This window comes from Acanthochromis polyacanthus, chromosome 17 (assembly GCF_021347895.1).
Source record: "Acanthochromis polyacanthus isolate Apoly-LR-REF ecotype Palm Island chromosome 17, KAUST_Apoly_ChrSc, whole genome shotgun sequence".
In the NCBI taxonomy this organism is placed as follows: domain Eukaryota; kingdom Metazoa; phylum Chordata; class Actinopteri; family Pomacentridae; genus Acanthochromis; species Acanthochromis polyacanthus.
The window spans coordinates 6,181,167-6,250,274 of NC_067129.1; the positions used below are offsets into that span (position 1 = coordinate 6,181,167).

A 69,108-nucleotide genomic window follows, 5' to 3' on the forward strand; every position below is an offset into this window, starting at 1 on the left:
AGGGGAGCTCCGGTGTCATAAGCTACCGATTCGATCAGCGACACTGATTCCGTCAAGTCAGTTCAGCTCGAGGATTCGGTGTTCCTTACATGCACCGAGCACCACCTATCCCTGGTCAAATTTAGGAGCTCAAGCAAACGTCACATGTAGTCACGGGAACTTATGTTGATGGGACAGAAATAAGCTGTCATCCTGTCAACTCCCAACGCTGGACCATTTATTTACCCTCAACGGCTGCTGTGCTCCTCCATCTGCACAGGAATTAGCTGTGAGCTATTGAGCGATGGGCAGTGGGAGTGTGTATGTGTGTTTGTTCAGCTCAGCCTTTGAGTGAACTCAGAACTAACTCCAAACTTGATTTCTCTGTACACCTGTGAAGCAGCTTCACAGGGCCTCGGGATAAATGCAAAATTCTCATTTACAGCTAGTTGAAGCATCGTCAAGCCACACAGATGCACGGAGCACCCTGGGCACCCATCCAAAATCGGAGTCTAATTGTGTCTTTCCATTGACTTTGTGTGCAATCATGCTCCATCTGAAATTCAATGATAATTGTATCTCCTTAGCTTAGGCTACACTTTGGAGCTGTTTCCTTAAAGAGGACAGCAGATTTTACTGTCACTTCTAAGGTAAGTCTATGAAAGGTTAACAGAAATAAGTGTTGTTTTTACCACAGCATCTTAAACCAAAGCTTTGAACAGGTGAGTACAAGCAGTAACACACAAACAAATAGAGCAGTGGGGCCATTGAGCTGAGAGATGCCTCCTGAAATGGTAGGCTCGCCGATTAACCCACTTCGATTTGTAACTCTGTCTAATCCCCCCTGCAGCAGGGCTCCAGCCTTGTGTCATTACCAAACAGCCGGAGAACACAAGAAAAATGAGAGAGAGACCCTGAATGGAGAGAGAGAAACAGGAGAACAAGCAAACGTAGCAGATAGAGAGACAGGAGACAGGTGTGGGAATCATTACCCTGCAATAAGTGAATAGCACAATAGCAATATGCTGTTGAATCCCCATGCTCTGCCCACCGACAAGACAGCACGATGCAGTTGGACCTACTGCTGCAGGGAACGGGGCTGTTGTCTGAACATGCAGTCCATCATTCACTGTCACAGGCAGCGGTGAATCAGATGCCTAACTAGTGAGCTTGTTTAACCTGGGGGAATTGATTACACGCCTTCCTTCCCCTGACATTTAGAGCCGTGGTACTAATTGTACAATAAGCAGTGTCTGTAACATTGATAACGATCCGAGCAGTACATCTTTACGATGATAGGTGTATGTTAGTCCACTCAGCAACGCTACATGCTGCAGACTGTGCTTAAAATATAAACCGAGCCGTATGCAACACACAAAAAAGCATTAATGGTGGTCAAACACTTGGAAAATTCCTTCGCACACAACAAAGCGTAGCTGCGGGGTTCTTAGCATGGCTTAATGGAATCAAGTTTAAAAGTTTTAGAGAGCTTGTTTTGCAAAGGAGATCTGAGAGAGCTTTTTTCTACAGAACCGAGGGGTGAGCATACGCCCACATCATAGCCGAATTTTCATTTCTATAATTGTTTTTCCTCACATTACTCTTTCTACGTAGTGCCTATGCAATTCATTTTACAGGAAAAGAACCCACACGAGGCTAAATTAAGCCACAATAGCTGCTCTGTGAGGCTATACTTAGGCAAAGCAGTGCTTTAAAGCTAGAGTGTGGGGTTTTTACATATAAATGAACATCCGTTACACTGAAGCCCTTATAAAATGCAATACTGATTAAGCCTATCTACAACACGCATTTCACAGTATACCACTTTAAATCTGCTTTCTGCGGTGATATTCCCATGCTGGCGCACCAGTAGCAATTCAGTTTAAGTGAACCAGCAATGATTTCTTTTTCCAGAGCTAAAGAGGAGAGTAGTGATGGAGGCAGAGAAGGCTACAGTAAATAGGAGTACAGGAGTATGGTGAAAAAATCTAGGAAGCACCCAAGAAAAGTTCCTGATGCTCTAGATATAGCTGAAACTTACATTCAGAGGAAGAATTATTTTCTAAAAAACAAACATAAACATGCATCAACAGTGTCTGTGTAATTACTCTCGCTGCCTGCTGGGGTAGACAAAAACAACATTGCAGGTTTGAGTGAAATAATGAAGGCAGGCATTATTGACCAAGATTATCATCCCATGCTAACACTTGTTATTTAACAGTAAATACCTGTAATAGCAGACTGATATGAAATTGTCCTGTCGGGATCATGTATAACTGCGATTTTTTTCAATAATCTATCCAACAACTGTAAAGATTCTTGCTCAGAACCAAAAATGAGGAGAAAAACAAAGTCACAGGACAACCAAAGTACGTAGGATTCACCATCTGGGAACCCTGAATGTCTAAATATAATCCTGTGGCACAATCTATCTGGCACATGTGAATATCTTGTATTTCACCAAAGAATACGATTTCTGACCTGCTGATGGCGCTACAATGAAGAAAATGTCAAAGGATCATCAGAAAGAGAAGAAGAACAGTGAGGAAAAAGCACGAGAAGCAAAGCAAATAGTTAGTCCTGTCCTGAGAAAGTAAAACAAAGGTTGTGTTCCAAGACTGTGAACTTTGCTGAAACATGGAGGAAAAGCAAATTTAATTTCACAGTGAAAAAAGCCAAGTGTGGGAAGAAACCATCTGTGAAGACTGCTGATGAGATTTAAGGAGATACCTGCAGTTGAGAGCTGAAATAATGGCGGCCTAACGCTGTACTCACCATTTACTCAGACATCTTTGTACACACAGCTTATGAGATTTTGACTGCACAAAAACCTGTGCTAATCTTGTCATAGCGACAGCTGCTCCGTCTACCTCTCCTCCCTCCTCTGCCTCCAGTTCGTCTCACTGTTCCCTCTGTATGAATGCTGCATCCCTTCCACCAGTGCCATTCCTCACCTGCCCACCAGCCTTTGCTCTTGAGTTTTCCTTTTCCTGCTTGACACCTGCTCACCTAGTTCCATCTCATCTGCAAATAACTCCATTAAACATAAAGACAGACCATTGTAAGCCTCTGCCAGGTTGCCCGTGTTGTCTTGTTGCCTTGTTATCGCATCCTTCATCCTGTTCTTGCTGTCTGTACCTGTTTATATGACCATCTGCCTGCCGTTCTATTTACTGCCTGTCGCTCACAGCATTTTGGATTTGTTTGTCATATCTGATTGACTTTGTTTCCAACTGTCAGCTTGCCTGTGTACTGAGTAAATACTTACTCTGCACAGTTTGAGGCTCCAATTTTGCAATCCAGTGTTGGAATTCTTCATAATTGTTGCTTTATATTTGTGCCAGAGTGATTGTTTTGCATTACAAACTGTGTAAATGCAAACTGAGCGTTATTATTTCAGATATATGTCTGTGTTTGCCCTTCGTCGGAAATTGAAACAGAAGTGTAATTATTAGTTTTTCTCATTGTCAACAAACTGCAGAACAAAACCAAAACCAGCACTACTTTGTTGGTGCTTTGTGACCTTCCTAACTTGCGTTTTTACCTTGTGTAACCTCTCTGTCTGTCAACATATTTGCTCAGAGCCCAGCTGCAGTATTTAGCATTGTCCTTAAAAATTTTCATAATTTCCAAATCATCACTTTCAATCATGCCCAGAAACATCTGAACACTGTAGTTTATTTTTAGTAAAGTTAACCCAAACAAGTATAAACACTACATTTGTCTGGGATTAATTTCAATCACGGATTAATCCGCATGTGGAGCCCTACTGTAGCTGCTATTTACAGAATCACTACATTGTGTAGAGCATCAACTCAAACCTGTAATGTCCACATTCACTGTGATGAAAGAACATATCGCTTGAATTGCCTCATTCATATGTTTTAATAGTTTTCTTAACAACAATAAAGCCTCCTATTTTATGGCTCAAGGACATGACACCGATGGCAGTCTGCAGCTTTCTGCTCTTGTTGCTTTGACAGTCACACTGAATGAAACAAGTCTGACTCACAGAATGAAGCATCCTTCTTTGCAAAGCTCTTTGCATTAATCTGGAACGTCATTCTCGTACATTAACATTTTGTAATACAGAACTCTTATTGATAAAGTTACTAAAAGGCTCTGAAGTACACACAGCAAGAGGCCAAGCGTTATGACTGCTCCCACGCAAAACTACAGCGAACTCATCAGCATTTCAGTTGTGTATTTATGTAATGTTCTCATCAAAGACCAACGTGCTAAATTTAGCTTTTATTTTGCACGTACATATACCCAAAACAGCTTTTTATGAACCTTCCTGTTTCTATCATCCAGGTCACCACAGCAACACAGTCACCACATTCCTCATCATTTAAATTAAATGAAGTGGTTCGGCCAGTAAACAAGCACCTGCCCACATCCTATGTGCTGTCACTGGTGACATATAAAGCCCCTTTTCAGTACACAAACAACCCCCTTAATGTCTGTCCCTTTACTACATTCAAGTGGCCAATGAGTCTAATGTAAATGGAATCCAACAACTCTATAGGGACGCATCCGTATCTAAATCTACCCGCATCAATAATGTAAGTTGGAGAATAGCTCGTCTCACGTAATTCACCCCTTCCAACATCCCTTGAGACTTTGCTGTACACATGGTTGCTTTATTCTGTATTTTTATGTAATATACAACCTCTTTATGTTCTTCTCTTTTTGTGTAGCAGATTGTTCCCAAACTCTTTAAGGGGAATGGGGCGGAAAAGAAATTGTTATGGAACAGAAAATTACAGAGTTAAGCGCACTGAGAGATTTGGTCACCCAAGAGCCACCATGCATCAAAGCCGTGTAATAAAGGAATAAAATAGAATGTTAAAGTAAATGTTCCCTACGAATACTAATGTGAGCAGAATCCACCAGCACACAGGTATTTGATGTCAGACTGATTTTTGTTTGTCTGACCTACAGGTCAGTTGTTGGAAATGCTGTTGTAGTAAAGTTAGAAAGAGAGAAAATTGGAAGTATTCACACATTTCAAAAAATATAATAAAGCTAATACAGTGAAGCTACAAGTTTTAGCATCACATGGTAAAACTGCTATAAAAGAAGGGGTTCCTTCATGTTCAAAAGTCCAAAAAATATGCTTTCATTTGGATATAGCTGCCAAGCCATACTTCTTTTTGCAATCCTTACTTGACTCTTTCCAAGAAATTCAGAGAAATTTGATTAAATGTTGCAATTAAATGCTTAGAGCTTCCAGAGTGTTGAGACTTTTCCAACATCTCAGACAGGATTTGACAGGAAAAAGTCGCTGTGGCTGAGCTTAAGGCACAAACCCCACTGAACACGCCTCATCACAACAGAAGTAAAATAAAAAATCTGCATGGTGTATCTGCTTCTATCTGCAATAATCAATATTCTTATTAAAACAATTGATCAAAGGATTAATCTGAAAGGGTTCAGTCATAATGATGAACTCCATCAGCTCTATGAGGCCTCTGAATGTCTTTTAGCTCATTATTTCAGCTTGACATCATTACTGTTTTGTTTTATTTTGTGTCGCTGCTCCCAGCCTCCCAGTTTCATCTGTAGCAAGCAGCTGCTTTCACACAAAAAATGCTCTGAAAAACCCACTACCTCGGTTAAATTTGTCTCTGCTCAGTCTGTTACATAATTCAAGCAACAACTTTCCTGGAGGCTCCGTTAACATACCAGTTTATGAAGAAACACGACTGGAGACTCGTGGGGGATTAGGATTTGTGAATGTGTGTAGGCTCATGAGAGACACACAGATGGAGTGTACATCCTCCTCTAGAGATACCCTAAGTGTAAAAGTATGTCCATGTCTGCCCTATATGCTGGCTGGCTTAATATAGACGTTCACCATAAGAGGCTCTCCAAAGGACTTTGAGCAACCAAAACTTTTAATGCGGTCATTTTGAGTAAACTTTGACATCCAGCTTAAGAATCTGATTAGTATGATTCTCACTATTGCACGAGAAAGCAGCATTCTTGTTTTAATTCGGAGCTTCTTTTTGTGTTGGTCAGCAAATACATTACATTAAAAATTTACATTTTACTTGTCTAATAAATCCTTTATCACCCAAGATTACATCTGGGACTTTAGGTCAGTTCCATTTGCTCATTAGCTTGTTTTCTATCATTGAAATAGTCTGACGGCTGATTTTACAGTTGGGCCCAAAAAAAAAGAAGTTGTAGTGCTTTTTATTTTTTCACACCTTTGAATTGAGATTAGCACATTTCTTTGTATTTATTCCTCTCCACAATTGGAAGGTGCTTCAGTCTGTGAATCTTCACACGTCGCCTCTACTGCTCTCATTAGTTACTATGCAACCATCATGGAGCATGGAGATAATTGGAGTTCTGACAAAGACTGCGGTGATCAAACCCTGGGTAATCTTAGTGAAACCTACCCAGACAAAAAAAAAAAAAAAAAAAAAGACACTGGAGGGACTCTATTCATTCAAGAACATAGACTAAGTTGCATTCATTATCTTCACAGATTATTTATGGCATCCATCTACTTATGAAGATCATTAATGTGATTATGATCTGATTAAGATGATGTTTTTCTCCCCACTGATATTCTATAGTGGGTGTTGAATGCTTAAACCCAAAGCCATGGGAGCCTATTTAAAATTATATTGACTTGAGTCAACTAATTGGCTGAGGTCAACTACTCATCAATTTTCAGCTCTGTCCACGTCAGCAATACTGAAGGTGCCTGAGAAATAGATGTAGACACAACAGACGCAGACTTAATATCATTTTAAAGCTCTTAGGTCCGGATGAGATATTACGCAATACCGCATAAGTGCTTCCACAATCTTTCTTCTCTTATTATCAAATGGCAAGCAATAATCTCTTGCCTTTCAGCCAACATCCATTATGATGTATCACATCTGTATAATATATAGCATAGGCCTAGTTTTCATTGCTATCTTTATGCTTTTACAGCAGACATGCTGAGAGGTGGAAATAACAGGGTACTAAAATGGGGGGCTCTGAAATTCACAGTCCTGCTCCAACAATCAATAAGCTCTTCTTGACCTTTATGTGCATCAATAATGGTATTTCTGCCTTTTGGAGGAGGATAAGAACTTTAGTTCATCCTCAGACAGGAGTATTTCTCCCCCGTGAAAACTGCTGGCTTAGGATTCAAGTGCTCAGGAGCTCAACCAAAAGCAAATATTGAGACTTAAATGGCAGTGGGGAAAGTGCACGAAAGAGAATTACTGAGAGAAATGAAAAAGAAATCTACCAGTGTCTCTACATGCTTACATAATTCCCATTCTTCCTTTGACTTGTGCTTGAATTAAGGCTTGCAAAACCACTGGCCTTGGGTTGAATGTCTAGCATGACATTGGTATTCAGTGTGTGCGTCCCTTTCTGTATGTCCACCTCTGAGTCATGCAGAATGAACCCTTGGCAGCTCTAGGTACATGACCTTCCCTCCAACACCAGCACCGCTGCTGGCTCTCCACATGGTAACTTGTTAATGTCAGAGCTCTCTCTCTCCTATCTGTATCCGTCTCTCTCAGTGTCTCTTCATGTCACATACTCAGAGGTGAAAATTTTGACCCACAGGTCTTACACAATCATATCCTATCCCATTTGACCCTTGCAGGCTTGAGACGTTGGCTCCAACACCCAGGAACAAGTGACCTTTGATGGGCATGTTATAAACACCAGCCACATCCTCCTCATTGTATGATAAGTTCCAGGCCTTGATGTAAATGTAGTTTTCTGCATGTCATATGACTCAGTAAAGCTATAGGTGCACAGATCCAACATCAAAACACTTCATGGGTCATCACTTGCTACCATTCCCTGGAGATTTGCCTCGCAGAAGCCTGTCTTTAACTCTGAATTTAAGATAACCCTAGGTAGTGTTTCAAAAGGTTAGGCAGGGTTTCAACATGGGTGAATCCAGGCTGTGCATTTGGACATCAAAACTGCTTATGTGACAAATACCAGAGAGGACTTCACGTCCTCTGGGCCACTCACGCTTGAAGGCTTGCATACTTAGTTTGGTGACTCATCTGAAGTGAGCTAGAGGCCTATGTGTTTTTTTTATGCTTTTTTTTTCTAAACGGCTTTCTGTTATGTGACATTGGTAACAAAGTGCTAAAACAGATGGTTTACGACAAACCTCTTTGCAGTTCTCTATTTTAATGGCCCCTCTGGAAAAATCAAACATATATGCGATGTCATCACCTGCCCGTGTCTCTGTTTCTAATGCGAGGCCTCCGACGGAGGGTAACGATGAGGAATATAAGATTATATTGCTAATACATACCAAAGCACGAACGTCCTGCTTTGCCATAATGACAAATACGGCACTGTTTGAGACATCCCTCTGTGACATCTCGCCATTATCCCCAACCCTGTGCCTTATCTGTTCACTAAAAGAAAGTACACAGGGCGGTTCTATCCCCCGCACGAAAAATAAGTGGCAGGCAGAGAGCCAGATGGGGTAGAGGAAATGGGAGAGAGGAAAGTGCTTCTACACCAGCTGCTATCCTGAAAAGTGGTTACATTTATAGGATGGAGAGGAGATCAAAGATGTTGAGACCATTACACACACATGTGGCCTCTTCTTTTCATGGGACTCCAGCGGGTCAGGTGGTAATGACTCCCCTTTCACATTAGAGGGTGTTTAGTAGGCCAAACCTAACAAAGGACTGCGATGATCAAAGAGGCTGCGTGGCTCGAGCTTTGTGTGTTTGAATGGAGAGTGGGGTTTTATTTTGTTTGACCATGTGTGTGGGTGTGTGTGAATATAAACCCCAGCCCTGATGTACTTTCTGGATGAGAATAATGATGCGAGGAGATACTCCACTTTTTGTTTCTTTCTGAAAGTTGTGGCTACGAGGAGAGGAAAGAAGCAGCAAAAACAAACTTTGATGAATCCTTTATACTGCGAGATATCACAGATTTCCAACAACATCCAATCTATCCAATCTAGCTCTCTCATGGGGTCCTCTTTCACTCTGCTCCATGCCACTTATATACTCTAAAAATCAACACTAACTGCTTAGCATAGTTGTATGGTTACTTAACATAAAACTTCTTGCTTGTCTGAGAAAGATTCTGGTTAAAATAATTTTCATTCTTTAGATGTAATTCCTAGAAATACATTTTAAAGCCACATAAACAATCCATAAATCACACTTGATGACTCTTAACACATACACACATGATTCTAAACTCTTGCAATGGTTACTCAAGGCCAACATTCCTGTAATTAGGAATCCAAGGCCTTATGAAGGGACCCATACGCACACATCATGTCTATATTTGCTTGTGTGTGTGTATTGTGCAATTCTGCAGTGTAAAATCCCTGCAGACAGACTCAGAATCATCCGTTTTCACATCTCCATCTCAACACATCGACGTAGTCTCCAGGAGCACAAAGATAACAACATGAGCAACAGCCTTTAGGTGCCTCTGCCAAAAATATTCCAGCGTGTAATTATTCCCTGGCATCAAAACATGACTCATATCACGGCTAGTGAAAAGTAAAAAAAAAAAAAAAAAAAAAAGTCACATCTGTGTAATTTATGTCGAAGTTGCGAATGGAAACCTGCCAACTCTCACAGTGGAGGTCAACCACAGAAAGAGACAATGTTCCAAACAAAAAATATGACAATAGCCCTATCAAAAGCTTATTCATATTACCATAAATATCAATTTTTGTTCACCTTGTCTGCTGCATCACACGTGTCAAGAGTGACCTTCTGGGATGATAAAACGCAGCTTTGTGTTTCTCTGTAAACTGACGTGCAGTTCTGGCATCTCATCACTAGGAGGTGCACTTGTATGAAACTTAATCTCCACTCCTCACATCCCTCATGGTTCCTCCACTGTCACTATTGCCAGCTATAAACCAGCTTTGACATACAATCTAAAAGCATTCCTCATGAGGGAATCCTGACAGAGTGGGTGATTAAACTAGAATTTTCACTCTATGTGGCATGTGAGTGATGAGCATGTTGAATTTATTTTTATTTCACAAAGTCATTGATTTTGTGAAGTTAGTGATGCTTGTCTGCTCAGTAAATTGAGCAGAAATCAGGTTATAGAACCAAAAAAAAAAAAAAAAAAACAAGTCATCCATCTGTGTCAGAGGTGGAATTCATGCATGTCATCACTCACAGACCACGATCATGGCATCTGGAGTCTCAAACCCCCAACAAGTCGATGCAAGTGATGGGGAGAAAGACTCCACAGCCCTGCGTAAAGAGAGGGAGGGTTTCCACGGTGCTTTTGGAGGGTATTCCCCCTCTTAGGTCCGTGCGTAATAGGACTGATCAGTACAGAATGGTCTGAGAAGAAGAAGTGATAATGGCCTACTTACCATATTGACTTCTGATACCATGTCTATGCTGGCTATGTCTATATTCATCCCCACTCCAACCGGTGCACCTGGGACAGATCAAAACAACGAAAGAGAAAGTGGACATCATGGTGTGAGTGATCCACACTGCACATCAGGCACTTCACGAAAAAAAGAGAAAGAGAGTGAAAAGATAGCGTGATGGGAACACAGATTAACACTTGTGAATGTAGCTGTTGTCAGCCGGATGATAGTTTACAGTGTTCATTTCGGCTGGGATTAGACGCGCTGACCTGCCGTGACAGTGCTGGTATTCCCCCCTCCTCCTAAAAGTTGTTGGCATGGAATCACACAGTCCTGACGCACTCAAATACCCCAATTGCAGCATGTATTTAAGGAATAAACATCTACTTGTGTGTAAAAATTCCCGCAAACGTGCGCTGGGAGATGCCAAACACCTTCTTCACTGTTGTGATTTCTCATCCAAATAAACGAGCTGGTGTAATTTCGTGCGCATTCATCCACATCACTCGTGTATTCTGTGTTTTTTTTCTCTCACACATTCACTCCCACTGTGTATTAGATAAAATGTCAAAGACTGTGGCACCTGCAGAAAAGCCGAGAAGTCTCTTTTACTTTACTGCAATTGAGAGATCAGCGATTGTTCTGTACTAATTCAAACACTGTACTATTAAACAGGCTGACAAGGCGAACACTAGTTGGTGAGAATACGAGTTGATTTACCTCCGAAATCTGGCCTCAATCGTATATCATAACCTTTCAAGAGTCTATCCACCGTTTCTTTCACCAAAGACATATTGCTTGGGTCATTGACACTGGCACTATGGGAGGAAAAAAGAAAACACAGAGACAGACAACAGCAGATTTACATTCGAGATATTCTTGGAGCATAAGTGTTCCCCCATTCCGCCTGTAACACAGTCACACTAAGTAAAAAATGAGTGGAGCATCCTCCGACCCCTTCCACTTACCTTTGGGCGCACACCACAGCCACTATGATGGGGAGCAACCAGACGCAAAAACACCTCATTTTTCTTATTCTGAACACTGCCATAGTTAAATCATGAGTTATATTTCTTCCTTTTTTTAGTGAAGACAGACGAGCTCCAACTTATTCTTGCCTGTGCAGTAATTCCAATGCCGGGCGCATGCGTATTCCCGACCACAACATCAAGAAGCAGCGCCGCTGCTGCTGATGGTAGTGGCAGTTCCAGACACGGAGGAAATTTAAAGGAGAATCAAGGCTTCAAGTTACTCCAGGAGCGCACGGGGGTCTCCCTGATTTTTCTTTCCTTTTTTGTCCCTAGTGGGACTGTTTGAGAGCTGTGATGGAGGGAAGTCGATAGTTTGAAACCACGGGGGAGAAGAGGAAGAAGTGGGTGGGGCTGTCTCTTCCTATTCGCTCTTCTGCTGCCTGCTCGTTAGGTGTCTCTGAGCAAGGCACTTAACCTCTGAGCTACAGGGATTCTCCCAGCTTACACACTCACTGGAACTAATGGCAATACAAAATGCAACAAAAATGAAATTAACTGTGTGTGTGGGTGAAGCAGAGTAGCATTGGGATTAACTTTATTTTAGTTTTGAAGGTTTAAAAGTTGGCCACGAATGCAAATTTTCACCCCATAAATTGGAAATTCAATAAAGATCGTAATATTATAATATGTGTGATTACTAGACATATTACAGTTACATTATTTGCACATTTATTATGACTGATACGAGTTTCTACACGTGATTTTTAATATAAGGCAGATCTAGAACAAACTGCGTAAAACTGCAGCCTTCTGGGGCAGCTGAGAGAACTTTCACTGTCCATGGTGCTGAAATCCGTGGATTCCTTTCTCAGACACCTTCCATTCAGCTCTCTTCCTCCCTCTCCACATAGCAGAGGAGGGGTTTCGTGCTATAAATGTACCAACGATTGCTCACGCATCGATCTCAACGCATCCGGGCCTCTGACATGAAAAAAAACAAACAAAAAAAACCGAGAAGCGTGTCTTCGTTCAACTAGAGGCGCGGTGCCAATGCAGCGCCGCGGGCTTGGAGTCGGGTTGCATGGAGCAGAGGCAGTATGCGCTGAAGCCTCCACTCAGCAGCACATATCTCACAGCCATGCACCGCTTGTGGTGGCTCCACGCACTGGTAAGCAGGATGTGCGCCGCTGCGTAAACTCGGACACGACTCGTCATGGATATGGTGGGATCAGAGGCGGATGGTGGAGCAGTGAGCCCTTCAGTAGAGATCCTAGAGCGACTCTCCTGCCTGAGAGAGGAGGGGAACCACGGTGATCATACCAAAGAAGCTGCTCCCCCACTGCACAAACACCACTTGAAACTTGCCCCATGTTGAGACTTATTGATAAAGAAATTAGAACCCATTGTGTTTTCACATTAACTAAAATTGTTGCGCACGATTTGACCTGATGGGGGCGCTGTAATTAAAACTCGTATCAAAATCATTTAAAAGTCTAATCAAAAGCAAATTAATTTGGGTAATTTTCATTTTCAGCCCCATTGTTCTAATTGATAACAAATCTGCAGGGGGTTAATATGAAATTATTGAGAGTTAAAGATCAGTTCAACATTTTTTGCCTATAATTTCATTTCAGGAACTCCCCACACATGACAGAAATCCAATTATGTAAAATACACCCAGTTGGCACTTTATTAGGTACACATACCCAAAACTAATGGTGTAATCCCAGCAGCTCTGCATTACATCCCACGTCCATGAAGGTATTAATGTTCTGTTGTTGCTGAAACCATTTTAGAAAGCTGTCGAGTCAAATGCAGGATCACTTTGGATGGTGCAGTTAGTGGTGAGGTTGAACTGGATTGAGGGGTTTTAGTTATTCAGGCGACCATCATTTACATGAATGGAATGAATAAAATAATAGAAGCTCAGAATAACACAATATAGTTCACAAATTACATTTTCCAAATTGATCATTCAGCTAAATCAACACCTCTTTACAATGGATTCAACAACAGCAACAACAAAAAAACATTAAAAACCTTCATAAAGATGGAATTTAGTGCAAGGCTAGACTGCATTAGTGTAGACATATGTACCTAATAAAGTTTTTTTTTTGCTTTGTAAGAGAGGAAACAACCAAATCTAAGGATGAGTTTTGTTTAGTGATTAAAAATAGGTCATGGTCAGTTTCTGCAAAGAAAAAAAAGGCACAATTTTAAGGCAATAAAGCATGGGCAAATTTGTGCTTTTAGCCAGTGCACTTCATCTCTAGCACAGAGCATGATATCATGGGTTTACAGTCATTTTTCAATTTCAAATTGCAGCACAAGTGCAGATGATTTGACCTCTGTCAAGCTCTGAACACTTACATATCAGTGTGGTTAATATTAGACCTGCAGTGGACAGTTAACATTACATCCCATGTTATCACTTCTAACAGTGCTGGTGATTATCATCATGACCAAATTACTTGAGCTAAGATGAGTTAAAGTGCACTATTGTGCCTTCTCATTGTGAAGTATGTGAGGCATATTTTGCCAAGCTACTGTAGATTTGTCCGGTCCATTGAACTTTACTGGATTAACATGTCTATAATATAGCCAGGGTCAAGGCCCTGACAAGTTTTAGAAGTGATCAGCAAAAACTTAAAATAAATTCTAAAATGGACAGGAAGCCAGTGGAGGGAAGCTAGAACAGAGGAGATGTGATGGTGCTGATAACGAGGTAGTTTGGTGACTGGTTTGTCAGCCACTGGGGAGAGCACCAAGACCTCCCGAGTCTGTTCCAGGGCCGTGCAACAGGATCGGCACCATGGATAGCACTCAGGACATTTGGTACATCTTTCCCTAATGCGCCTGCCACCATGTTTTATATCAATTATGTAATCAACCAAACAAGGGCTGCCATCAGAGTCCGACTCCAATTGTTATTTCTCATGCATGCACAGATTGCAGTCATGAATGGCAACTCAGTCTATCTGAGTAATGCACAAGTTTGGTTATGAAGCGCATGATGGAGATGGTCACTATTAATCAGGGGTTTACATACCATGACATCTCTTTGACCGTGCATTTCATATCTCACTAATATTCATTAGAGAATGAGCAGATGGCGGAACAACAGAGTGCTTTGCCAATCATAATACTGTGAGTATATAAAAAGAAAAAAGTTGTATTGTAAACCCTCAAATTTGAAACTAGCACTCAGGCAAGCAAACAAATACTTTGACCCGCTATGCCGTTCTTAATGCCTGATTAACTCGCTTGTTTAACATTCCCAAAAAGGGCTCCAGCTCTTCTATTTTCTCTCTCTCTCTCTCTCCCTGTCTTTCTGCATCTTTGCACTAAGGGGAATATAATGAGTGCGTTTCCGAGCCCTCTCAGTAAAACACCATGCATTTCTGCCAGTGCAATATTCAGGTTGCCCTGTGCTGATGGATAAAAAAAGGATGTCCGCAATGTCTGGAGGAAAGAAAAAAAGGCATTTGTGTTGTTTCATGTCAGTAAACAAGGGTTTGTTTGTTGGCATCTTGGTAAAAGGATGGAAAATCTGCATATGTAGGGAAGCGGCTTGTGATCTCGCACAGAGAGAGAGAGAGAGAGAGAGAGAGAGAGAGAGAGAGAGAGAGAGAGAGAGAGAGAGAGAGAGAGAGAGAGAGAGGGCTGAGTGCATGGATAACACATCTCAGTTAATCATCTGTCATGACACTGACTTCTACATTTTTGCAACATGATGAAAAACTCGCATAATGGCAAAAGATGTCACACGCAAATGTGTTTCGAGGGGCAAAACATTCAACGTTAAAACGGTTTTCATCTTCACACATGCAAAAACTAGCTTCCCCTAAATGGCACAAGCTTTTTTGCTCCCAAATGCGAAGAAAAGTGGCTATTTTGGTCCCCACTGTTTAGTTGTCAGTGATAAATAAACACAAACTACATAGCTCTGAAATTAATGCCTCAGTGACGATTAGTATGATGAGAGAAGCCTTTTATTCCTTTAGTTCTCAAAGGTTTGGGATCTTCTGGTTAATATCTCTGCAAAAAAAAAGCTATTTCATTACAAGCAAAGGTTCATATTCATCATGCAACGTACTGATAGTGCTATCTCTATGCAGCATATGTTACATTTCTCAATGCTCCCACAATTAAATCTTGCTAAACTATCTTTAAAACCTCGCAAAGCACTGACAAACTAATAAACCCGGAGCACTCAGCTTTTATTTGTTTACACATTTCAGGCATGTGCATATGGGAAGGTGGTAAAAAGGAGAGGGTGGATTACTATGCAGTGCTTAATAAACCTCTACAGCTTGTGGTCTTACTGTGGAGTTTGCACCTGGTCTGTTCTCAGCAGGTAACACCTCCCGTCGATTTAGTGTCTGATATCCATCCAGCCCAACAGAGATGGAGCGGCAATATGCCCAGGCACATGGCCAGAATGAAGTGCCATTATTTCACCCACTTACAGTCTATGTCATAAAGACACACTGGCTGTCAAATCAAAAATTACCAGACAACGCGAGCCTCAACATTTAACATATATAACATTTATAGTATAATCAAACACAATTTGTCAGTCGTAGATAGAAATTGCACTCTGCCTTCTCCTGTAATTAAAACACCTCTCTGTATTTCTCTTTTATGTGTACTGCAATTACAGCATTGACACTGCTGATTAGAGCTCTTTAGCTTGGCAGGAGTGCTCTATTAGCGGCATTGGGAAGGCACATTGAAATTACAGCTTTGTAATTTTTGACGGGGACTATTTGGGTCAGCAAAGTGCAAAAAAAAATTCAGAAGAAGTAAATTAAACAAAGGATGATCAGCAAAATGGCAGGAAATGATTGACACTATTCAATTTAATTTTCAAATTTATGCATCTACATGTGAATAGGAAACACACAATCAAATGGTTACTGTAGCGAAGTGGAACTATTCAGAAGTTGAAGCCCTTAAAGGCAACAATTCTCTAAAACTCTATTACAAAGGAACATGTTGTCAGAGGCTTTTTCTTGCAGTAGGCGAAACATTATTTTCACCTAAATGCAGCGGATTACAAAGCACTATATGTGTGTGTGAAATGAAATAAAAGAATGAAGTAGCGCAGAGTGGGTGTGCAGTATTCAGATAGACTTTCAGAATTGTACGTAAAGGTTCGAATCTCTCGATCTTGGCCTACTGAAATTGCGTTGCTAAACATATTTAAGTAATGGCGCAGTGCAACAAACAGTGGATAAGACAAACAAATAAGGCTGTAGACAAGCGGACAGTTTAGTCTAAACCACTTTATCTTGATGGGAGACAAAAAGGTGCACAGGAAAACAGAGTGAAAAGCTGCAGCAAACACCAAAGTCAGTCTGTAAACTATAGGGTGATGAATTTTACATCATAGGCTACATTTTGTGCTGTTTAAGTTTCTATTTCAGATACTATACTGACAACTTCTTTGAGGCAGTTACTAGTGAGAAATGTTATGATATTTAGTCAATAAGCACCAAAAATAAAACTGAAGTTGAAATAAACTGTAATTTTCCTCTAAAGCCCATGAAAACTTGGTTTCAAATCTGCAAACTGATCCTGTATTATATTAAAATAAACAGCTGTTTTTCTTCTTCCTTTTCTTTTTCTTCTTCTTATTACTATCATGTTTGTTTTGTATTCTGTTGGCAGTACTGGCAGGAGGAACCAAATAACTCTAAAACTGGGAAATTAAATTTTCTTTAAAGCAATGGAAAACTTGGTTTCAAACTTCAAATTGACCCTGTATAATATTAAACTAAGCAACATATAACTCACTTTTTTGTGTTCATTGCCTATTTCTTCTTCATCAACTTCCTCTTCCTCTTTGTCTTCTTACTATCATAATGTTTGTTTTGGTTTCTTTTGATGATGTGGGCAACTGAACCGAATAATTCCAAAACTGGGCCTAGATTTTGATGAATGACTATAAATAAGTTATCACATTTTTGCTAAAAGGGTTTCAGTCACAGGGAAACACGTACAAAATACCAATTAGAAATATCTTGCATAAAAAAATGACAAAAAAATCAACTAGTATTTGTGTTTATGCAGGATCACAGCACTGAACAGGAAAATCTGACAAAGAACATTTGCTTTTGGGGTTAAGTAAATGTATTTAGTTACATTCAATCACTGCAGTGCTTTGGTTTCATCTCTAACTCACAGCAAGTCTCATATTTCATGTAAAAAGACAGTCCCTTTCAATGCTAAGCAGATCTGAAAAAAAAGGGTTTGATATTCATGATTTCCCATCAGTGATGAATCAGAAACACACTCATCAATCTTGGACTGAATAATCAAGATACTAATACAAGGCTTTCCCTTCCTGCACTTTCAGCACCAATTATGTTCATGAATTTTTCACATATCTAATAGATCAATGTGCTGTCTACAGCGGTTGCACTCCATCCATTACTGAGAGCAAAACTGTCTGTCAACATTGCTCTAAAATTCCCTTAGATGCATCCCGGACTGGAGGGTTTGTCTCTGAAGCCCTGGCACAACTACAGGTCCTCTACCGACCAGGAGCCTCCACCTGTCCCAAGCAAAATGTCACGATGGTGGTTTCGACCCCTGAAGTGTAGATAAGCAGGACAAACGAAGTCCATCAGCCAACCTTTACGCCTCATTACCTTCCCCCTACCAGAGGAGGCGCCACCTGCTACCTCTTCAAGGTTGCGGCGTCCTTTTCCTGCCTATATCTAGCACCAAAACAGTAAAAAGCTTGGCCGATTCTAACCTCCATACTCTCTCTTTTTTTAATCTCTTCATCTCTCTTTCGGTCATTCGCTCTGCCCCTGACAGACGTTGGTCCTCGATGCCAGAACTGCTGACAGGAGTCCGGGGTGAGTGTCAGCTTTAGCCACAGTTGCATGGGTGGAAAGATGGAGGGAGTGATGGAAGGAGGGGAGAGGATAGGAGGATTATTTCGGGGCCTCTGCCAAAAGCCACTCTTTTGGTGTCTTGGCGACAGAAGTGGTGAGTTAGAGTGTGACACAGGATGATAACGCGGTGGTTGGCCTCTAGTGTTGCCTTTCCGTCGTGCCACCTGCAGATTGGAAAGATCAAGAGCTATTGTAACACAGTCACACTTACACTTGATGCCATTCAAAGTGAGTTGGGGAATCAGCTATTTGAAGAAGGGAGATCTAGTCTTGTGTAACAGAAGCAAAGTGAGCAGCACAAAACTAAACACATTCTCAACTTATTCCATGCCGTCTTTTAAAAAACACTCTATGAAGGTTGTTTTTCTCTTCAAGAATCAGCTCAACAAACAGTCCAGTGGTGCATTATCAAGAGATTATCAATATGCAATGAAAAATTCATTGAGACATTTGCTCGGTCTCTGTGTATTTTCAGAGTCCTTGACAGACAACCAGCTTCACCAGGTCAAGTTTAATCAGATCAACTCAGTTTGAAAACACAGTTCTGCAGAGTTAGCCAAGAACCACCTCTGCAGGCTCGCTGACTTTAACTTGACATTGATTTTTTTTTATTTTTTGCAGAAGTGGTAACCATAGAAACTGAATACTAACTCTCTATTCTTACATCTGCTGAAGGAGGAATTTCATATGCACAGCAGTGTTCGAGAATAGCGGCACAAATTTAGCACCTGCTAAAAAAAATTTGCATGATTGAAACTAGAATAAACGGAACAAAAAAAAAATTGCCATTTGTGTGTCTGAGTGGACGTCTGTTATTGTCATCAGCTTTGTGGTTGAGTTTCAGACTTCAGGAGTGGTTGTGAAGTGGTCATTGTGGACATTCTAAGGGGTTCTGTTTGGTAAACACCATTAACCACAGTGAGAAATGAAATACAACTGTAGAGCTTTTCCATTTTGACACAATTTCAAAGACGTGACTTTTGCAGCGCTAAAGGGAAATTTTGTTTTGGTGGCAGTGAAGCACTTATTAACCCTTGTGTTGTCCTGTGGGTCAAAACTGATCAGTTTTAAAGTTTGAAAATGTGGGAGAAAAAAAATATTTTCACAGTGAAATTTTTGATGTCCACATTTTCAACATTTTTGGGAAATCTTTGAACATTTTTTGGTGGAAGAAAAGAAATGATAAAAATGTTTCTTAAGAACATTAACACCAACAACAAAATAATCAAATACTTTGAAAGAATTATTGGAATTTTCATCCTCAAGGTCAGAAATTTGGGGATTTTTTTTGCTGAATTTTGGGGGTTTTTTGTCAGAAAAGGAAACAATATTTTTGGTGCTCATAAATGAGGACAACAGGAGATTTAATGAATTCCTCTATTTTGCTGTGTTTTGAGAGCTGTGTTTCAGAAAAAGTGAAAAAGTAAATAAGCCTTTTCATCCCTTATTGAAAAAGAAACAGAATAAAATATAAATATTTACATACAAACCCATATAGGCACCATATATGCAATATTCACTTCATACAAATGCACATGTAACACATGTGCATTTGCACTACATGCCTTATCGATAAGAATAGACCGAATGTGATTATACCGAGTCCTAATCCTGAAGTACTTCATCATTGTTCATTTCAACTTCTGTTCTGCCTTCTTTGTATTTCACTGGGGGCTGTTGGCAGAGTTTAGTGTTGCTAAAGTTTTTCTGCATTTACAAAAAATAAAGTCTGCAGTTCACATGGTAGGTGTCAGAAAATAGAGCTTTTTAACAGTTAGAAACTAGACTTTTCTTAACAATATCTGTTACACAAATGCAACCTCACATAGAAGAGCACATATAACATCCATAGGGAAATAAATGTGTGTGTATGTATGCAGGATATATATATTGTGTCTCTACTCTATTTTTTATAGTTGCCAATTCTGTTAGCTGCCCTGTTTTTCCTACCATGTTCATGCATTTGAATCTAAGTAATGCATTTAAATATTAATGATAAATATGTGTCTACGCATGCAAACATATATACACGTATATATGTTTGCATGTACAACAGTTTATTGAACTGACTTTCTCTGCTATTTTACTACTTTCATTTCCTCTCTCCACAGCAGGCATTTGGCAGCTGTCCAGCACAGTTCATTGTGAAGCTTTTGGCTGTAGTCAGGCGAGAGGTCAACTGAGGCAGTGAGGACAACTGTTTTCTCCAAATCAACATTTTATCTTACTATGATATGGTTTGGTTTCCATGGAAACTGCAGTGGATTCTTTTTTTTTTTTTTTTTTTCTTTTTTCCAAACGCCAAATCCACTGGAGGTGGTGCAGCATATCATGTCTAAGGAGTGGATTTATAATAAGAATGGCAGTTTTTGTATACTGTTGTGAATGTGTGACCACGAGGACTGAGAGCGAGAGGGAGGAAAAAACAGATATGACCGGGCTGAGTCGCAAACTTTGCAAACAACTAAGTTCTATGTAGGTCTTATGCAATGACATGACTGATGTAGGAGCAAATACAAACTCTACCCTCCTCCCTTAATCACTGCGTATCACTAAGACAACTAACACATATCCTCTAACCAATTTTCAATGATTAATTTGATTTCTCATCCCTAATACCAGACATCTTAACCCCTACATAGCGTCCCTAAATTCAAATCTTCTCTCCAGATCTTTTCACCACCACACACTGAATGAAACTTAACTCACACCAACTCCAGTCTAAGTTAACCACAGATCTATGCTGTGAACTGTGCTCAAGTTACTTTTAGAAGCAGTGACCAGAAATTCCTCACCTTTCTCCTGACGCGAACACATTTAGTACTTAATAGTCTCGAAACGCACTCACATTCCACCACACATGCTGAGATTCTTCTACTGTAAGTGGTTACCATAGATACCACATGGTGAGGCTCATGAAGTACAGTGGGTCCATCTCACGTGGGAGAAATCATGTATTTATAGAAGCACTGTGGTGTGGCCAGAAATGAGTTTAGACAATGCACTTTTCAGAGCGATAACAAGCGATGAAGTGGGGTAGCACACGTAAGAGGGACTGTGAGGTTCGCTGTACAAGTGTGTCAGCACTGACTTTGGGTTGTCATTGTGTATGGCAGGATGGAACAAAAATAAGTTGGATTTCAGATCTGTCCGTGGCGCTGAATAACAGATGCATAGTAGAGCAATAAGAATATTCTAGTCTTGAGCAATAGCGTTCTGTTTTTCTTTCTTTCTTATCCATATTCTGTCTGTGGCGTTTCTGTTCTCGTCCTCCCAACATGCTTCTGTGTATATTGGTGTCAGTGTTTTTCCAAAGAACATTTTAAAATGCTAACACCAAGCGAGCAGCTTAGCAAAAGAATCCCACTCTGCTTCTGCCATCTGAGAGCTCCTCTTCCCTCAAAAGGTCAGCGAGTTTCGTGAAAAGTTTCTTTACAATATTCTGCTTAGCTCTGCACCGAGCTGCTGGAGAAAGCTGCTATATGTGTTATGGGGAATCAAATGCAGAGCGCATATCATGACATATTTAATTAAATCCTATTTTGTTGAATAATGAGCTAATTAACAAACTCCTACTGAAGGCTTTTTCCCCCCTTCATCTAAACACGTTGGATTTCGAAGTATGTCGCCTTATCTTCCCAAGGTAATTGTACTTCCTAAATTGACATAATTGAATTGCTACCCACCCTGGCATATGAGGTGTATTGTTCTCATGGAATGAGGCATACCTAATTGCAATCCATCATAATCACTGTGCCTTTTTCATCTCAATTCAGAACTTAAGTCTAATGAACAGTTCAGTGATTATATGTTGTGGAAATATTGTTCATTAGGTATAATGACCTCCCATTATTAGAAAATTGTTCACTTGACATGGGCTTTAAAACCTAATGACCAATTACAAAGTATGGAAAGATATGAACTGATCCGGACAGAGCTGAGATTGGAATTTTAGACCATGTTGGCTCTGGCAGGGTAATCAATAAGACTAGTGGAAGGTTGTTTTTTTTATACCAGAGCTGACTATTATCTGTATCGACTTTAAGCCTGTAGGATTAATATGCGTTTTATATAACCATCGACATTTACATGGCTCCTAATTTAGCCAGTCAAACCATCTGTTCCTCTGCTCCTTGCATCGCTGATGGTGGATGTTTGGCTGGGTGACTGACAGAGTACGCCTCTAGATGTAGCATCCAGGCAGGCAGTGATCCAGTCAGGGAGAGAGGCATTGCATTTTAATAGCCATACAGAAGTCAGTCAGTTAGTCATTCAGCCATTTAGACGATGCCTCTAACTAGTCAGCGGGCCATTCTCTCAATCAGCCATGTCAAACACTTAATCAAACAGCAACCTTGTGTGGAAAGTAACTCATATGACAAGAAAATGGATAAAGAACACATGTATCGAATCCTGATTTACCACATGGCAAGCATCTCTAATCTTAAACGGTATTATGTAGCATTTTTGTGCTAATCTTGCCTGAATTCTTGTAATGACTGACGTGGCTAAAAGGCAGATTATTAGTATCCATGTGGATGTGTCCATTACTATTTCAATCTACCAGCAACAGGGGTGGATTAAAGTGTAATGGCTCTTGTCTGTATCATGTGTGTGTGCGCGTGTATTCTATACATGTGTGCCTCTGCTTGCCTGCAACGTCAGAAGCCATTACAAAGCATGCAAAGCGCATTCACATGAGCAAGGAATAAGTTCACTTTTTGTCCTGGCTTGTCTTCAACCTTAGTCGGTGCCAACAAAATGAATCAGGTCAGAAGCCTTTCATGGTCAGCGTGCTGTGGTTGGTCAGATTAGTTGACCTCATGGTTGATAAGATCAAGAAGATCAAGGCATTACGGTCAGATGACATTGTCCACCACCAAGCCCCAGAGAGAAGCTGAATTTGCAACTACGAATGCGTCTAATGCAGTAATACCTCGGTGGATATTACCACCACCGCTGCTCTCTACTTTTCTTGCTGCTACTATTGTGTCTACCACTTGTAGAAATCCTGCTGCTTTTACCACGATGTTGTTGTTGTATAAATTAATGTTGGACCTGCCACTTCTACTCCTACAACTGCCACTACTGCTACGCTGTACTACAGTTCTTGGATGGTGGGTTGGAGACGATATGGAGAAAAATATCAGAAGATATTTGATCTTGAGTGTACCCAACTAAGTTACAGTCATATTGTATGCCCTGTTCAACACGCTATACCACCCAGCTCCTCTATAATGTTGTACTCTAGGAGGGTTTTCTGAAGAATTGCATATGTCTGTGTTTGTAGATCATGTGGAAGGACTGTCATGCATGCAAATTCAAAGTCTTTCTGAAACATACTAGTTTGACTGCGGCTAAATCTAGCACAGTTTTTAGAGGAATCGTTCCATTTATCAGACACACTGCACCAATATTATCAACTTTGGATGCACTTGGTCTGAAAGTGATTCCATTGTTGTTTGCATATGATTTAACTCATATTTTGAGATCATTATATAACTTGTGTTTTGAGTACAAAGAGACTATAGTTGAAGGATTATGTTGCGTAATCAGTCTTCACATTTTAATGCTGTCAGAAGAATATCCTATATTTTTTCTCCCCCATGTGAATTATTGATAGCATGACTATGATACCACTTATAATGAAAAAGTAATGCTGTGCTGAAAGGAAGTATTCTAGTTCAATTGATCACTGAAGACGTAACAGCACAGACACCCGCTGACATTGGTTAGACAGCACTGGATCTTTTTTGTGCTACAGGAATTCTTGTGGGTTTTTTTGGCTTTATTTTTTTCTTTTTCTTCTTCTTCCCCCCCTCAAGGTTCAACTTGTTTAGTGCAAGAGTTATAATTAGCATTTTTTCCACTGTAGTGGTAGTACAGTAGCTCTCCCTCCCACACACACTGTTTGCTTTAACTTCTATTTGCTCACCAACCTTTAGATTGAATGATCACCGAGCAGATCAGTAAATAAAAACACACACACACACACACACACACACACACACACACACACACACACACACACACACACACACACACACACACACACACACACACACACACACACACACACACACACAATGTGAAATATTCCACTTTTGGCCCAGGAGGTTTTGCTCTTTTTCCTCCTGTGCCACGAGTTGATGGCTATGTGCACTACTTGGTGATGCACTGAAAGCTCATCTTTACTGAGCACCAGTGTACATGATGCAATTTCTTGAATTGTGTGTTTTTTTTTGCAAACAGAAATAAACTCATGTCAGGTCTGTAGGAATGCTCTGACAGTTTGGTATTTCCCCCCTTGTTCTTGGTCTATGGAGTTTGAAGGTGCACTAAATGTACCTACCACCCACTCCACTCAACCACCCAACCACTATATGAATCATACTTTAACTCTAGTAGCAATTTTCTTTTTTTTTTTTTTTTTTTTGCATGGCCAAACCCTGTGATTTCAGGCGCGCACACACGCAGGCACCCTGGACTCAAAGGCTTGGATGCGGTAACAAAATATTATTTACAATTACACAGCCTTCAAAATAGCCCTGGTTACACTCTCCATTGATATAACAGAGCTGTATTTGTGCAAGCTCTCTTCTTTACTTCTCCCTCCTCTCTCTTTTTTTCTCTCTCCATCGCTCTTTTCTTAATCCAATCGGCACAGTAGCCGTCATTATTCCAATCAAACATTCTCCAAATAGTCCCTGTTGCACTTGAGACTGTGAAAAAAAATTGCTTTGTTCAGTTAATGTTGAAGTCCCCCTCGTCCCTCCTCTTCACTCTCTTAAAAACTCTTTAGGTTTTTCCAGCTGAGCGATTCAGGCTGAGGCGGGCGCAACCGCACTAGAGGGGGAAGTCAAGTCGTGCTGGACTGGCGCGATATCCTCGCACGGTTTACAACTAAAGGAAGATCTGACCCGCATTTAATCTTGCTTTAAAATGACGGACTATGCTGATTTTAAAAGTTGACCTGGGATTTCTAGTTGTCGGGTGTTTGCGAGGCATGGCTTTCCTTTTAACTTGCTTATTTCTGTCTTGGTGAGTATGGCAACTCTTTTCTCTGCATGCTCTCGGACTTTTACGCACGGCAGCCACAGACTGTGGATGGATGGGCATTATGGAAACTCTGTATTTTCAGCTGCTTTCTTCTCTGTTGCAATGAGCTTTCATTAGTGTTCATGTACTTTAGTTACAGTGCGAACAGTGTTTGGGGGAATCAGCACAGTGAGACCAGTATCTATTTGGACAACATCACGCGCATATTGGATAGATTACTGGATGGCTATGACAACAGGCTGCGACCTGGATTTGGAGGTATGCTAATGATCGTGTCATTTTGGATTTTTACATAATATTGCCACTTTCTTATTGGATTCATATTCTTGTTTCTAGAGGATAAAGTTTTACTGAAGTAGTTGTTTGTGCCCCGTTATCATTTAGTCTCTGTGCTGCAATAGTTAAGGCAGCTTCTTTTCTTTAACAATATGACAAAATTACCAACTAACAATTAAAAACTGAGTTTTAAAATGAACTTTGAATCATATATATACTGTTTTTCACTAGTTAATTAGATTTTTAGCTGCTATTTTATTTTGTAAATGAGCTATATGTTACATATTGCCTTATTTAAAAAAAAAAAACTTCTTTTAATACGAAGGTGTTAAAATGACAATTAAATGGTCTGATCCAAAGTTTTCTAGAGAATCAAAGCGACTACTTATCACTCTGCTGTAGGTCCAGTTACAGAGGTCAAAACAGACATCTTCGTCACAAGCTTTGGACCTGTTTCAGATGTCGAGATGGTATGTAATCCACTTTGGCTGCTGAAATACTGATGCAGGATACAAGCGGATTCACTGGCTGTCATTCGCATGATTTTGTTTTATTACTTGTTACCAAAGTAAATGTATGGAAACGAGACAAACTGTACAGTTTTCACAGCAACTCTGTGCATACAGCCTCAACTCATGGCTCTCCCAGCCTTCATTATGCCAGCATTTGGGCAGGATGTCATTAGTGCAGCTTAGGATTTTAATCTGGTTGACAATCCCCCCGCCAGAGAGGGAGAGAGCGATGTGGCTGATGTTGGGATGGGATAGGCTGGCTACTCTGCCATGGGATAGGCTGAATGATGTATGTCTGTTGTACTCCACACTGTTTGGCTGTAGGCTTTAGATAGTGTTTCACAGCCTCTAGAGCCTACTTGAACTGCCATGTGATATGCTTGTGGCAGCTCTGTCGAAAGGCATGCAAACAGCTCTTTATGGAGGCAAGGTCACCCATTTGATCCAAAGCAGGATGGATTTGTATCGTAGACTTTGTGCTGACTCTACACATGAAATAATGTAGAACAATTTACAGTGTTTATCATAAATAAATAAATTACCCTAGTTTTCAAACCTGGCAGTCTGTAAAAATATAATAACAGATAAGGCACATAAAGAAAACAATATATTATGTTTTGGGGCTATTTATAGACAATCTAACTTTTTTATTTTGTTAGTACTGGCAGCAGTAGTAGAAAGATCCAGAAAGAGAAAGAAAGAAAAAAAAAAAAACCACCTCATCACATTGCCAATACTCTAGCCAGCAGATTCCTTCGAAACCATGGCTCACAAACCCATCTGCCATTCTCTCTGGGGGTAGTAGATAAAAACGGCAGGAGATAGTAGATGCTGGAGCAGAAGCAGCACCAGCAGTAGGACTGGTGACAGTAGTAGTAAATAAATCCTTAACCCACACTCTAACCCCCCTCCAGGAATACACCATGGACGTGTTCTTTCGTCAGACATGGATTGACGAAAGGCTAAAATTCGAGGGCCCCATTGAGATCCTGCGGCTCAACAACCTGATGGTCAGCAAGATCTGGACACCAGACACCTTTTTCCGGAATGGCAAGAGGTCGATCTCTCACAACATGACCACCCCCAACAAGCTGTTCCGCATCATGCAGAACGGAACTATCCTCTACACCATGAGGTAACAGTGCTGGACAGTGAGATTCAAGCCTAGCCAAGACCGGAATAGAGCACAGACCTGGAAGGCAAATCAAATAAACAGGCATCCAAGAATATGCACAGACATGAAAAGAAATAAAGGGTGCCATTCCAAAAAAAAAAGATATGTGCCATCTGATACTGAAAACAGGCCTTGAAAGCAATTCAAACAAACATGACTCCAGCTTTGTTCCAAAAGGAGATATATATTGAATGAAGAAAAGCCCCTGAGTCAGTGATGGCACACAGACAGATTTTCAAAAGATTATCTAAGTGGATCAACTTTACTTGTAAAGACCGAGATTGAGTTGTTTAATCAATTTAAACAACTATATTATGGTACAAAGTCATAACTTATCTGAAGAAGCAGGTTCAGGCAGGAACTGGCAGCAGACAAGATGGCGGACATCAACCAATAAGGTCATGTGACCTCTTGTGAGGATGTTTTATGAGTCTGAGGCTTTAGTGATTCCAGTGAGACGATGTTTAGTAGTGAAATATGAGCTGTTTGCAGGAGATCACAGATAAAAGGACTAAGGCACTAGAATTCTGAATGAAAAACAAGGAGATTCCCGGAATGTTGTTAAATGAGAACTGAAGAAACCCTTTGTTTAGCTGTTTGGCATAAAATTGGTGGAAAACTGCAGTTCATAATGGGATATAGCTGTTTAGAAACAAGCATCACAGCAAATGTAGCATGGTAATTAGAGTGCTGCGCATAAGACTGTATTGGCAATGCTAGTGTTAAACTAAAATTATTCGTACCTAAACTTTCGTGAGACACTTTGGCTGACAGGGAAAAAATGTTTTGCATGAGCGTTAAATCATTAAATCATTTGTGATAAATTACCCTCTTCCTTCTTTGTGCCTGAGAAGTTTCCTCAAAGTTCTGACCTACTTAGTAGCAGCGAACGCTTGTATTCACTTTCAGTCTGGTAAACAGGACTACTTTGGGTTATCGCATTAACAATAAATCAAAGTAATACATCTACACCAATCAAAAGAATCCAGAAGACTGAGATTTAACTTAGATTTAAATAACTGCAAATTTATGTGAGTCTGAATAGGAAATACCTCAAATGAATCTGCTCTGCATCTGTAGATTTATGAGGAGACTGGCAGTCAGACGTGCATGATGAGCTCCATTCTAATGAAAGAAAAGTGGAGCATTTCACAAAAACAACAAGGTTAAGGGGAAAAAAAATCACTGTCAGATCAAATATTGGTGATTCATAAATAGGACGACAATAACAGCTTGAATAAAGTTAATTTCAAAAAGGTTTTGGTGTGAAAAACAAACAGCAGGTTCTACTTCAGCTATCAAAGCCTGTTTCCAATGCGATATCTTGTATATATGTACGTATATGGAGATTTTTTTAAGCTGATTGGATCCAGCTTTAAACTGCAGATATTACTTTGCTGGTATCAGTGGATCAAATCAAAATAAAACAACTCCTTTCAACTCTTCTCTACTCTGACAGATTAACTATAAATGCAGAATGCCCCATGCGTCTGATGAACTTCCCGATGGACGGCCACGCCTGCCCACTCAAGTTTGGGAGTTGTGAGTTTGTTTTTTGATAAGCCTCGCTGGTCTGACAGATGGTGTCACTCTCCAATGATCACTCTGTCAGCGAATAACTGACTGTCTGACAAGATGTCTTCAATCGTTTCAATTTGAAATGTCATATACAATACATTTGGGAACCCAAAATAAATACATGCTCCTAGTTAACTGCGTTATTTGTGCGTACTCTCATGAATTTTTCTGGCTTTTATTTTTAGGGATGCAAACTGTAAAAAGTTTTAAAAGTGAGAAACAAGGAAGTATGAGAAATATGTGTCTCTTTATCCTTCGTGTTTAGATGCCTACCCCATCAGTGAGATTGTGTACACGTGGAAGAAAGGTCCTTTATCTTCTGTGGAGGTGCCGCAGGAATCATCCAGTTTGTTGCAGTACGACCTCATTGGTCAGACAGTATCGAGCGAGATGCTTAAATCCAATACAGGTGAGCAGAGATTTCTTCAAATATACTCAGACCTTTAATGAATCCAGTCCGGTGTTCATTTTGTGTTAAGATTAGAAGAATGGCGGTCCAGTGTTTCACAGCTTTGAGGTGATGTGTGACATGTTTTAATGAGGTTTTCCTGGTACAATAAACGAAAGCTTTTTTTCTAAGTCATGGTACCTTTAAAATGATATAGTTAAGTTGTGCATGCAAGTAAAATAAGTATATCCTGTATTTATCACTAAGATATCTTCTAGAAAAAATGAGTATAGTTCCATGATCCAATACAACAACCTTGTGCCTATGAATGTCTCCCCACCAGCAAATGTTTTTGGTGTTTTTCTGTACCTGCCCATTGAAAACAGATGCAAATTAGCAGCTAGCTTACTCTGGTGCAATTTCCTTTAATTGTGAAATGCCCCTGCAAAATTAAACTAACTAAACTTTACTTTTGCAGGAGAATACGTCATCATGACCGTCCACTTCCACCTCCAAAGGAAAATGGGCTTCTTTTTAATCCAGACTTATATTCCTTGTATTATGACGGTCATCCTGGCACAAGTCTCTTTTTGGATTAACAAGGAGTCGGTTCCAGCTCGGACTGTGTTTGGTAAGATTTCTTTCATTCCACTTTGCTTATATACTGGATAAATTGCAACCTAACTTTCAAGCGATGTAGACTGATTCAAACGGAAGAATGCTTCACAATACTATCCTATATTTTGCTTTTCCTTCAACATCATTCTTGTTTAATCTGCTAAAAATTGTGAGAAAATGGTCTCACAGGTCATTGAGGTTTTTTTCTGTAATTTTGTATGATTGCAATTTGAAGATGATTATAAAATGAGGAAATCATGGCAAATCACTGAAACCAAGCAGTCAAAAGCTGTGGCCTGGTACGCATCATCCATTATGGTGTGATGTCTTTTACTTTCTGTTTCTGCAACAAGTTCTCACAAAATTTCCATCTTTCAAACATCCACTTTAATTTCTTTAAGTATCTGAAACCCCGATGAAAATTGTCTGTATTTATTGACTCGCCACCCACGGCTTGACCCCAGTGCGAGTCTAACTCTGCAAAAACTTCCAGCAAGCATACTTCTCTCCGTTTGCTACACTGATTTTAAACGGCACAGAGTGGTCTTTAAAATACAACCTCCTGCATGGGAACAAAGACAGACACAGTCATCACAGTCTGTTTTAACCTTTCTTCATTATCTCTATTCCTCCTCCACTGTGGTTGAGCTGAATTAATTGGGAATAAATGTCCTTTTTGAAATTGGTCATGCAAGGGCTGAGAGGGGGAGGATGTTTACTTGGCCCTCATCCGAGCACTCACAGGTTCCGCTTGCTCACATTACATTACGCTACAGTTGCCACCAAGCTCTAGCCTCAGGAACAGAGAGGGTGAGAGACACTGAACAAAGACGGAGATAGACAGAGAGGAATGACAGAGACAAAGAGACTTAGTAGAGAGAGAGGAGGGGAAAAATGGGGGAAAATGTGTGAAAGTGCATAGACGCTGCTATTATTTTAATTTAATTTCCCCCATCGTGCTAAAATTCAACAAGCTGCAGCTGAGCGAAGTGAAACTGTGGCCCCCATAATTATGTTTCTGTTGTGTTTTTGGAAGTGAGTCAGTGCTCTGACAAGCCTTTTCTTCAGAGAATAAGTCCCAACCATGAGAGGTAGCGTGGAAGTTGAGGCCCCCATGCAGGAGCAACATCTGTGGAAACTCACTAACCTTGCTCATCCTGCTACTTTCACTTCACTCAATATTGGAAATATTGTGGGCAAAAGAAAGCACATTCTCTAGGTATTTTGAAAGAAATTATCTACAAAAATAATCCAATTACACATTTTTTTCAAAATGCGCAACAGTGCCTTGCATGTGAGCTCCTAAAGTTTCCAGGGTTGCACAGCACATTGCAGTTTTCTTGCAGACTGCGTGATCTCGTCTCCCAGGATTTCTCTATACTTCACTGCATTCATTCTGCCCTCTACCTTTCCAAGCCTTCCAAGGCCTGCTGCTGAGAAACATCCCCACATCATGATGCTGCCATCACCATGCCTCACATCATGATGCTGCCACCACCATGCCTCACATCATGATGCTGCCACCACCATGCCTCACATCATGATGCTGCCACCACCATGCTTCACATCATGATGCTGCCACCACCGTGCTTCACATCATGATGCTGCCATCACCGTGCTTCACATCATGATGCTGCCACCACCGTGCCTCACATCATGATGCTGCCACCACCGTGCTTCACATCATGATGCTGCCACCACCGTGCCTCACATCATGATGCTGCCATCACCATGCCTCACATCATGATGCTGCCACCACCGTGCCTCACATCATGATGCTGCCACCACCATGCCTCACATCATGATGCTGCCACCACCGTACTTCACATCATGATGCTGCCACCACCGTGCTTCACATCATGATGCTGCCACCACCGTGCCTCACATCATGATGCTGCCACCACCGTGCTTCACATCATGATGCTGCCACCACCGTGCTTCACATCATGATGCTGCCACCACCGTGCTTCACATCATGATGCTGCCACCACCATGCCTCACATCATGATGCTGCCACCACCATGCTTCACATCATGATGCTGCCATCACCATGCTTCACATCATGATGCTGCCATCACCATGCTTCACATCATGATGCTGCCACCACCATGCCTCACATCATGATGCTGCCACCACCATGCTTCACATCATGATGCTGCCATCACCATGCCTCACATCATGATGCTGCCACCACCATGCCTCACATCATGATGCTGCCACCACCATGCTTCACATCATGATGCTGCCATCACCATGCTTCACATCATGATGCTGCCATCACCGTGCCTCACATCATGATGCTGCCACCACCGTGCCTCACATCATGATGCTGCCACCACCATGCCTCACATCATGATGCTGCCACCACCGTACTTCACATCATGATGCTGCCATCACCGTGCCTCACATCATGATGCTGCCACCACCGTGCTTCACATCATGATGCTGCCACCACCGTGCCTCACATCATGATGCTGCCACCACCGTGCTTCACATCATGATGCTGCCACCACCGTGCTTCACATCATGATGCTGCCACCACCGTGCTTCACATCATGATGCTGCCACCACCATGCCTCACATCATGATGCTGCCACCACCATGCTTCACATCATGATGCTGCCATCACCATGCTTCACATCATGATGCTGCCATCACCATGCTTCACATCATGATGCTGCCACCACCATGCCTCACATCATGATGCTGCCACCACCGTGCCTCACATCATGATGCTGCCACCACCATGCTTCACATCATGATGCTGCCACCACCGTGCTTCACATCATGATGCTGCCATCACCATGCCTCACATCATGATGCTGCCACCACCATGCTCCACATCATGATGCTGCCACCACCGTGCCTCACATCATGATGCTGCCACCACCATGCCTCACATCATGATGCTGCCATCACCATGCCTCACATCATGATGCTGCCACCACCATGCTTCACATCATGATGCTGCCATCACCATGCCTCACATCATGATGCTGCCACCACCATGCTTCACATCATGATGCTGCCACCACCGTGCTTCACATCATGATGCTGCTACCACCATGCTTCACAGTGGGGATGACGTGTTTGCCATGATGTACAGTCTTTGGTCCTAACATAGCGTCTAGTCTGACGCACAAAAAAAGCTAAATTCTGGCTTCATCAGGCCTTTCAAAACCTTCTTCCAGTTACCTTTAGAGTTTCCCATCAAGATTTATTACGAGATTTTTTTCAAGCAAGCAGCTAAAACGTCATTGCCTGAGTAAGTTGTGTCAGTTAATATTGGTAGGAAGAGTAGAGAAGAGAGAAAAGGGAGAAGAAGAGGAAGATGATAAATTAGTTCATGGATGCTCTCCACCCTGACAGTACATCAAGCCATAGCATGTTGTGTGCTGGATTGTCAACAACCTCTCTAAGAGCTGAAAGTCCCTTGAGCACAAGTCTTGCTGACTTAATTGAGTGTGGCCTAATTTGTACCTTGCCTTTTTTCCATAAAAGCACATGAATGCCCCAAGCACTTCATTTCTATCCTGTCTTTATACTTCATCCCCCTCCCTCCTACACTGGTTTCTTTCTTTCTTTTTTCCTGCCTCGCCTCCCTCCTACCCTGACAGGCTTTCTTCCCGTGTTCCTCCTCCCCTTTGCAATCATTTAGCTTGAGATTGAGACAGTTGGCGTTGGTAGACTGTCGGAGGAGGTTGTATTTGAGAGTTGTTAGCTTTCGCCGCTGCAGTGCTGTGCGGAAGACACTTTCTGAGACATTATTGGGTGCATTAAATCCCCCATAAGTTTCCTACACTGCTAATGAAATGTGCACAACTACAGCGCACATTCAGTAAAAGCATGGACGGCAGTGTTCAATGGCCCCGTTTCCCTGCTTGCTTTAGCTTGATGAAAGTGAATTAGATATGTACTCTGTTAATGGACCATTAAAAGAGATGTTCATTGTCAGCATCTTTATCTGACTTAAAAAGGTTGGAATCTGGGCAAGACAGAGAAAACCCTTTTCTATCATTTGAGAGGCTTATTTCTAGATGCAATATTACAGTTTATATTTATGCACTTATTTTTAGTGGATATATTATACAAGTTGGGCATCAAAAGTGTCTCAAAAATACACCTCCTGTGATGCATTTGTGTGGTCTAAACATTTTCCAAACTAGATCTAAGAGAATCTATGAATGGCCTGAAATTTATGCAGTGGTTTTGTAAGTTTGAAGTAGGAATCTATAGGAATATGAAGAGTTTAAAGGAACTTTTAAATGATGTGCAGCCACCAGCCCATTTATGCATCCATTCACGTTTCATCTCCATCCTTCCACACATCTATTCTCCCCTCTGTTTATCCTTCTGTCATCTCGCTCATGGCTCCCATTATGAGATTGCCATTAACAGAAAAACAAATATGAGCAAACATTTAGTGGCTTGTGTCTGGTCATCAGACTGGATAGTTTTCTCCAGAATGTTAACAGATATTTGGTCTCTTTTACTAGTGTGCCACTGTAGGGGCATGGGTTAGTCTGCTTATGGACAGATTAGCATTCCCTCAAGTGACTTTTTGGCAAACCGTACTGAGCTGAAATGCCACATGGACTGATATTCTAGTTATATGCCATGAAACAGAGCTGCTGCCACGCATTACGGGTGTTCTGTAGGAAAATCAACTGTGTATACAGTACAAATATGGGTATATTTAATTATTTTGTGACATGAAACTACATTTAGTAATTACCATGTTATAGTTGTCTGTGCATAATGTTTCACAAAAAGCACAATGTCTTTTTTCTATTGGAAATTATACATTTTTTAGACAAGAAACAAGAACCTTTATTTGGACTTTCTCTCATGCCATCATAATTAAGACTTCAATTTCATTTTCAGTTTTTGTTGTGTGTTCAATCATTATTCAATATTTTCTGCAAATATTAATGTGCTTGCTTAATTTTGGTAGTAATCTCATTGCAACAGTGTTTCACTGACAGACTAAACGTGAAAACTCAAACATAACCCGTCCTAGAAGAGATGTGATTGGCAACAACAGTAAGCAAAATTTTTGGATCCAGATATTGTGTGCCTTTTTCTTCAGAGAATCTAATTTTGTCCTCAGTAAACTGGTAAATAAATCATTATTTTGCTAAAAAAAAAAAAAAGGAATAAATTAGATCACTTTATTCCTCAGACATGCATATCCATGGTCACTGTAGTACATACTAAGACCTGACTAACTTTGTGTCATCGATGCAGCATCACAGTCTATAAATTCTGAAGATACTGGAAGTGCTTTGACCGCAAACAAAATTCACAGAAATGCCTTTGTTTTAATTTGTTTCCTAAGTTACACGGTGGTTAAACATTGCATTTGGTTGTGTGTGGGTTTTTGTGTGTCCAAATCACAGCTGATTGCAGTGGTCTCCTATAATCAAGACTGTATATATCTATATTGTTACTCATTGACAAACATTCCCAGGCACTGAGTCACTGGATGTTTTTTCAGAAACAAATGGCAACACAGACATTAAAACCTACATAAACACACCTTCTCATCATTCTTCAGCTTACTTCACAGCTATCTTCACACTTTCTTAATTGTAAATAATCACTGTCCATGCCAGTTGTAAATATCTGTTACACTGCTGATTCTTTGCAGTATTGTGTCACTTTTTTACAATATCCTGACATCCTGATAAAAAAAATATAAAACACAGCAAGCATGATATTAGTGGACGTTCATCCTTGATTTCATTTAACAGATCAGCATTAAACATTTGGAGGAAAACACTTTCTGTAGGACAGTATGATAAGATGATCAACTACATTTTCATGTCTGTGCATTAACTGAATTCTGAGCCTGGAGCAGTTTGCTTAACTTAAGCGTTAGATGTGTAAGAAGGGCAAAACAGCTAACTAGATCCTGTCCAAAATGTTTTTAGAAAGTGTCGTGCTTTCCTGTGAGATGAAAATATATTTTAAATAAGGTACAATCAAGAATAAACCTAACTTCTGTCTCCTCTCTCGGTACAGGTATCACTACTGTCTTGACCATGACGACGCTCAGCATCAGCGCCCGCCATTCCCTCCCCAAAGTCTCCTACGCCACAGCCATGGATTGGTTCATCGCTGTTTGCTTTGCCTTCGTCTTCTCCGCCCTGATTGAGTTTGCGGCTGTCAACTACTTCTCCACCCTGCAGGCCAACCGGGAGCTTCGGAAGGCGGCAGCCATGAAGGCAGCGGCTCAGGAGGCGGCGGCTGCAGCGGCGGCGGCAGCTCCAGCTGCAGCCACGGGGAACGACACAGAAGTTTCCTCAGTGAGTCTGACACACTGGTTAACACTTGAATAGTTGTTCTGATTCAAGCATTAGCATATGTAAACTCATTCTTAAAGGTAGCAAGGTGAAGAGGACTGGCCTGTGGTTGCTGTAGCATAGACTAATTTGTTCCACTTTGGTGTTGGACTTTTGGGCTGATTATGTGCAGTGTAATTTATTTATAGTTCAAAGACAGTGGAAGTGACATGGCTCTGAATTAGGGGAGCTCCGAGCTGGGCACCTTTTCAAATACCCAAATTCTGTCAATATCAATAATTATTTCATTCATTCATTCATTCATTCATTGATTCATTCATTTGGCCGATGCGGATTCTAATTATTGGTGATCAAGAAAGATCAATAACTGATATCTGTACATTAAATGTAATGTTTTAACTCATTATAGCAGGGAACCTGTCATTCATAATAATTCATAACTTGATTATTAAGGATGACTGTACCTGAATATTGAAAATAGAAATGGGAGTGATTCAGTTGCTCTCCTTTATTTATGTCAGATTGACTGAGATTGATCCATTTGTTTCCTGCAGTTTCATTTGCTGTTCTTCTCTCTTTTCTTAATCTTTCACTTTTCTACCCATTTTATTGCCCGCTAAGGTCCAGAACTTAAAGCATTATTAACTTTTATTCTCCTGACTCTGTTTCAGGGTAATTTGTGGCCGCCATCTAACTTAGCCACTAGCTGTTAGCACAGCCTTACCACTGTGAGAAAAGCTAATTTCCTGGTTTGTGGCAACGGCTAGTTTTTCTTGTTCAGTTATTGCAGTCTTTGCTTGAGAGACATTTCTGACACCACACAGTGACGACTGACAGAGAGAGGCGTTGAATTTATCAACAATCGCTCAATAAAAATAGTGATATGGATAATCAGAAAAATGCAAAATATCAGTCACGATAATTGGCCACGCTGATAATCCATCTATCTCTACTAAATAATGTACCAACATCCTTTTATGGCCTGGCTGGTAGGTAGGTGGGATTACTGCTGCTGTGTACAGACACAGATCTTGCAAACTGCTGAGTTGATGCAATAAATGATGATCAGAGCCAATGCTACTCTCAGAGAACAAGGACTTGCTCTGCCTCATTATGTGGCTGTACATGTCTTCATCAAACTCCACCGGCGTGTGCTTCTGTCTTGTTTCTCCCAAATCAGAACTGAGCTGCTAAACAATGTACCTCCTAGCTGTAGTTGAAGGTTTTGTCATTGCAATGTCAGTACTCATTGTCTGAGCTGTGCTTCTTTCTTGAACTTTGTCAGACACGTTATAAGATGTTTTTGTCTATTCCACATTTCACAGCAACTTATTTCAATGAAAAGGTCTTAGTTAGACGAGAAGAGAGAGAAAGACAGAAAGAAAGACAGAAAGAAAGAAAGGAAACAACACCTTCAGCAAAACACAGTGAGGGCCATGCAGAAAGTTGCGGGTCAGTAATTACAGTAGATTTAAACATTAACACTAGCATTCGTTAATCCGAGCATTTGAATGAGGCAGAGCAGTTTTTATGTGAAATAGCAACATCTGGCTAATACTAAGCTAAAATGCGAGCTAAAGTATATTTATTTATTTTGGCCAAATAGCACTGTGAAACATCTTGTTGTGCTTGTTGCAAAAAGCTCCTGTTTGCAGGACACACATCCCAGCATATGTGGGTTTGAGCTTTGTTCTTCTTTTTTCTTCTATTAATCCTGGTTTCACCGGATTATGAGGGTAATTTTTAATGCAATATGCACAAATCAGTCAGAAAAAGGATAGTATAGGTGGTGGAGCTGATACTGGGCTCTATTCTGGATGCACTGGTTCTATTTCACACTCATTGTGCTTTTTATAGCTGGAGTTTCTGTTAGTATCTCGCTAAGCTTGTGTCTATTTTTCATCCTGTCTGTCTTCTTCCAAATCCAGTCTCAGCTCTTTTCCTTCATATCAGTGTTTCATTTTCTTTATTTCTGTTTGCTTTATTGGCATTAGCTGTCAGCACATGAAAAAAGTAATTATGATAAAAACAAGAGATAAGAAAAAATAAATGAAAAGGAAACATTAGAAAGGAAATTGCTACATGTCTTGTGTGCAGATATGCATACTTCCAGTTGGCACAAATATATTAACGTCAGAAACTCTATGTGTCAGTTTTATACATATATGTATAGAATGTTCTATTATTATAGTATATCGTTCCTTAGATCTATTTTGACAGGCAGGGTATGTTTTGTCTTTTGCAACATATAACTGTTGCAAATTTACAACAGAAATCTTTTGTTTTGCTTTAAATTGGCGATCAGGGCCACAAGCTTTTTAATTTAAAAAAAAAAATCTATATATAAATTTGGAAATGGACAGAATAAATATGCGGCATTGCTTCGGAAGCACTGGTTACAGATAAATTCCTCTGATGGTTTTGGTTCATTGCTGTTTACTCCTGTTTTTGTTGAGATTTTGCTCTCATTCACGCTTTTTTAGGTCTAGAGATTCTGCCAGTTGAATTTTTCTTTTGGGGCTATTAGTTGTAAGTCAGTTTTCTACTCTCCGTCGTGTATGGACTTCTTCTTTGAGGTGTTTTTCCAGTACGTTGATGAATGAGACTGGTCTGTGGCTTTAAGGTCGACTGTTTGCTACAGTCGTTGCGGTGAAGGACGTGACCTGCTCTTTCAGTGCGTCTGCATCCACATAGCAATGACCACTCAGGAAAGTGTTTTATGAAATTGTATCGCAAGCCTGTCTCCATAAAATGATGTTTCTATACAAGGAAACTGTAATCTCAATTAGGTTTTGGGGGGAAAACGTATTTTCTGCTAGATTACATTTGTTTCTGACATATCACGCTTCAAATTAACATACATATCTTTGCCATTTATTTTATTGCTTTACTGTTGCCTCTTTTCAGCCAACCAATCATATATTAGATGTGGTGGGACTCATCACCCTGGTAATCCAGAAAATGGAGGAAAGGCTTCAAGCATCTAGTGAAAAGGTCATATTTCAGACCAAACTGTGATATTTTTCTGAATCTAACCAAGCAATTTTGTTGCTTAAATTTGATCAGGCTTTAAAAATGTACTTAGTGCTTGATAATTGTTTGTAAACCAAACCACACTGGAGCCTAAACCTAGGCAGGAAGTGAACGTTGACCTTCCTTTGCTAACTTATGCCTTCATCATCCCCTCTTACCCCTTTACATGGGCTTTGTGGCTCTTTATATCCCTCCTTATAAAAGTAGGGTTGAGGAATGCAATGGTACAAAAAAATATCACATTTCTTTCAAAATGTAAATGAGAATGCCGTACAGTTGTACAGGAATGCAATTTTGTGAAGACAGAGATGTGCGCTTTGTTAGTTTGCCTGTCTGCCTGGTTCAGATGGTTTACATTCTAATTTTATTGCTCATTGCTGAGAAAGCACTTCATGAGAAACACCTACTTATTTGTACCAATCAGCTAATCATGTTGTGCAAAGCATTCAATCAAGCAGATGCAAGGCAGGAACTTCAGTTACTGCTCGCATGATACATTAGAACAATGACTGTAGTGTAGCGTGTGATGACTGTTGGTGCCAGATGGACTGGTTTCAGTATTACTGACATGGCAGATCTTCAGGGATTTTCACCCACAACGGTTTTTATATAGTTTACAGAGCAGTGCTACTTCTGAGGACAGAAATGCCTTGTTGATGGTCAAAGTCAGAGAGGAATGACCAGACTGGTTGGAACTAAGAGAACAACCACAGAAGCTCTGATAAACAGTCCTGACCAGTCAAGCATCACAGAACACGTCAACAACACCAAATCAGTTTCCACTCCTGTCAGCCAAGAACAGAAATCTGAAGCTGCCGTGGACAAAGGCTCACCAAAAATGGTCAGCTAAGGACTGGAAAAATATAGCCTATTGTGACGAAACTCTGTCTCTGTTGAGGAACACTGCAGATGGCAGGGGTCAGAATTTGGCATCAGCAGCATGAGTCCATGGACCCAACCTGCTTTGTGAGAACAGTCCAGGCTGGTGGTGGCATAACGGTGCAGAGAATGTTTTCTTCTTCTTTCTTTCATTTTGGTCCTCGTAATACCAATTAGAAATGGCTTACCCATTGGTATTTACCCATCTTGCAATGGCTACGTCCAGAAAGATGACGCACCACATCACAATGCAACATTTTGCCATGTTGAACATGACAATGAGTTCAGTGAACAATAGTGGGGTCTCCTGCCACCAGATATTAGCCACCTTTGGGATTTGGAAGAATGTATGATTGGCAGCTTGAATGTGCAGCAGAAAAAGCTGCAGAAATTATACGATGCAGTCATTTCAACAAGGACAAGAATCTCAAGAGACGTTTCCAACACCTCATGCAATCCACAGAGAACTGAGGCTCCTTCCAAAACAAATGGAGGCCCTAACCAGGTTCATTGTGAAGTGCTCAAAGAGTTCAGAAACGTTCATCATGTCTTCTTGTTAATACATTAGTTTTGAGTTTTTTTGTTCAGACATAAGGTGAAGAGATAGATGTTAATTACCTTTCTTGACAGTTTCGGCAAAAGCTCTCGCCTTCATCAGAAACTGTTGAGAAAGGTAATTAACATCTGTCTCTTCACCTTGTGTCTGAACCAAAGAACTCAAAACTAATGAAAGGTGCTCAAAGAGTGTAAATGTTTTTGAAATCTCTTCCTGCAATATTTATTCTCTCTTCTATTAATTTGCAGCATATACAATGCAAATATCTCACAGCATTTCTCTTTTATTCTCTGCCTCATCCCTTGAAAAATCATACTTTTTACAACTCATCTCTCCTTCCATCCCTTCTTCCTTTCTTACCAGTCAAGCACACATGCAAAATGCACCAACATTATCTCTGTTTCTCTGCTTTTTCTGTAGCCCCCTGCTCTGCTCCTAATGTGAGCCCTCTATTCTCTCTTCACACGTACTCCCTCTCCTCTGCACACACACTCACATACATCTCTTGACCATCTCTCTTTTGCCTCTCTCCCACTCTTTTTGCTTGAGTGTGCTGTCCACACTGAAACACTGCAATCTCCACTTTATTCACGGTTGTCCTCACAGAACACACATCCACATATAATCTGCGACACACACTCAAACACACACCCGCACAGACCCATACTATAACGTGCATGCACGTAATCTGCACCAAACTATGCCCGCCTCATCCATACAATTCACTCATCGCTCAATACAATGTCTTATCCGTCCATTTATCTCCAGCATATCACCCGTCCATCCCTCCCTCCCAGTCCTCTATTCGTCCCTATAACTGTGTGATAACCACCGAGAGTGACACGAGGAGACAGCCAGTGGCTCTGTGAACGATGTTGCTGCAGATTACGTAAGAGCCATAGATTAAGGGAATATCCAGCAGATCACGGCGGGCTCACAAGAAGGAGGGCAGCCACCACAATGAAGCAGAGTGGGGGCTGAGAAAGCTGGCCCAGTCCATTTTTATGGAGTAAGATTGAGAGATGGATACGAGGAGCCAGTGCGGTTTGTTTTTGTGCGCGCTACAGAGTTACACCGAGAGAAAGCAGGAGTGGGAGGGATGCATCATGGAAAATGACTGCTTTCACCAAATATGTAGGAGGGAAGACTCTTCATTACACAGAGAAAAAGAAAAAAAAAACAATGGTGTATCACTGGGAATAGAAATAGCCATCCACCAGTCACGATTTAAATGACTATGACCTGTTATGACTGTCAAGTAAAGCCCTAACAGGAATGGAAACCCCACAACAGCATAAGGTAAATGGCCCATTTAATGAATCAAACATACAACTGTAAACATAAAGGACAATAGGGGTGTTTATCGGTGTGAATAAAGGGTGCTGCATGCATTTTCAGTGGTGTGTGTGAGTAGGTGGTGCAGTATGTGGTGCAGAGAATGAACAGAAAATAAAGCACTTGTATTCGGAAAGCAAAAAGGAGGAGAGAGAAATGGAAAGAAGTGAACTTTATTTCTAGGCTTAGCCACAGGTGGCTGCAATCACAGGACTGGTGATGGCTGCTTGGTTGAAGAGACACTGATGAAATCAGGACAGTTTTCAGGGCTGTTGTTGATCTTCAAATTGTTTTGATGTCCTGGCGTCCTGATAATTGGATGGAATGAATGTTTTCATGCTCTGGAAACAGTCCTGATAGGAAAAGGACAGTCATGTATTGCACCGGAAGTTACCCTGTGGAGTTTCTCAGCATAATTTGTTGTGTTTATGCATATGAACTGACAGATGTGTTGGATGTTTATATTGAATATATTTACATGAGCTGGCAGTCTTGCAAATCCCTGCCAATGCATTCACATATTTGGCACGTTATAACTACCAAGAGTAGATCAGTGAAATAACATGAAATGGGATCACAAACACCAAATGAAATTACATTTGGTGTTTTTAGCATATGTTATGGCTTTCTGCAAGCTATAGAGAAGTCAGGTTAAATTTGCTTTATTCATACAGCTTAGCATTGCAAACCCACCTCCTCCTGTGTGCACGTGGCACTACTTGTGTAACCCTTTAAGAAAAAAATACACATTTTCTACTTGTTCTCCCGCTGCTGTTTGCATCTCAAAAGCCTTTTTAGTCATCCAACAGATAGCTCTGCTCGGTTTGTAGTGACAAAGTATATGTGTTGGATCAGAACCAACATTTAAATCCCACATTTCGTCTGAAACATCACCTTCATCCAGGGCATCTATGTCATCATTGAAAGGAGACATGTGTGATCTACTCTGACTTCTCCTCTAAGGTTCTTGTGAGGATCACTATGTTACTGAATCACATAGTGTTCAAACAGGGCTTTGCTGTTACTCGTTCTTTTGAAATGCTTTATCACTTTTCTTTGTGATTCCTTCTGGAGCCAGCAAGCTGGTGGCAAGTAGTTCAAATTGGAGAGTGAACTTGTGCAACTACAGTCAAATGTGTAGAAAGTCATTAAAGTCTTTCAAGGTGTAGTGTTTGTGACAGCCTACGATTTTGAAGATACTAAGAATGCAGTAACATTTGAATCATCTAAATGTGTAAAATTACATTATATTTGCTGCTGATGATCAGATCTTTTCACCTGTCAGCTTTTTCTTTCAATGCTTCAACTTAATCAACTTGCACTGAGTTGTTATAAGCTGATATATTCAGTATACTCACTGCCTTGCTTCACATATATTAATATACAAAGAACCTTTACATACATATATCATCTCCATCTCCTTCTAATAATCATCCACCAGCATACGCCCACTCAACACCTACGGATCTGCACCTTTATGTACTTGCTGCCATGACATATTGGCAATGCACACTTAGTGTAACCTCAATCCATACACACACCTACACATGCACTGTCAAACATACATTACCCACACTCATGCATAGCTACCGTCCACCCCCACGCATGGTTACCCACACCCAAACAACATCCGTGCACCCATCCATCAATGCCCATCCTCCCTGTGTCAAAGTGGGTCTGTTGATATCTAGAGCAGTGGATAAAGGGAAGAGGAGCTGATCCCTGTGGGATTTTACCAGGAAGAAGCCAAGCAAGCCTGTTGTCCTCATCAAAAATAAGCTTGTCATTCCGATCAGCTGCACATATATACAGGATGCTGTACAAAGGCGACGCATGCGATTTGTACTCAGCGCATGATCTCACCTAAAAGGGAACCATTATGGTGATAGGTAGCTGACATTTAAAGCTGCAGCCTGGCGTTATGAAGCACACAGTACTTCACTCACAGATAGCAGCACACATTGTTATTCACTGATGAGTGGTTGGATCACCTGGACCCACTCCATCTCAGTCTTTCCCCAGTGTCATCTTGCTATAGGGTTATACAAATTTTGATATAATCCTTTTTCTTAATCCCTTCTTCTACCTCAAAAACATTCACCAGCCCTCATTACATTGTCCCCCATCTTTGTAAATAGAAATTCTGATGCGGAACACTCAATGCATGAACGGTTAAAATACTAGATACCTTTACTGGTACGGACATGTAACCTAACATTCAACATTCCAAGCATTATTTTCAATCTCAGAAGACTTGTCTTGGAAATTTTATGAAGCTTTGTGTAACTTAAGATCCTATCTAGTCTTATTTTGACACTGGCCATCATGCATTTTTGCAAGGGTTCCCCCAAGCCAGAGGATTGTAACAGTTTAATAGTTTCTTAACCTGTGGAGGGGCAAGTAATCCTGTAGCCTCACAAATCCAGCCTAAATCTCTGAAGTTCAGTTTTTGTTCCAAGAGTGAACTGAATAAGCCCCACAGATCAAAGTGGGACTGGACTGTATGATTAACTATTGGGAATAGTCTGTTCAATAAAACATGCACGCAACTCTTCACAAACTATACTGTACTGAACATTATTCTTCAAAAGTGGGGTTTGTTTCAAAGTAATGAACTTGTTTTTGGGGATATTTTAGGAACATTCTTAGATGCAAATGTAGTCCTGAATCTGCCTCAAATGATGTTTTATAATACTAAAATCTATTTTCAAAAGGTTCGTAATAATGTAATGTATTAAAAGGGTGTCCCGTGATTATAATCTTGCAAGTATAAAGTTTCACAAGATACATATTTGATTATTATGCTTCTTCTTAATTGCTCATTATGCTCACTTTTATAATAATTCAGTGGAGACACTATTCAATACAACAAAATTACCTCTAGCCATCAAGACGTGACTGTTCTATTTCTGTGGTTTATTTGTTGAAATGAGATTTTATACACTTTCCTGTTTGGTTTTGAAAAAAGAAAAGGATTGCTGTTCCTTTTTTCTCCCTCTCTCAGAATCTACCTACAGGCAACACGGTGTTCCTTGACCCATTTCCCAGACGTACGCTCCCTTTCTCTCTGCACACATACTGTATCTGATTTACAACTATTGGAGCAGGGAGCATGTGTTGAGATCACACGAGTTTGCTGAAAGTTGATGAGGCATAGGATAACCATGTGTCAATATACTGAGCCTCTTTTGTTTAATATGTTTTGTTTGCTTCCCACAACTGCATCAATCTTGATGGAATGGGTTGATTGAAATCACATCCAATCAAAAACAAAACATCATTGATTTCCTTTGTTGGGCGTAATTACTGTGGTGCTCATTGGTATTCTAGAAGTAGTTCTGAAGACACACACTTCCCCACATGCAGTAATCAACTCACAGCTGTTTATGGCACTTATATTAGGCTGAATTTTCTCAAATTTGTTTCTTGCATTTTGCTGGATTTTCTTTTTGTTGTTTAATTAAGTGTGTATAAGGTACCGCCATTATAGCCTGCTGTCCTTTTACATGCATAATCAGTTTCTACTACTGTATTAAGAGTCTTGGTACACAGGATTTTATGACTCTCTAGGCGCAATACAGCAGTACCAGTTTCATTATTAACACCCTCATATTAAAAAATATTCTCTTTAATGTGAATTTCCTTCTCTTTTCGCCTCTCCAAGGTGGATGCCAGCAGCGTTCTGAAGAAGAGGATGAACTCTGCCCCGCTGTTTGACCGCCCTGCCAAAACATTTCCCAACCCGCCTGTCAATGCCCAAGCGTTCCTGCAGCAAGGCTCAGCTGTACCGGCCAACAACGTTCTGACTGGCACCAGCATCATCGACAAATACTCGCGCATCCTCTTTCCCCTTTCGTTTGGCGCCTTCAACCTGGTCTACTGGATCGTCTATCTCACCAAGGACACCATGGAGATGTCCAGGTGAACAGATGGCATGGTTGTTACAGAAAATGTCTGCAGTTTTTTTAGCCCACTCAGAGCGCCGTGTGGTTTATATTGCTAAAGAATGATTGTGTGACTACTTTGGTGTCATTACCATCTCAGTGAATATAATTTGTTATCTAATTTTTATTTTGGGTAAATCTTGCACTTCCTTAACGACTGGTGCAGATTCTGTACATATCTCTGTACCATACCTTAAACGGGTTGGCTGTAACTACATATGGATGATATACAGGATGGACAGTATATTACCAGCTATTGTTCCAATAATAGAATCCCAGCCAACATTTACATATAGTAATGTGAAGCATGATTATGGATGATTATTATTCTTTCCTGGCCTCTGCTGTAACTGTTTGGACATACACACGTGGACAAAATTGTTGGTACCCCTCAGTTAAAGAAGGAAAAACCCACAATTCTCACTGAAATCACTTGAAACTCACAAAAGTAACAATAAATAAAAATTTATTGAAAATTAAATAATCAAAATCAGCCATCACTTTTGAATTGTTGATTAACATAATTATTTTAAAAAACAAACTAATGAAATAGGGCTGGACAAAAATGATGGTACCCATAACTTAATATTTTGTTGCACAACCTTTTGAGGCAATCACTGCAATTAAACGATTTCTGTATTTGTCAGTGAGCGTTCTGCAGCTGTCAACAGGTATTTTGGCCCACTCCTCATGAGCAAACAGCTCCAGTTGTCTCAGGTTTGATGGGCGTCTTCTCCAAATGGCATGTTTCAGCTCCTTCCACATATGTTCAATGGGATTCAGATCTGGGCTCATAGAAGGCCACTTTAGAATAGTCCAACGCTTTTCTCTCAGCCATTCTTGGGTGTTTTTGGCTGTGTGTTTTGGATCGTTGTCCTGTTGGAAGACCCATGACCTGCGACTGAGACCAAGCTTTCTGACACTAGGCAGCACATTTCTCTCCAGAATGCCTTGATAGTCTTCAGATTTCATCGTACCTTGCACACTTTCAAGACACCCTGTGCCAGATGCAGCAAATCAGCCCCAAAACATTACTGAGCCTCCTCCATGTTTCACCGTAGGGACAGTGTTCTTTTCTTCGTATGCTTGGTTTTTGAGTCTATGAACATAGAGTTGATGTGCCTTACCAAAAAGCTCCAGTTTGGTCTCATCTGTCCAAAGGACATTCTCCCAGAAGCTTTGTGGCTTGTCAACATGCATTTTTGCAAATTCCAGTCTCGCTTTTTTATGAGTTTTTTTCAGCAGTGGTGTCCTCCTTGGTCGTCTCCCATGAAGTCCACTTTGGCTCAAACAACGACGAATGGTGCGATCTGACACTGATGTACCTTGGCCTTGGAGTTCACCTTTAATTTCTTTGGAGGTTGCTCTGGGCTCTTTGGATACAATTTGTCATCAATTTTCCTCTTGCGGCCACGTCCAGGGAGGTTGGCTACTGTCCCGTGGGTCTTGAACTTCTGAATAATATGAGCCACTGTTGTCACAGGAACTTCAAGCTGTTTAGAGATGGTCTTATAGCCTTTACCTTTAAGATGTTTGTCTATCATTTTTTTTCGGATGTCCTGGGACAATTCTCTCCTTCGCTTTCTGTTGTCCATGTTCAGTGTGGTACACACCTTTTCACCAAACAGCAGGGTGACTACTTGTCTCCCTTTAAATAGGCAGACTGACTGATTATGAGTTTGGAAACACCTGTGATGTCAATTAAATGACACACCTGAGTTAATCATGTCACTCTGGTCAAATAGTTTTCAATCTTTTATAGAGGTACCATCATTTTTGTCCAGGCCTGTTTCATTAGTTTGTTTTTTTAAATAATTATGTTAATCAACAATTCAAAAGTAATGGCTGTTTTTGATTATTTAATTTTCAATAAATTTTTATTTATTGTTACTTTTGTGAGTTTCAAGTGATTTCAGTGAGAATTGTGGGTTTTCCTTCTTTAACTGAGGGGTACCAACAATTTTGTCCACGTGTGTAGATGAGGCTGAGTTATTCACAAACACAGCAGACAGAGTGCTGTATGACTTCAGAGAAGGTTTATATCAGGTTAATCACAACAAAATCCACTAGCACACGAGACAGTATGTGGAATTTCTCGACTACCCATTGAATGAGAGAAAGATGAACTTATAAAAAAGCAGCATCTTATCTATCTTTGTCCATAACTGGTATGTTTTATGCAACTACCGGTAAACAGTGCATGATTTTTTGTGGATGAATGTGATGAATATATGTTCCCATATTCTGGGAACATATATTTATTTATACTGTCAAACTGTGGGGATTCATCTCTATTTAAATGAAAGTCATGCATTTAATTTGAGTGTAAGGATAAAAATTTGTGATAAGCAAGTAATGGTAATGGTTAGGGTCCAAGTAATTTTCAGGGAATCAGTGTAAGTTAATGTAATCTCTTCTGAAGTGATGAAAACACCACTGTGGTTGTGTGTGAATGTGCGAGACAGCAGAGATATGTGTTATTTTTTCAGTGTATTTTTACTTTGTACGTGTTTGCCAGCCAAAGAGCCCATGTATTATTCATCAGCCAAACAAAGATCGTACACTCTCAGCTTTAATTATTTCCCATATAGCTTCTCCAAGTGTGTTGAAGAGTAGTCACAGGCTTGACACAGTAGTTGCACATTATGAGACCACCAGGAAACACTGGCAGGCTCTGCTGCTTGTCATTCAGTCTTTTGCAATGTGTCTGGCTCTGCACAGCACTACCTGGCCACAGTGCTCACAGTCTTTATATGTCTGTGTTTTTCATACACAGTGAGCTACAGCCCAAATGATGGCATGAAAATGTGACTAGCTTCTGTGTATCTGAGTAGCACAAGTTTAAAGTGTCCCGTCTGAGTCATTTGCCTGACGTACATTACGAGAGTTAACAGTAATTCTAACTGCAAAATTAGCAATTTCTTAAGCAAAATAAATGCTTTTCATTTTTTTTAAATCCAATTTTATTGTGTTCATGCAAATGCAAGTAAGCTACACCTGTTGCTTCAATGTGTCAGATACATATAAGAATAGCATTTCATACTGTGTGCTAATTAGGCTCCCACTCAAAGCGCTGGTGCTTCTGCATTCTCAGCTAGCAAAATGTAATCTTCACTGAATCTTCCTTTTTTCTCCTAAATCGCAGAGTTTTTAGATACTTGACTTCGATGAAATAAAATGCTGTAAAACCCTAAAGCTTCTGCCCAGCATGCTCCTGAATCATTTTGTTACATCACATGTGATCTGGCTGATGATTTTTAGTCAAAACATCACATTATACCCAGTATGTGACTTGAAACAGCAAACCAAACAGTCACTGTGCTTGCCAAGATGAATTGTCAAAACACAGAGACACATTAATGTCATTTTTAAATTGCTTTTATGTTTTCTTCAGAGTGCTGTCTTTCAACTGCACATGATAAACCGAGGTATATACATAACTCACAGTCGTCACTTTAACGCGCAGCAGTCTTCACGGCATTATTACTGTCAAAGCAGTATGTCTGTTAACAGATGAAATAGTGCCGCAGCGTTTTGGTGACATCAAAAGATGTATGCTGCTCTCTTACATCACCTCTATAGATCCTGTAGGGTTTGGCACTTTGAAAGAATGCTGAGGGTTAAAGGAGAAAGCTCATTTCATGATGTGACTGCATGCAAGTTTGTGTGTTTGATTTTACCCGGCCATATGCTACAAACAGATGCGTATGCCTGGTTGTGCACTTACGTGCACACTATCGATGTGCATCACCACTCCTGACTCTGGGGCTTTTCAACTGTGTGGGTTCATCTCCTTTCATTCCCTGCCTTGCTCTTTCTCTAAAAAGGGAAAAGCCCCAAGGCATGAGCCGAGACAAGTCAGATGACATGACAGTGTTGGCAGGCATCGGGATAGCTCTGTGTGACTAACCCTCTTAGAGGCAGTCTCTTAACTGTTTCTATTAATTGATAGGGACTGTAAGCTTGAAAGCAGATCCAGATGAAATGCTTGTAGGAAAGCATCAGAGGCCTTTTGTGGCCTTTTGGCTCTGGGAATCAACAGCAGTTGAAAAATATAGAAATATGATGTAATATAGTATGTATGTGTGTTTCCGTAGGATGTACATGTGCATATGTCCAAAACGGTCTCCTCACATAGAGTGCACTTAAGTGTGACTGAGTGAGTGCATTGAGTGGGGGACTGATGAAAGGAAAGATGAGGTGATACAACACACCGTGCCCCAGGGCTGACAACTGAAAATCCCAGTGGTGTAAGAAGCAGCCAGTGCAAAGAACAAGTAAAACCGCAGGTTGTCAGTCTGATCGATTGTGGTTAAATCTCACTAACTGTTAGAGTCAAGATGTCTAACGCAGACTAAAACAGTCACCAAACATACTTATTGTAGGTGTTGTTTTGAGTTCATTTTTGCTTGCATAACGGTTCAAAAAAGATTAAAAGTATTTCCTAATACAGAGTATGTCATGTTTAAACTCACATGCTTGGGGAGTTGAAACTCCTCAGGAGTCTAGCATTTAACTGATGCGATGACTTTGAAACACAACAGTGTCTAGGCTTTGATGGATAAAAACTTTGTAACAAAAAAGCCCACAAGAACCCAAGTACAGAACAAAAACTCAGAATAGGTCTGTTGCCTTGTAGACACAATGATGATTTCCATAATAAATACAGTATTGGGTATATATTGGGTATAAAAATAGATTTTTCTTTTGTACTTTTTGCCAGATACACTGCTCTGTAATCACCTTCAGGCAGCATCGTCCTGCCAACTGCCTTACCACAAACAAAATGTTAATCATTGCAAAGAAAATTACACTCAAACAAGCCAGCAAACCTCCTGTCACAAATAAATTGAGATAAAGAAAGCAGCTACAGCACTGACAACAGATAATTTTCCACCATACAAACTGTGCACTTGTAGGTCGATCTGATCCTTAATCAATGGAACCAATGAATCACCTGCATGGATGAATGGACATCTGTATTATCAGAACCCTGTTTACTGGAGTTGTGCTTGACCTAATTCGCATTCAGGAAGAGAAAACCAAGATATATTGGAATGAAATTTGAGATCTCATCAAAAGAGATGCACATACGTGATTATTTGTCAAAGAATTTTGCGATTACTTCAAGGGAGTCTGAACAAACTAACTGCAGACACCAGCTCTGGTGAAAATAAAGGCAAATCCTGCTTTGCACTGCAGATCACACTGTACAACACTTCACACTTTCATAGTTAACACTTTATGTTTCTTTGCTATTCCAATGCAGCACCACCCACACTAGCGACCCCTCAATTCGGGGTTAGATCCGCCTTAATCCAAATGCAGCATCCATTAAATGAAATCGGGCAGCTCTGTTCACTCCAGAGAAATAAATACACAGCTCCAGTTGCCCTAACTGAAAGCAGATAGCGGCACATCCAACGGACCCTTTTTCTCTCTTTGTATCTTTGCTTTTATTATTGAAGGCCCTCCTGCAAAGATGAGCTGGACCAGAAGAAAAGATTTTCTGTTTGTGTGAGTGTGTGTGCAGGTGGATTTGCGTGTGTGCGTGTGTGTGTGTGTGTGTGTGTGTGTGTGTGTGTGTGTGTGTGTGTGTGTGTGTGTGTGTGTGTGTGTGTGTGTGTGTGTCTGTGTCTGTGTGTGTGTGTGTGTGTGAGGATACAAGTGTATAAATGTGCCGTGGCAGCAACGCCTATCGACTGCAGGCTATTTTAATGAATAGCACCATTCAGGGCGAGACATGAAGGAAACAAATTTGCTGAAAACACTTCCTCCCATGAAGGGCCCCAGCTGGTTAACTGACTGGTTGCTGCCTGGCTGGCAGGCTGACTGGTGTATGTGTGTCAGAGTGGGTACAGCAGGCGATAAGCCTTGCTCCTCTTTATTGGCCATCAGAGTGCCAGGCTTGAAAAACAACTTCCCCATTGTTGCTCATAAATCAAAACCACTAAATGCTGTTTCCAACTCAATTCCTATTTTCGACTGCGGGGCCGTAGCCATAACTTTGGTGTAATGATCATTCAATTACAGGCCACTCAGACAGCGAGCGAAGAAGACCGATATAAACAGTGATCCCCTATCTATCATATTTCTCTCATGGGTCTTGTGGGAATTGTTACGTCTGCCTTTGTTACCGAGTTTGTGTGCGCTTGCATGGACGCACTTCTCATACGTCTACCTGTGTTTACATTTCACATATAGATTTATTTCGAACTTGGTTCAAAGGAAAAACAATACATACATATATGTATACATTTATACATATACAACAAATAAAATAAAATTGTAGCTATGACAGCATTTTTTTGTACTACCAATCATCAATTTCAAAACCAGATTTTGTTCGAAAAGGGTGTAGGAAGAAGTAAAAATAACTTATCTAGTCCCACCCCTTATTCCTTATCAAAATGTATCACTAAGTTCACCCTGAAACACTGTTCAGGTCATAGGCAGTCATTTAGTTAACAACAAAAACAGCAGCGAAATCAAAAGAATAACAGAGTAAAATAAAAAATTTAAAACAAAAACAAAAATAACATCACAGGATACACAACACCCCTGATGTTACTGATTTGTTTTCTATTCTTTTTCTATTCTCACTTAAGTCTGTGTGCATGCTCATGCAGACAAATGTGAACGTTTACAAGACAAACAGCTCTCCGTCCCCAAATTATCTCCTCACCAAGATGTGCTCTTGCTCTCTCGCCTAATATCCCTTGCACTCAATTGTTTGCTCTATTTCTCACTTTATCTCAATGTCACTCTTTCAAACACACTCTCTCCCTCTCTCAGCTGCCTCCTCCTTGTCTCTATACTTCCCCCAACCCTTAACCTCTCTGTCAACCCCAGTGCATTGCCTGTGCATTGACTCTGCTCTCTTTGGTAAAACGGGACAGTTCAACAGGCTAAGCAGAGTGCTGTCAGTCTGCTTTGTCTATTTAGCATTAATCATTCAGCTTTTCCAGAGCAGTTGTAAACTGTGTCTCTGTAGAACCATACCGATGTCTTGTCTTGCCTATTGGTCCTCTTTACTGACTGTTTAGATGCATGTTGGCCATTTGGTTACTTAAGCAAATACAGTTAAAGAGAAATGGTGCCATTACTAAAAGGTCACAAGTTCAGTTTCTTCAAGAGTCGATATGAGTTTGTCTGCAAGCGTATGACCTGTTAGTGCACCCAAGACTGATGAATCTTTTGAAGTCTACATGGATAAAATTCTGACTTTTCATTTGCAAGTAGTTTTTTCTTGAATAAAAGCCTGAACTCAACAGTAAAGGTTTTAAAGGTGTAAAATAACAAAGACAACATAGTAATACGCAAATCCAGCAGAAATGTCTTGTGTCTGACTGGTTGGCAAATTGTTATAAGACTATAGACAATGTTATTTTTCAAATTAATACACAAGCTCTGATAATTCAACAGCATATACTGATATAATATACTGTACATATACATGTCAGAACACCTTATATTGTATTTTCTCTTATGCATCGCAGCAACAGACTCATGACGTCTGGTTTAATTTGGCGTGTTCTTTTTCAAATCAATGAGCATTTCCTTCTCAAACTGCTGAAGAAAGCAGTTACAAAGTACAAAGTGTATCATATTGATTGTGGATTTTGCCGGCACTTCAACTGAGACTGAACTTCTGCCCTCATATGTTTTGTTTTTGTGCACTGACTGTTTTTATCAGTATGCATCTATGAAACACTGTATATTTTCTCAGTGCAGACACACTGACAAAGACACATCTATATACAAATTGATATTAAAGCTGTTTTTAATTGTATATTAAATCCTCCTTGACCAACATATTTAACATTCAAGGACTATGCGCCAGATTCTTCAGTAGATAAGAAGCAAACATAATAGTAAAATATTAACTATCTTTTTCTAAAACCTTATTAGGTATGTAATCAATGTCATCTCAAAAACCTTTTAGGAAAGTTACAGTTAATTTGCATTTTTGTAAAATGAAAATATATACCTTTCTTTTAATACAAATTGCAGCCTTTATTACAGGTGTATCATTGGATTCAGGTGTTTTTTCTCTTTCGTCTAATGTCAAATTAACATTTTTATATGTTCAATTTTTATCTATTAGAACATTAACAACACTAAATCTGTCCAATCTTGATCTGCTTGTTTTTGTTGGCTAAAAAAATGAAACAAATGTCTTCTAAAACTATGTTAGAGATATAATCTCTTCAAGACAATGACAGAAAACAATGCTATGAAGTCACAAAATGAGCATAGAAGAAAACGTGTGGCCAGGATACTTATTATTTGACTGCTATGTCTCATCACCAACAATGCATGTGTATGAGTGAATGAATTTATCCTCAGCAGCAGAGTTTACTGTTGGTCTTTCTTTCCTGGGGCGGTCCTTGTGAGCCAGATTAATCACTTTGGGATATATTCAAAGTCCTTGTAGGCTCCTGGATAGCTCCCAGATGGTTCCTGGTAGGTTCTTGGGTAGTACCTAGATGGTTCCTGGTAGGTTCTTGTGTAGTTTCTGGTAGGTTTCTAGGTAATTCTTCGTGTGGAGATGGTTCCTTGAGGATTCATTCAAAGTTCTTGAAATGTCCCTGACGGATTGACCTTCATGTGGTAAAGTAATGGTGGACTTCCTTGTAGGTTCCTGGGTAGTACCTAGATGGTCCCTGGGTAGTTGCTAGATGGTTCCTGTTTAGTTCCTAGATGGTTCCTGTGTAGTTCTTAGATGGTTTCTGGAGGATTCATTCAAAGTCTGTGCAACTTTCCGGACTGACTGACCTTCAGTTGTTATGATGGACAGTTGTTTTCTGTACTTAGTCGATTGGTTCTTTCCATAATATGGATTCTAACAGTTGTCAAACAGGGCTGTCAATTGTGTACCAACCTGACTTCTGCACAACACAAGTGATGGTCCCAACCCCATTAAGAAGGCAAGAAATTCCACAGATTAACTCTGACAAGGCACACCTGTGAAGTGAAAACCATTTCAGGTGACTACCTCATAAAGCTCACTGAGAGAATGCCAAGAGTGTGCAAAGCAGTAATAGAGGCAAAGGGTGGCTATTTTGAAGAATCTAAAATATAAAACATGTTTTGAATTATTCAGACTTTTTTTTTCTACATAATTCCATATGTGTTCATTTATAATTCTGATGCCTTCACTGAGAATCTATACTGACAGTCAATAGAAACTTTGAGGTAGAAATGGAGGCAGAATTGTACTTGTAGGGGGGTTGTAATTATTCATTGTGGATTTACTGATGATCTGGTGCCCTGGTAGTTGAGATAATGATGAGTTGTCATTTTGTCATGATTCATTGCACATGGGTTGGTCACTTTGCAAAAGTGAACCAAATACACACCAAGCAATACTCAGTGAGTATCTGCACAATTTGAGAATGGGTTTTGAAGGCCTATATGAAGGCCCAAAAAAGAGGCCACCATTGTTAGTCCAGTGAACAGCATCATGCCGCGTCTATCACATGAACAACGTCTCTGGGCACTGGGTATGGTGGAGGCCGGTTTGAGCTACAGTGATGTAGTCAGGCGTATGGGCTGTTCCCAACCCACAATCAGAAGTCCGGTCCAAAGCATGCGCCGACGGATTGCTGCCTGCATCGAAGCAAATGGAGGCCATACTCGGTATTGACTGTTGTGACTTTGTGTTTGGCAGGTGCTGTTTTCTTTTGGGAAATTCTTTATTTTGAAATCATTCTTGAAACTTTAGATTTTTGTTTCTGTATGCCAATATGCTAAACAAATGATTCATATGAAGAAAATCCAGTTTTGGACTTCAAAATAAAAATTATGTTGAAAAATATGGTCTCAAAGTTTCTATTGACTGTCAGTTACAATGTAAATAGTCATGAAAGCAAAGAAAAAACATTAAATGAGAAGGCGTGTCCAACCTTTTGACTAGTAGTGTACAGGTGCTAACCGCTTCATTTTAATCTACCACTTAATGCAGATAATGCATATACAGTGCAGGTCTGGAACATAATGTGAACCGTGAGTTTAAAGGCAAACATTTGCATTTTGTACCTATTGAAGGATTTGCTTTAATTTACAAATCTAACTATCTGTACATAGTTGTTCTTTTATGCATATGGACACAGTATGTATTCTACCCCCAAATTCTTCCTCACGTCTCTGCTAACCAGAACCACACAGCAAATGTCTTTTTTCTTTTTTTGCCACCAGCCATGTAAGTTCTCCGGTTGAAAATGGCTCACAGTGCTGTCAAAAGTGTCTCCAGCTTTAACACATCAGGCAGAGGAGGTGGAGGTGTGAACTACCTGGCTCGGGTTCCCAGATGAGTTTCACAAGGTCTTTGTGAACAACATTGGCAGCGAGGGACTGAATAAATTCAGATTTTAAATTCAGCCTGGAATGGATGCCAGGCTTCACAGCGAGACCGAACCAGAGCAAGCAGTTACATCATACCAATGTGCATTTGTTTTTGTGTGAAGGCAGATGTGGTCGGATGTGAAATGAGGAGTAGGTGTGCGTGTGTAGGTGTCTGTATGCATATATCAATATGTTTGAATATGATAAAACATAAAATTCAACCATATTGTTAACACACACATAGTGCCATTTTGCACTAATTTTACCATTCTTTTTCTTTTTATGTCTTGCAGGGATACCGTCTAAGCCCAGAGTTTGTCTTCCTGGAACTGACACACACTTTCAAACACATTTGCATACACTCACACACACATGAAATACATGACAGACACTTGCCAAGCATTCTTTTATGCCGCCTCAGTGCATTGTATTTCTTTTTGAGTAGTCCCATGGAAAGTGTGCGTTTGAGAGCAGATGTACCAGCAGCTCCTATTGCCAACTTGACCAGGGAGCTCAAAGCCATGTGGGGCCCCAGGCTTTGGAACTATTTCAGACAGGTACTACATCTCTCTGCCACTCTTATTTATTTAACCTCCCCAATGTCTAAAAAAAACAGAAAAAGTTACATGCTAGTACACTTTTTTTGAAGTGTCTGTTCTGTATCCCCTGTTGCCTGAATGGATGGGGCAAGACCTAACGCTAGCGAGGCTGCAGAGCCGGAGGTAGAGCCACTGTACTGAGCTACTTTGCATTTGTTTTCTGTGTGCGTGCAACATGCATGGATTTCCAGACATTAGAGTGATTTTGCATGTGTGTTAGGAATGACACATTCCCTTCCCCGATAATTAGAACACACTTGAGGGAATGAGTGTACTCATTTGTCCTGACTGGATCTATTGTGACTGACTGAGTTGCAGGAATTCTTCGCTGCCAGCTCGCCCCCCCCCCCCCAACACTCTATTTTTTTGGTTCATTGGCTTAATTTCCCTCTGCTGATAGGGTACAGAGGATGTGAAGCAAAATCTTCAAAGGATTTATATGGTATGTTCCACAGATATATTGGCCCAGTTGAATATTCACTGTCACATGCACATGGAGAAACGTGCACATACAAACACTAAAAGCACATGCCACTCACTTGCACTTTATGTTTTCCATTTTCACAATGGTCCGATTATATGTCCTAGATTCTCTATTGACAAAAATAAACTTTGATACATCAGTGCATGAATTTAGCATAAACTAACTTGTTACAGCTCAAAGCTGTGATCCATCTGGTAACAGTTTTTAAAAAAAAATTACACAACCACACAGTACCTGCCTGCAGGCGCAAGAGAAAAGGATACTGCAAAAACAAATGTTCAAGTTTAAGTTTGCCAAACAAGTAAAGAAAGTCGGCAGAATAAGACTGATCGGTGAAATTTATTACATGAATTTAAACACAGTGGATGGAACGTGTGGAGTCTCATGTCATTCATTCATGAAAAAAGTTTTTTTTAAAAATCACACATTTAACTGCAAATTCACATAACTTGCTATATATATGAAGTCGTCATGGAGCATCAGCCTCCCTTTCCCCAAAGAAGATTTAGGCCTTTGTGTGCTAGCACTGTTAGCATTTTTTTTTTTTTTTATTGTTTCTGCTTAGTGTAGATATTTTAATTGAACTTCAAGGATTCCCACACTGGTTGCCAATTATTTCTTGAGATGACAGCCATTCCTGCCGGTTTTCATTAGACATAAAAGCAGCAAAAAATTGAAAATTAAACCTATCATCATCAATTATACAAAATGCCAAAACATATTCATTAATAATCTTCTTGTGTGGATTTGCATATGATTATGCAATGTTTCCAATTAAGCAGAGAGTGTAACATGTTAAAGCCATGTGGTGTCTAAATATAAGCTGGTGCGTTTACTTCCTCATGACATCCATCATCTACGATGCTCTCATTAAAGGTGTCTCTTAATAACACAGGCGCCTTTTGAAATGGAAAAACCTGAACACCAAACCAAAAGATTACAGAAAACTGTACTTCCAATGGCTGTTTAATATGCATGTTAAAAAACAAATCCGTACAACTGGAGGAAAAATACACTGATGATTCTATTTATAGAAGTTCTTCAACATGAGGTAGTATGATTTCCTTGCTCTTTGATATTCCCTTTGGAAAGGAAGTCCTTTATTTTCTGTAAGTATTTGTATTTTATACGCGTACTTTCTTGGTTTCGTGAACAGACCAGCATGATCGGGCTCAGTTCAACAACACTGGTAGCCTAAAGTAGATCAACAATGCAAGAGTAAAGAAAAAAAGAAAATATGCAACACAACAAAAAATGCAATACAGACTCTGGTTGGGTTCCATTTCTGAAAACAATACCATATTCTGACATTGCAAAGCTTTCATGAACTAGTTTCAAACCAGCAACTGGAGGAATATCAATATTGGATGATTCTTCACACCCTCGGATTATGTCCAGTGCCAAGGATTATACATTGTTGCTTTCTATAATATCTCTGCATGGCAGTTATGGTATGACCACAGTGAGGTTAGGGTTAGATGACTATAAAGCTTTGTTAAGCTTATGGATACACTCAATAAAATGCTTCAGTAGCAGGTTTGTGAAGGCGTGGAAGGTCTACATGAAGATCTGATCTGCTAGACTTGGACTCGTGTGCCTCAGATCTTCATTCAGTTGATATGGAAATGATGTGTAACTATGATCAAATGTTGTAAATTATGGAGCGTGAAAGGATTGGTTTACTTTAAGGCCTGTTGTTGCATGTTCTTTTTTCTTTCACGTGTACATGAGAGGACTTAACGAACAGTGGTGTCGGCCTGTACGAACTGTCTTTGTACCTTCCTTCCTCCTCTACTTCATCCATCATCCTCCCTCCCCTCTGTCTTTGAGGCAGAGGCTGAAGAGATGGGGGCATTTCAACCCTTATTGCCCTGCATGTCAGGGCCGTTTTGTGGGGAAACCTGACTGCTGGTGAACTCGGACTGCTGCTGAACTGCCGGCTCAAACCCCAGCGGAGCCTCAGAGCATCGGCGACCTTCCACCTTCAGCAGTGACTGAGCGTTTTCCTGCAGGATAAGTTAAATCGTTCAACGGAAATAAAGCAGTGTGTGTATGTTTGCGTGCTTGAACGAGTGTAGTGTTTTTTTTTAATATGACTGAGCTTGTTTGCTTTCATCGGTGACCTGATTGATCAGTCCTCTGACTCCAGCCTAGCTGCTCAGCTCCACACACCACCGCAAGGAAACTACTCTTGCATGACCTCCGACCCTCTATGTGCTTGTTAGGGTTGTTGAATGTAGAAGGTTGTGAACTCCATAGAATATAGAATTCTATTGCTATGGTGAGTGCGGCCACAAAATGCTCTTAAGTTATTTTGTTTCATTCCACAGGCATGGGCTTTGTTGATTCTTCCATTAAGCAAACGTTAACTCCCCCTTCTTTTCATTTCTACACTGTCATTTGCCTAAAAATCATGGCCACAATTTAGAAGACAATGAATGCTCTACATTGTTATTTTACGTGTATATTTTGTGAATATTATTAAGTATTTATGTAGGTTGCTATTTGTGTTCCCTGCTTGATGATGGGCTACACTGCATTAATCATTTGTACAGGTTTGAATGACAGACAACAACTTTTATAATTTAACAGCTTACTTCCTCCACATTTGTTCCTTCTACACGTTGCTCACCATTCTTTTTTTTTTTTTTTTTTTTGTCATGAAGAGGGCTTGTTTTTATTGCAATAGAATGAACATTTGCATATTCAGGTCTTTTGTCCCCTGTTAATAAATGAACCCTTACTCACTTTCCCTACAGGATTGTATATTACTATGTTCAATAAAGCCAAATTATGTATATGGTTCTCTCTTGCGCTTTGTATAAAACTACCACTGTGCAGTGAGTTGTACAGTCTTTAAAAGTAACCTCTGAGGCTCTTCTCATTGTTGGATTTTAAAAATTCAATCTCTATTATAAGGCTGTCAGGATGCAATCTTTGTAGCCCGTCTCATGAGGGTATTTTCTTGTTATCATTACTACAATTTTCTTGATATGACATGGCAGGAATTCCTTTTTCTCCCGTACAGATGTCTAAAATTACATTTTGGGATAATTTTTGCAGCCGGTCCTCATGCAGAAGATCATAAGGGTCTAATATAACTGGTTTTATGTGTTACTTTTAACTACACTGTATGAAGCTGATTATTTTCATTTCACACATGGATACCGCTAAATGTGTCTCCTTTGCTATTTCCAGTGATCATAATAATGATGTCAAGTGAGATGTCATGAAAGAACGTTAGAGTTCCGGTTTTGTCAGTGACTCACACGTTTATGTAATTCAGTCTCAGAAGTGTTCTGCTGTATGAGTGGGTTCCAGTACAGTAAAGCAGTTTATGACACCGAGTGTTGGTTGACATACACGAATACGGCATGTTTCCACAGATACATGTGTAAACAAGAAGACATATACAGGCAATGCATGGCTGGATACGGATGAAAGGTTGTTCAGGCAAGAAAATCTGTCCAAATCATGACTGTCAGTCAAGTTTTGTTTCTTCCTACGTATATCACCGTAAAGACATCTCATTACACCCTCCCTTCCTTTCACTCCTTCGTCACTAACAGCAGCTGGCAGGCAGAAATAACCAGAAGATTGGGGAGAAGAAAAAAAGAAAAGGGAATTTTATAATCTAAATTCCTCTTCCGTTTGTAGATAACTGCATGCGCTTCCAGACCTGTCTTAGTCTGGGTCAACGTAGCCAATCACAAAAGGGTAGAGTGCCATCTATTGGTGCACAACCTGAATCCTCCACTCCATCACCACCTCTCCTCTCTCCCTCCCTCCCCCCGCAGACACACACTGTTGCACAACTCCTACACACTGACTCACCATATGTTTTTACACACGCGCAGAGAAAAAAATCACAGTTTGAACACACGCTGTAAGCCCACGCCCACTCGCATGAAGGAATATCTTGGTATGTTTACATGTGACAGTGCACACAGATGCACAAATACACACCGAATCATAGCGCACACAGCCACAGAAATGCGAAAACTTAGAATGGAAAGACAAATACAATGCAGAGTATTTAATTATTCATGAAATTGAGTTGGGCAATCAGTGCTTAAAGTTAAACATCTGAATAATAAAACAAGATTTTTTTCTCAATAATTATGCAACCTTTGATCTCAGTAGTATGACTTTTTTTTTGCTTTTTTGCAACTATGCAGTTTTACTTTTCAAACCTTTTTTGTTCTTCATGATTTCAAAATATTTAAGGGTATTTCGATTCAACCTCAACCATAACTTAACACCAACAACTAAAAACACACAAATACACAAAACGTGACAGGAACGTCCAGGTTTGACTTTTGTTTTACTGCTCTGCTTTAGCTCCAAACTGCAACTCACAAACTGAAAGGAACTTTAAAAAAGATTTTAAATGGAAAATTCTAAAAATCTAGTGTATCTAAAGCAAGAAAGGCAAAACTAATTAATTCCATATTTATGGCATCACTCTAAATTTATATATATATATATATATATATATATATATATATACATATATTGGTGCACAAAAGTCTAAGAGTTGCTGTTGTGAACCAAATTTAGAGACACGAGTTTAAGTCATTCCTCTCTTTAGAAAAGATCACAGTAAACCCATTATGTAAAATGTATTTTGTTTCCTGCAGGCCCTACATCACGACAAAATGTGCATGAGTATCACTTACATTCATCCGGTGAAACTGTTTTTCTTCTATGGTTGTGCTGATGTGAACTCTTGAAGGAAGAGCTGTTAGAGCAAGCATGATATGTGTAGGCGGAGAAAGAGGAAGGCGGCTTATTCCACTGACCTTTGACCTCACAGGAAAAATCATTTATAGCCACACACATATATATACACACATGCAAGCAAACACATGCTGCCCCCCTACGCAGACACACTAGCAGCACAGAGAGTTGGGCCAGAATGTAGCTGTGTCTCAGTGCTCCTCCACTGTGAACGATTTCCACAGCACTGTCAGCAGGCACCATATTAACCACATCAGCTTCACTCAAATGCCAGACTGTCACATGCAGTCTGATTCATCAACTTTCCACGCTGTTAACCCAGGGGGAGAAGAAGATAGAGAGACAGAAGGAGTGAGGGAGGGGCAGACGAGGAACAGAAGGAGGAAGGTGAGGCGAAAGATGCAAAAGATGAAGAGGTGAGTGGAGTGAATTGAGAAGTGGATAGTGGAGAGAACCAGTAGGAGTGAGATATAATAAGTAGAAAAAGGGTCGGAGAGGGGGGTATGGTGGATTCAGATAAAAGATGAATAAATAAAAGGGGCACACAAGCAGAACTCCAGCTCTCTCGTGCCTGACATGCCAAGCTGGTGCTCGAGAAGAAATACGACGGCACAAACCAGCCAATAACCCGGGAATGTCGAGTGTCACACAGATGGGAAACAGTCTCCGGCTCCCTCTTTCTGTCTCTCCCTCTGTGAAAGAGCCACGGACACACCAGCAGTGGTGTTTTGTGTGGAGGTGCCGGCTGAATCTCATTTCATTTCGTTCCATCTCCTTTTCCTCTGAAGGATGTAATGTGGTGTCATCCACACAGATCTCCAATTCCATTTTCTGCTCAGTGGCAGTACGGTACATGAAACAATGCTTAGGAGGTTTCACTTGAAGTGGAGTATCTTGAATGGAACCATCACCAGGCGTATCGCATTTCAGCTGTTGAATATATAGAATATATGGGCCTCAAGTGCTTTTTAAGAGCACTGATCCAATAAGGCCTTTTGTGGCCCTTATTCGGTCTATTTTTTATCAACTCAAGGAGAAAATCCTTGATGTTTAGTGATTTTATGCAACGTGTCACTGTGTAAAATGTAAATGAGCTCTGAAGAGGTGCATCACAGCTGGAGCGACTTTCTGTCACTTGTTGCAAAATAATTTGGAACAGGAAGTGGTTGCTTGTTATGATGATGTTGACATCAATGATGTCTTTTCTTTTTACCTGTTACTTTCACAACAGTGGGAGTGTTCATCAAGTTTAAAGTAATGATAGAGGAAAACACTGCATGTGCATCAGCAGTGATGTGACTTAAATGTGATCACACCTACAGCTGTAGATTATAGAAAATAAATCTTAATGGCAATGAGAACATTTTGGGCAAAATTCTCAACTAAAGCAGCAACACTTAACTAAACTTCAGTTTGCAGCTGTTTTGTCAAGTTCTCTTTACATTTATGTGTAATGGCAGGACTGTTTATCTGCTGACAGAATCCTATTTGATTGAATGTAAGTGAGCAATTCGTCTAATAACCCCAATCAGTTAATCGGAAAATGTTGTGTAGTATTTTTTTATTATTTATTTATCTTATTATTCAAGGTATTAATACATTTAAGAATAAAATGTTCAATGCACCTTTTTACCTTTGATTAAAGTCGTGATTTTAATCCGGGGGAGGGGGGGGGGGGGGGGGGGGGGGGGAATCGCTCGTCTTGACACAATCATGAAATATTTTAATGACAAAATAAATGGATAAAATAGAAATTTATATAAAAAACAAACAGACAAAAATACTTTGTGTAATTCAGATTGCAAAGGACGGAGATTATTATTATTATTAGTAGTAGTAGTAATAATACTGGTAGTAGCAGCTGCAATGCTAATTTTAGTCATGTCATGTTTGTTGTCTTGTTTGGTGTTGATAAAAAAAGGACAAATTAGAGAAAATAAGAACAGAGTATAAACTTTTAATGGATTTCAAAATGACATTGTCTTTGGATTATTACCCCATAATGAAGCAACTAATATCCTTAACCTGTTCTGACTGTAAGCCATTAGCGGAGAAACTGTAAAATTCGGCCCTCATCTGCATTTAGACTCAGTAACCCTCCTGTGTAATTGACCTTAGCCTGCTACATCATGTTAGGGTATATGTACGGACCCAGTTTCATTTCATGAAAATATATTTCCTGGTTAATTTGATGAGGAACATCCTGTTCTGATTAGACCCACACACGGGGGACAGTTAAAAATAACTTCAGAATCAGTGACAAAGGCCCTACTTCGATACACTCCAGCGCTCCACACACTGTTGGAATGGAAACATCACACCAGGCAGATATGGTGCTGTGATGAGCATTTCAATATAAGATCAAAAGCAGTTTCAAGTGTTCCCATTGTTCTCTTTGAACATGGTGCTGCATACATAGAAATGCATATTATTTATTTTTTTGATCAAACAGTGTAGCAAAATTTGAACTTCAAAAAGATCTAAATTTTTGAAACTCCCCTGGATGACAGTAGATTTTGTCCCATGGCAGTTTCTTATATTCAGACAAATACAGTGACTCTATGAGGAATCTTATGCAATTTAAAAAACCTCACTGGACTAAAACTCACAATTTGCCTTTAAAAACTTAATAATGGAAATAAATATGGTGTAAAATGTCTTTAATAAGAAAAAAAAAGCATATTATATCATTTTTTTTAACAAATGAAAAAAGGAATTCTCACTGTTTACATCTCTTCGTCATTTTTGCATGCACGTTTATTATTCTAATTCCAAATTTCAGGCAGGCTGTAACTTTCAAGCCAATAATCAAAGGCAAATGGGAAATGTCAAAGGTTGATGCTACAGGTACGGACCCGTACCCGTAGCATCTGTACTAGAGGTACGGACCCGTTAAGGTCACTGAAGAGCTGGCGCCGGTTAACTACTATTTGCTGCACATTACAGGCAGTTTATATGAATGACTTTGACGGTGAACATTGTATAATTTAACCAAAAATACACCGTCTCCTCTCACACTTTAGACATTGCAGTTTTTACGCTTTTAGACGCCGTGTAGAAATTGTTTGAAGTCCAGTTCCTATTAAGTAGTTTACCGCGTTCAGTGGTGGAAGCGGCTGACGAACTCCATTGCAAATGTTCCCATTTAATTTTGGACGCTAATTTACAAGATAAAGTTAAGGATGTCGAATATGAAACAAACACTCGTGAATGGTGAGGAGCAGCTCTTTAATTCGGCATGAATTAAAAAAAAAACCACAAACTCGATTTACTGTGATATTGTGAGATTTGTTTGTGGTTATGTAACTTAGCCATTCAACAGAGTCCGCTAACATTAAAGTGACTGACGTGCAGTGTCTGTGTTGCCAGACGTAGAAAATACGTCAGGGTTTTGTTTAGGTTGTTAATATGTAATAGTCTGTCGCTACTTTTGAAGGTAAAAAAATACTTGTAGTTTGCTGGCTGTTAGTTCTGCCATTTGTTTTGTTTGCTGTTTGTGCTTTATCAGAACAGGGTCACGTGAATAAAAATTTTTGCTATTTTTAATAGTAGTGCTGATTTCAACCCCCAAATCGCTGTCCGTGAAAAAGTCAGATAATGATATTTATAAGACATTATGCATGATAGAAAAGAGAACAGCAGATGACTGACATGACAGGCTCGGCACGCAGATTCACCTCGAATCACGGAAGCGCCTTCATCACTCGGATTACGAAGCCGGCTCATTAATATTTATGTACGTCGGATTACCAGCCAATCACAAAGCGCGTTCATCAGCCGGCTCATTAATATTCATATACGTCTCATTAATATTTATGGTAAGGTAAAGTGCCGTATCCATAGGCCACAGGCTACGGGTACGGGTCCGTATCTGTAGACACTACCAATGTCAAAAACTGCAGTTCCTTGAATGGCCAGTTGGCGCTGCCTTCGAAAGTGAGTTAATCCCTATAGGCTACCAAGTTAAAATGTCCAACTTTACAGGAGAATTAAACATATTTACAGGGTAGTACAAAAATTGTTTTGGCTTCTATAGCTAATTTTCCAGTTCATGATAACTGTTTTGGGGTGAAATTTGATTTAAATCATCTATTTAAATCATATCAAGGCTTAAAGTTATGCAGAATTAAGGGTGTGGCTGCTTTGAATGGCATGTGGGTGCAGTCAGAGGATCGCTGATGGCCAAAAGGCAACTCTTTACACACTCCAAGATGTAAAGATGATGAGCCTAACTTCAGCTATTATACAAAATCTCAACTTGTTTAACAACTTAACTGTCATGAAACTAACAAGGTGGACCCGGGCAGAGAACCACACTACTAAGGCTGGTGGGAATGAGAATGGTTTATTGCGTACAGGTGGAATATGGCTGAGATGGGGGAACCAGGAGGCAGGGGAACGGCAGGCGGAGTGGGGTTTGGGCCGGAAGGTTCTGGAGCCAGGGATCGGCAGTCGCCGTCGATCTGAATGAGGGACGGAGTGCCGCAGATGGAGAGAGGGGATCCCTGGGGGCTGGTAGCAGGTGGGGAAGGAGGTCCAGCAAGTGACGGGAGATCGGGGGAGATGGGACGTCGGACTCTGACGATCCGGGGAGCTGAGGTGTTCGTTGGGCCGGACAGAGGTGGACGTCTAGCCGGTTATGGTTCTGGGACTCCGGGAGGCGACGAGCAGTCGACTTACTGCAGTGGGTTTCCGGGTGGTTGGGAGGGAGGTCGGTCGAGATTTCCAGGAGGGGTTCCGGGCAGGATGAGGGATCCAGAAGGGGGATACCGGTACCGAATGGTTCGGGAAGGACAGATGAAGGTTCTGGGCGGCGGGAATCCCGGACAGCTGGACTGGTGAGTGTTGTTCAACAATCTGGCAGGGTGTGGAAGGCTGAGTCGCTACTTATTGCAGGAGGAGTAATCAATGAGATGTCTTCCAGCTGTCCGGGACCCGTGGATGTGGTTGATTGCCTGAGTGGGGTCAGCTGAGAAGCCGAACTCCACTCAGGTCCCATGCTGCAGGGGAAGAGAGAGGTAGAGGAGCGGGAGAGAGACAGAGAGGAAAAAGGAGAGGAGAAAGTTTTGGGATGCCAGGTGGGTAAGGGTGAGAAGGGAGCCCTGACATTAACTATGATTAATAGAATCAATCCTCACTGGACATCAACGATTATTCCTCTATTGCAAGGACTGAGTTTAAATAACTCTAGTAGTGTACCTGTCTGGGTTGATTTTGACTATGACAAAGTGGTTTGTCATGGCAAACATGTAGACTGGAGAGAAATTGGATGATGTCATTTTGTTTATTCTTTCAGACTGCATGCTAACGTGCATGAACCACAACTCCAAAAACAAATATATATTCTTTCCAAAATGTACTTAGCCTATTCAACACAAATTGATTGGCTAAATGGTATTCTGTACAATACTTCAACTAAATGGGAAGCAACATGCACCACCACCTGGGTCCCACTTTGAACAGAGCATTGTTCTAATCACCTTTGGCAGTTCAAATAACCTGTTGCCATTGCAGGCATGGAGATAGGGCTCCCTCCTTGGCAGCATTTAACTGGTTTCTATAAAGTCTCTACATAGCAACACTGCCAAGCATATCATTAAAATTCATCTTGGCACCATAGCAACCAAGTTTTTTTCCTCATTGCATGAGGTCAGTTGGAGCTTGTAGGAGAAGACAGCAGGTTACCAACGGCTGGGTCTCCCACGCTGACAGGTGAAAGGTTTCATCGAAACTTCTACATCCGACTTGTACTTTTCTGCAACAAATTACCAGTAAGTACACATCTGTGTTTTTATTTGTGTTTCTCACACCCTAACAAAACACACAGGCTCTCATTGTGTCCAACATTCACATTTGCTATTTTCAGTTCTTGTAGTGTTCACAAACACCTTTTGCACAGCACTGCTACAGAGAAGACATGTTTATTGTTCATTTTTCTACTCCCAGTTTCATCTTACATACATGACACTGACAGTATGACTCACAAATATCAGATTGTTGAGTTCCTATGTCAATCAATTAAACCTAAAATATTACAATAGCTCTATAGTAGAAGAATAGCATTTGGTCACACATTGTAATAAATTGATCTGAGTTCACGGCTTCAGTTTAATAATAATTAAATAATGAAGTTCCTGTGGTTTATACGGCCATTTTTTATGAGGAGAAATTAACAGATATGATTCTGTGGTCTGGGTGACCAGTCAGTTATAATCAAAACCATCTGATTTAAATAAAGCATTGTTGATTCTGGCTCCAGACACGTCTCCAAGTTTGTTTTTGACAATACAAGACACTAAAACAAATCTATGAAATGCCCCACTCTTTGTTTAAAATTCACAGCAGACCTGAAAAAGCCCAAGAAAGACATTTGAAATAAATGTTGGTTCATACGGGAATGATAAAACACAAATGATCATCTAAAACAACGCGATTAGAGTAAAATGTAATGAATTGGCCCTGGAACACTCATTGTGAGACAACTGACAAGCTGGAGGAGGTGACAGAGGAACCTTCATGATCACAGTCAGGGTGTTGAACACGGGCGACCCACCATATGTGCGTCTATTAATCACATTATGGGCATATAAATCTGTAAACACACTCACACTGAGGGGTTTTGTTTTCAGCTTTGAAATCATCACTGGTATCTGCGACTGTCTCGTGCTTTCTGTCACAGCTTGTCATCATTGTCTATTTTGTTCATTCTGCTCTTCCTGGGTTTTCCCATTCACTAACTTGCTTGTCATTTCAGACCCAGTCAATCCCACCTTGCAGTGTTTTCTGACCAGATACCACATGATTTTTTCCTACCTGCCTGCTCACCGGCATCCATTTCTAACATAAGCTCTCTTGGCCTTCATACCATTGGTCCATCACAAGCTCTTCGCCAAATTGTCTTCTCCACCTTAGCTTTTCACCTTTTCTTTATATTATACTACCTTCCTGGTTTTTGATCTCGCCTGCTAGATGCATTTTCTTTGCCTTTTTTTTCTTGTTTTTGTGATACCTTGTAAGAAAACATCCGACTCAAGCCTTTTGCTCGCTATGTTTTGTGTCATAC

The 69,108-nt window shown here is 40.4% G+C and overlaps 2 protein-coding genes and 1 long non-coding RNA gene across 3 annotated transcripts in view; 1 reads left to right on the forward strand and 2 right to left on the reverse strand.

Annotated features, from left to right (window-relative positions):
• LOC110967362 (gamma-aminobutyric acid receptor subunit beta-2) overlaps positions 1 to 11,731 on the reverse strand; it is a 69,410-nt gene extending 57,679 nt beyond the window's left edge. Inside the window, exons 1-3 of the mRNA XM_051937490.1 lie at positions 11,308 to 11,731; positions 11,060 to 11,157; positions 10,337 to 10,404 (exon numbers count right to left, since the gene is read on the reverse strand). Coding sequence (XP_051793450.1) covers positions 10,337 to 10,404; positions 11,060 to 11,157; positions 11,308 to 11,390 — 249 coding nt within the window. The 5' untranslated portion in view covers positions 11,391 to 11,731. The remainder of the gene's footprint in view (positions 1 to 10,336; positions 10,405 to 11,059; positions 11,158 to 11,307) is intronic.
• Positions 11,732 to 24,729: 12,998 nt separating this feature from the next.
• Positions 24,730 to 60,103, forward strand: gabra6b (gamma-aminobutyric acid type A receptor subunit alpha6b). Its single transcript, XM_022206145.2, has 10 exons — positions 24,730 to 25,259; positions 25,411 to 25,535; positions 25,956 to 26,023; positions 26,980 to 27,200; positions 28,699 to 28,781; positions 29,083 to 29,226; positions 29,684 to 29,836; positions 35,848 to 36,131; positions 45,596 to 45,852; positions 56,516 to 60,103. Exons 1-10 carry the CDS (start codon positions 25,171 to 25,173, stop codon positions 56,526 to 56,528), a joined length of 1,437 nt encoding a protein of 478 aa, XP_022061837.1. The 5' UTR covers positions 24,730 to 25,170; the 3' UTR covers positions 56,529 to 60,103.
• On the reverse strand, positions 31,418 to 32,369 carry LOC127530651 (uncharacterized). The gene is made up of 3 exons (XR_007937292.1): positions 32,197 to 32,369; positions 31,646 to 31,819; positions 31,418 to 31,529 (listed from the first exon to the last, which is right to left on the reverse strand). It is a non-coding gene; the product is annotated as an uncharacterized LOC127530651 (long non-coding RNA).
• Positions 60,104 to 69,108: the final 9,005 nt, after the last annotated feature.

What these genes read in the sequence shown, in the direction of transcription:
- gabra6b (XM_022206145.2), top strand. Translation starts at nt 25,171, where the DNA reads ATGCTGATTTTAAAAGTTGACCTGGGATTTCTAGTTGTCGGGTGTTTG. An exon ending in ACTATCCTCTACACCATGAG is followed by an intron (nt 27,201 to 28,698) that starts GTAACAGTGCTG and finishes CTACTCTGACAG; the next exon opens with ATTAACTATAAATGCAGAAT. An exon ending in GATGCTTAAATCCAATACAG is followed by an intron (nt 29,227 to 29,683) that starts GTGAGCAGAGAT and finishes TTACTTTTGCAG; the next exon opens with GAGAATACGTCATCATGACC.